The sequence below is a fragment of the Microcaecilia unicolor genome, chromosome 4 (genome assembly GCF_901765095.1).
Source record: "Microcaecilia unicolor chromosome 4, aMicUni1.1, whole genome shotgun sequence".
NCBI lineage: Eukaryota > Metazoa > Chordata > Amphibia > Gymnophiona > Siphonopidae > Microcaecilia > Microcaecilia unicolor.
In genome coordinates this window covers 128,621,675-128,693,763 of record NC_044034.1, presented here as the reverse complement: position 1 = coordinate 128,693,763, position 72,089 = coordinate 128,621,675, and positions in this window count along the sequence as shown.

Genomic DNA, 72,089 nt, shown 5'->3' with positions numbered 1-72,089 from the left:
AGGCTGGATTGGAGACAGGCGAGGCAGGCTGGACTGGAGACAGGCAAGGTAAAGCAGGGCAAAGCAAGGCAAGGCTAGAGCTTGGAGGCAAGGCAGGAGCTTGAAAGCATGTCTGGAGCTTGGAGAAAAGTCAAGGACTTGAGGGCAGGCAGGCAGGCTGGAAGTCAGGCAAGGCAAGACAAGCAAGTCTGGAGGCAAGGCTAGGCTCAAGACTGAGACCTATTGCAAAGGCAATGAAGGGAGGCAGGAACCTCCTTCAAATACTCCCTGGACCAGAAGTGGGGCATCCCTGGCAACCTGGAACTCCTGAACACTGCTCCTTTAAGAGCACGTCTTTGGTGTGCACCCGCACCCTAGGAAGCTGGCACCAGGTAGCGTTGCAAGGTCAATTGACCCCCACAGGATGCTGGAAGTGGCCACATCAACGTCCCGCTAGGACCAAGTGCCCACCATAGACCCTGAGATCACTGCAGGACCCAGCCCCTGGGAGCAGGGGTAATTCGAACCACCCGGCACGGCCCCGGTGGCCGTGAAACTCCATCAGTTCATTATCTGCCTGGTGGTGTTGGTGTTCACTAAATGCTCACAGCCTTGTCTTTTACTGCCTGCTTGCTGCTGCTGCTGCTGTTACTATGCCACGTTGAGTCACGTTGACAATCATGAAGTAACATCACATGCAGCCATATGCCATCCATATTCCAGTGGCTACATGTGATGTGATTTCCTGCTGGGGATGGAGGACATGGTCTTGGTAGAACGGTAGAGAGAATAGCACTGGAATAAGAGTGTCATGTCCTGTTAGCTAGGCTTGGCATGGAGGGCCTGGACGTATCTGCAGTAGCTCTGATCCAAACCATGATGGTCAGACCAACTGTCAGAATAACTGAGGATGGTTGGCTGTGGCTGCTACAGTGCTGTGTGATGTGCAACCAGTATCATCATACTGATTTATTCTGTTCTGGTTCTCTTGGGCTGCCCAAAGAGCCAACTGCTTTTTTGTGTTACCATACTGGCACTACCCCCCCAAAACTGTGCCACTCTATAAAGGTGCCTAGTTCCCTTGTGCAGAGATGACCCTGCTCCCAGACTTAGACCAGTATTGCGGATACAAGCTGCTGAAAAATGGGTATCTTCTGCTGAAAAGTGCTTGTGGTCATAATAAAGTTTGTTTAAGTTTAGGTTTATTATTTATATTCCTCCTTTACCCAAGGTGGAGTACAATACAACATATATGATCTTTAAAAGAATCATAAAAACAGTTTGCAAACTAACTATAAAAAAAGAAAGTAACTTTAAAAAACAGACTCCAAAGAAACAGTCCATTAGGGCTGATAACCCAAGATTAGATCCTATTCCAATAAAGTCCCATATGCCACTCTAAACAAATAACTTTTCAAGGCATTCTTAAAGGCAGAAGTGTCTTTCAACAGCCTCAAGGCTAATGGTAACTGATTCCACTCTCTTGGAGCAACAGTGGAAAAGGTACAGCCAATGATTTTTAAAAGCTGAAGGTTTTGTCATCTTTTCATCTTATGACACGTGGCAAAGGCCCAGCTTGTTTCAGCTAAGTAAATATGACATTGTAAATCACTCCCATAGACTGTAAAGGAAAAAGCAAGGGACCTTCCAGAGATATCATTGCTCTGAGTAGAGTAAATATATTCATGTTTTTAAGTTCAAAGTGGCAATGAAAAGAAACTTAAATGTATAGGTGAATACGTCCTTCTAGACATACCTCATGCACACCCGAATTTCATTTATTGATGCATGCCAAATATTTTTTGGGCTACCCTCCATATTTTCCAAGTACACCTTGTACAAGAATTGCTATTCATCAAAACTCAAATTTCCCTTAGACGTGGAACGGCATTTTAGAAAGGACATCCAACTCAGAATATGGATGTCAAAGTCAGAACGTCAGAAAAGGACGTCTATCTCACAAGTATTTTAGAACAGGATACAGCCTGATCTAAATACATGTGAGATATATGTCCATATGCTGGAAACATTCAGCATGAGCATCCATTTTACAAAATGAAAGGTGCAAATTATGAATAGGGGAAAACAATGGACATGGATGTCTGTATAGCAGCATATGAATGTCCACCTTATAAAATGGCCCCACAGATGTCCTTACAGAGCAGTTGGGTAGCCTAATGGTTACAGCAATGGGCTGAAAAGCAGGGGACGCAGGTTCAAATTCCACTTCAGTTGTTTGTGATTTTATTTTTAACTGTGAGCCCTCCAGGAATAGGAAAATACTTACTGTACCTGAATGTACACCAATAGCCTTCAGGTTTTCAGGTGTCTTATATATTCGGGTACAGTAGGTATTTTCTGTCCCTGGAGGGCTCACAATTTGGATTTGAACCTGGGTTTCTTGGTGCTCAGTCCATTGCAATAAACATTAGGCTACTCCTCAGATCTGAATGCTGCTCTGTTATGAATGTGCAAAATACCTGAAACTGTGGTAGAGCCTGATATCCCTTTCTGGTTTCACATTTATTGGGGGGTGGGAGGGAAACAGCAACCACTGGGAGATTAAGGAGGTGTCATATCTTAATCCCTCCAGTGGACAGCTGATGAATTAGAGCACCTTTCTGTAACCTGGATGTGACAAGTACCAGGTCTAAATAACGTCTATCTTTTTACACATGAATATTTCTTCCCTTTCTGTGCTTAGAGTTGATGCCTGCATTTTGGGTCCTCTCTAGTCCCACTCAAAAATGCCTAGACCACACCCCCTTGTCGTATGGACATATTGCAGTGTTAGATGCTCATATCCTCCCTTTTTAAAATTGGGATCTGGACATCCATGCAATATGGATGTCTAAATGCCAGTTTCCAGACATCCAAAACAAGAATAGAGCTTCTAAAATAATCACCTTAGCCTCTGGAACCCAAAACCAGAGGGTCTTTTTCCTTTAATCCGTAGACCAGTTGGTCCCAAACTGTCACAAAATCCACATTTAGGGTCGTGACAAGGCCAGGAAGAAAAATAAAATATCATCGGTCCACACCTCCCATAGATCCTATAGTGTATAGACATTTCATCAGGCAACACTTCAACAGTTCATCATCAACACCACGTCACTTCATCACCAAGCCAGTTCATCACATAACAATGTCTTTGTCCTTCAACTCCTCTACACAATGAATACTGGATCCACAGGTTATTACTGCTTTAAATGTTTTGATAATACATGTTACAGAACTAGATAATTGGACCAGAAAGCATGCATTTTAATTGAAGCCTATTTTAGGGCCCCCTTTACTAAGACATGCTAGCAGATTTAGTGCACGCTAAAAATTAGTATATGCTAAATGCTAAGACATCCATTATATTCCTATGGGCATCTTAGCATTTAGCGCACGCTAATGTTTAGCACGTGCTAAATCTGTTAGCACGCCTTAGTAAAAGGGGCTCTTATTGAAGTAAAAAATATGGTTTCTGCTCCCTTTAGGATACTTTCTTGACCTTAAGTATCGCTGACTGAAACCATGCTAAGATAAAACTTTCCTCCTCCCTCCCAGAGGCACCATTTGTCACCTATCACAAGCCTGCCTTTAAGTGACACGTGCTGTGATGCTATCAGGAAAAGGGAGCTTAGTAATAAACACAAGGAGACAGAACATTCCATGGCAACTCTAAATGCACTTCAAAAGAAAAAAAAATACATTTTTTCATGAATTAAAGATGGGGCGAAATCTGCCACAGTAAGAAGTAATTTCTAATATAGAACAGTTAGCATAATCGTGAATTTGACTACAGGGGCTTTAGTGTTATCACTTTATTTAGCATACAGTAATAGGCTGGTTCCTTATACACTATGTAGAGATACATTAATCAACCAACCAAAGAAAGCCCAGTGTATTAGTTAGCTGGATCCAAATGTAATGGTATATACAAGAGCCATTCAAAAATGCCTCTAATTTCCCATGGTAGATGTGTGCTAGTGAAAGGTGAAGGCAATGGGAGTTTATACTGTGTTGATATTCTCAATTATGATGTCTCAAGGAACTAAAAGAATCTGGCTTGTTCCTGAGTTGCTGCTATACAGTTTGGGCTGTTTAAAAAGAGGGCCAAGCAAATATTCTAACATTTCCTACAAGGAGCACACCTATTTTTATTAAAGCTATTTTATTAGCATATGTCTCTTTCTGACATTTGAAATAATAAGGATGTAAATGACTAAGATCACTGCACAGTAAAGAAATATAGAAAACTTGAGTTTGATAGAATTTTCCAACTAGGGGCAATACATTTAAATTCCCCCAGTAAACCCAGGGAACATTCAGGCATATTTCCTATTGATTCATGGAAATCCACTTTGAATCTATAGCCTGTAGGTCCCACAAATCAGGTGAATCTGCACAAACTGTGCCTAATTGAGGGATTTGTATTGAATCTCTTTTAAAAATTTACCAAACCAATTTTGTTGATCCAGATACAATTTTGGTGGGTTTGTCAACTAGTACATGAATTGATTTTTTTTTTGTTCTTTTTCTGCTTAGAAGTTTTCAACCCAGTCCTCGGGGCTTATCCAGCCAGTTGTGGTTTTCAGAATATCCCCATTAAATTCAATGGGGCTATCCTGAAAACCCTGACTGGATGGGTGTGCCCTGAGGATTGGGTTGAAAACCCTACATATTTCTACTCTGAAGATCTGTTAATTAAGCAATCATTTTGCTCACTTTCAAACTACTTCCATCTTTGCAACCAAGCAAGAACCCTTAGTTGATTCCCAACCCAGAGGCCTGAATTGTAGGTTGTGTAGAACTGGAGGGTAACTAGTTCTCACATAAGTTTGGTATATCTACCAAACTATATATTACTACCCCAATTGCAAAGGTTTAAAATATTAAACTCATTGCTGAATCTTGCCACTGAGAATATCTTCTAGAACTAAAACAGCAAGAAATATGTCTCTACATACTCAATTAGTGGAGGAAAAGACTTTAGAAACTCTGTATTCACTGTGTGGGATATAGTGAATAACCGACTGCCGCATATCTCATTACATAGCCATTTACTATGAGAGACTATGATACAGGCTCCTCATCAGTCAAAAAACCTCCATTATAATACAGTTTAATGATTCTTCCCTGTAGTATCTTATCTATTCTTTATATAGCCAAATCTGTAAAGGTTAGATTACACCTATCTGGGCTGTAGCATCATCAAAAGGGTGTGCTCGACAGTAAGCTTCTGTTTCCCGAATGCTTCGTTAGGAGCTATGCCCTTGATTGCTGAAAACGCCCTAGAACAGATATATATATATATATATATATATATATATATATATATATATATATATAAATGTTAACCTGTTTGTAAAAGAATATATCTTTAAGTACTTGTAAGAGAATATATCTTAAAGAGAGAATATATAAGTTGGAAGCAAACATATAGCATTCTTCCTAAATTTTAGCCTACCTCAATACGTCTGACTGGTTCTTTCAGCAAGACTGCTGGCAGTCAAAATGGCGCTCAGGTATTAAACAAATGCCAACCTGATCTGCCAATCGATGGAGACCTGGAAACTTAAAGGTACAGTGATGCTCCGGATTTCTAAAAGGGGCCGAAATTAAATTACAGGAACGCCTTTCATTCTATGCGGTTATTTAACCCCATAGGTATAAGGGTATTAAGCCTATAGATCCAGCGTTGTTCCCTCTGGATCAAGGCTCGGCCTTGATCACCTCCTCTGATAGATTTCTTTATTTGATCTATAAAAACAAATCTATATTCTGAAAATATATGAGATTTATCCAGACTATGGACCACCAGCAGGCTTCTCTCTTCTGATGGACTATGTTGAACTTATGATCTCTAAGTCTCGGTTTAAGTGCCCTAGTAGTCTTTCCTACATATAATTTAGTGCAGGGACATTGTAGTACATATACCACATTATTGCTGTTACAGTCCATAGTGTGCCTAAGATTATATGTTTTATGATCACCAGGATTGGTAAATACATTAGCCGTTATCATATTGGTGCAGTAAATACAATTGCCACATGCACTATGGCCCCTATTGGTAGTCAAACTCATATCATCAGCCCTAGGTTACATGTAATCCCTCAGAGTTTGCTCCCTAGTATATGTACTACAATATCCCTGCACTAAATTATATGTAGGAAATACTACTAGGGCGCTTAAACACAGACTTAGAGATCATAAGTTCAGCATAGTCCATCAGAAGAGAGAAGCCCCGCTTGTGGTCCATAGTCTGGATAAATCTCATACATTTTCAGAATATAGATTTGTTGTTACAGATCAAATAAAGAAATCTATCAGAGGAGGTGATCAAGGCCGAGCCTTGATCCAGAGGGAACAACGCTGGATCTATAGGCTACTACTACTACTTAACATTTCTAGAGTGCTACTAGGATTACGCAGCACTGTACAATTTAACAAAGAGTGACAGTCCCTGCTCAAAGAGCTTACAATCTAATAGACAAGTGAACGGTCGGTCCGATAGGGGCAGTCAAATTGGGGCAGTCTGGATTCACTGAACGGTAAGGGTTAGGTTCAGTTAAATAACCGCATAGAATGAAAGGCATTCCTGTAATTTCATTTTGGCCCCTTTTAAAAATCCAGATCATCACTGTCCCTTTAAGTTTCCAGGTCTCCATCGATTGGCAGATCAGGTTGGCATTTGTTTAAAACCCGAGTGCCATTTTGACTGTCAGCAGTCTGGCTGAAAGAACCAGTCAGACATATTGAGGTAGGCTAAAATTTAGGAAGAATGCTATATGTTTGCTTCCAACTTATATATTCTCTCTTTAAGATATATTCTCTTACAAGTACTTAAAGATATATTCTTTTACAAACAGGTTAACATTTATATATATATATATATATATATATATATATATATATATATATATATATATATATATATATATATCTGTTCTAGGACATTTTCAGCGATCAAGGGCATAGCTCCTGACGAAGCATTCGGGAAACAGAAGCTTACTGTCGAGCACACCCTTTTGATGATGCTACAACCCAGATAGGTGTAATCTAACCTTTACAGATTTAGCTATAGAGAGAATAGATAAGATGCTACATGGAAGAATCATTAAACTGTATTATAATGGAGGTTTTTTGACTGATAAGGAGCCTGTATTATAGTCTCTCATAGTAAATGGCTATGTAATGAGATACGTAGCAGTCGGTTATTCACTATATCCCAGACAGTGAATACAGAGTTTCTGAAGTCTTTTCCTCCACTAATTGAGTATGTAGAGAGAGATTTTTTGCTGTTAAAGGTATAAAATACAAATCTTCACATGCCACCAGCTTCTCCTTCACAGGCATACAACTTTGGAACTCACTACCCAAAGACCTGAAACTCACAGAAAATTACCTACATCTTTTCAAGAACTCTTTCCCCCCTGGATCTACCTAATCCCACACCACCATACATCACAAAAAGTTCAGAAATGGAAAACAATAATATTAACCTTTCTCACAATATGCTAATATATCAGCCTAAACGTTTATTGTACTTCTGTATTAAGTACTTGAATTCTACAAATCTAAATTTTGTAACCGCCTTTTTAGCAATATGTAAGCCACATTGAACCTGCCATATGGTGGGAAAATGTGGGATACAAATGCAATAAATAAATAAATATCAAGTCCTTTTCTTGCAAGGCTCCAAGGCCCTAGAACAGGGCTACTCAATTCCAGTCCTCAAGGTCCACAGGCAGGCCACATTTTTGGAATATCCACAATGAATATGCACAAGAGAGATTTGCATGCACTGCATCTTTGGTGCACAAATCTATTTCATGCTTATTCATTGTGGATATCCTAAAAACCTGGCCTGCCTTTGGACCTCAAGGACTGGAATTGAGTATCCCTTCCCTAGAATAAGAGTGAAGCAATTACCAGGATACCTCTTAATTTACTTCTATAGAAAGACATTGAGATTTTGAATGAACATATTTATTGCTCTTGATCCTGTGACATTACTATGTATTCATTTGTTGCATGCCAGAGAAGAGGTTCTGAGTTAAAAACAGGGATAAACAATAAGCTGCTAAGTTACCCAGTACCAGTAAGGTGACTTCTTGGCCAGTTCTGGCTTTGAAATTACATCCCAAAACTGTGTGGTAATTTAAGTCCCTACCCACTTGAAATAAGTGCTGCAAGACCCAAAATGCATCCAAACAGGTTTATTTGAAATCTAGGACTGGCCTAAAATATCCCTCATGGAACTGGGCAGCTTGGCAGTATTACACTGTAGAGGAGAAGCCTTGTAGATAAGATTACAAGACAGAGGAAGAAAGACATTTATGTGTCATTGAAGATAAAACACCCTGCCCTAGAATAATTAACATGTACTACCAGTTTAGCATTAACACAGTTAATGTGTGTTATTTTACCACCAGCCCCATTTTATGCTATAGGTAATGGCTACTTAATTCCAGTCCTCAAGATCCACAGGAAAGCCAGTTTATCAGGATATCCATAATGAATCTGCATGAAAGAGATTTGCAAACCAGGGAAGCACAGTGCATGCAAATCTTTTTCACGCATATTCATTGTGGATATCCTGAAAGCCAGGCCTGCTTGTGGACCTCAAAGACTGGAATTGAGTAGTTCTGCTACAGTTAATAACAACATGTGTTCATAGTGTTAATGCAATAGCACATAATATTAACTCTGTCTTTTAATTTACTATGTATTACGATATAGGTGAATGAATCAGAAGTCCACATATAGTTAGGTAAGCTCATCCAATCTGAAATTTCACTGCCTTCATAATATAGGATATCAAAGCCTTTAGAGTATAGCTGGTCAAATATTTGGTCCTGATCTGATGTAAAATATCTCTATTAATAATCAATGCATTTATATAACTACGTATGTCCCTAGCTTAACCAGGAAGGCAAGCAACAGTCAATTTTTGACGAGAATTATTTTATTTTCACCCTTGTCGCCCTATGCAATCAAAAAGAACAACACTGGCTTCTTTTAGTTGGTAATATCTAATGCAGGAAGACAGAAATAAGCAGGGTAGAAAGCACCTGTCAGCTCCGCTTTCTACTTTCCTTGATTAGCATGAAACATTAATGGAGCTTGCAGAAATTCTGCTTGGTGATGGTTTCTCCTTACAACCCTACATGTCTTTTCCTTTACAAAGCCATTAAAAAAAGAAGTAGTTAATGAAAAAAAGTGATTTGTTTTCTGTAAAACATGCAACACACTTTTCTTACCCAATGACAAACTATTTTAATATTGGGAGTCACCTGCTCTGACATATTTATAGTGTTTCCCATAAAATCCCCCCATTACATTTGCCCCTCTGCTTGTCTGATCTCTTTTAGCAAATGACATGCACAGAATGATACATCAGGCTTTCTAGTAAAGAAATGAGAATGAACATACTATAATGGGTTAACACATGTTTTAATAAATCTTTCATCACTGCACACTTCACGTTTCAGTAGGGAGAGCCAGGTCTGCGCCAGCAACCCTGAGCAATGCCTTGAGGTAAAACAAATCAGAAAGTAGTGAACTATTTTCACCTATTTATCATCTCACTACAAAAAAACCCAACAACAACAAAACAAACTACAGAATCATATACATATCTTTTTAAATAAGTAAGAAATTCCATGGAATCCAATGTTTGTTGTCTATTGTTTCTATATAGCTTCATCATATGCATGATTGTTCTGTTTGTTTCATTCTAATTCAATTTACCACATTTTTTTTCTAACTGCGCAATAATTGTTGTTTTCATAAATAACAAGTGAAAAAGATCTTGTTTAGTCTACATGGAAAGGATCAATACGTTATATATTAGAACTAATATATTCTGACATGCTCAGATGTACTATATACTGTGTACTGTGTACATTTGTCTATCTGGTGACTTGCCATTTAATTATAGGTTAATATGTGCTGTGTCTATAATATCTAGTAATTTACAAATGCCACCCAATATGTCATTGCAAATATGGCATAATGCTTTACATTTTCATTTTTTTCTGTTAGACACTTTCCCAAGAGGAGGGTATGTGAAGAAGCAAATTATCAGATACATAACTCTTACCTTTATAATACTGTAATATTTTATTTTACAACTAAAAAAAATATAGAAGTTGTCTTGCTGTACACCATCATGTAGATACATCCATCTGTGCATAAAGCACACTGTAAGGAAATATATCTGGCTGCTTATATGTAGAACACCTTAAAAAGCATTTTAACTAGAATTATGAAAAACTGCTCACTTTCCTATTAGACAGGCTATTGCTTTTCTGCAGAAGCAGGAATATGAAAAAATCATCATGTTCCCCAGAATGAGAGGGAAAAATAAAGGGACTGATAAGTACGTAAATCACATTTTATTTCTGAATCTTCTTGGCTTGATGATTTTATTTATTTATTGAGATTTATTAAGTGTCTTTATGTAGAGATTCACCCAAGGCCATATAAAACAGATATAGCTTGAGATAAGGTGAATTCTTTTTCATGTTCACATCGAAAATGTTCCTTGCTGAACAGAAGAATCTGGACGAATATTACAAAAGCATAGAAGTGTGCCCACTGAGCAAAACTTAGATTTTCTTTTTAAGTTTTCATAACTTCACTTTGTGCATGAAAGGATGCCATATTACGCTGCACTGTAGTTACTGATGCTTGAGTATGTTATTCATAGCAGTACTTTTTCTGCAAGGTGACTCTATTTGGCCTTTCCATTATCATTGGCACTGACAAGAGCGCTTTAACCCCTTACTTAACTAGAAGCTACTGCATGTCTGCTTAAAGTGTCTGCACTGTGTCGCCTGGCCTCTCCATGGCATAGTGCTATGGAGCACATTGATACAAATCTCACAAAGCAATCCTACAGCTTCCACCAGGTTTACAAGCCCTCAAAAATGTGAGCCTCAAACATTTAAAATATTTTATGCAAAGGAAGGAAATGGCTTATGGAGCTTGATGTGAGGCATATAAATACTCTGAAGGAGTTAAATGCTGAACAATACAGGCAGAACGCTCAATTCTAGAACTGTTAACCAAAGGCAATTGAATAGTAGGTATAAGACATGTTCACTAGCCATGGTGCATTTTCAAATAAAATGCTTTGCAGTCTGATAGCCTGTCAATCTTTAATAGAAAGTCATTAATTATTTGTGGCCAAGAGATTGAAGCAGCTAATAGCTCAAACATATCCTTCTCTTTTATTGCATCACTAGTTTGAAATGAATGTCTAGATTTTCTTAAATTAAGTTGAAAAAAACGTGAACACTGGCTTATAAAATGATCTCATAAATATAAAGGAAAAGCCATGATTTTATATTCAAACATCAATAAATTACCCCATAAATACTAGGTTTTTAGTCATCTTTGTAAAAGAAAATTATTTGAACTGGCAGTTGTGAAAAAGTTCAGGTGATGATAAATGCAAGCAACTTTGACATTTTCATGATAGACATCATTCTCTGATGACATGTATTACAGCTATATTTAAAAAGTCATAGTAATGGGACCTACTACATTCCTCGTAAAGCAAAATCTATTTTAATTAATCAGAAAATAAACCTTCTCTGACAGAAGCAAGCAGTGACAACAATTTGTAGGCAAACAGAACATTTCAGTCCCAAAAGTTCGCCTACATCATTAAAGAAGGTAGATTTTGGCAATCACATGCCATGAAAGCAGCCCCCTGACCCCAGCTCTCTCTCTGACAACAGACACTGGCACTCTCTGCACATCAGAAATGCGCCAGCAGAGACTATTCAGGAGGAAAATATGAAAACAAGTCACATTTGAGCAGACAACAAATACTGCAAAACCTTGACCCATTGCATGCAACAGTGAGCCATAAACCCAGCAGTCGACAACAGTGGAATAAATTGCAAGAAGAATTTTCTAACCTAGTGTCCTCTCTTAGCAGAATACTCTCTGCTCTACACACAGCTGATTTCTAAAACAAAAGCAGAGCTATACTCTCAGCTTAGCTAGCATCCTTAGAACGGCACAGAATAGATGACTCACTTACTGTAATGTCCCATGAAGCAAAGTTCCCATCTAGAAAGGCACTCTTTGCATAACTCCACTCCCTGAAAAAGGGTTACCCATTAAGAAGAAACATTATGCCAAACATTAGCAGGCAGCATACTCAAATATTACATTTTTCCATACATGATAAATCCTGGGGAGCCTGTTTTTCTTTTTAAACACCTTGCAGAGTGAAGCCTAGCACTGCATCTGCTTGCCAAAGCACAATCAATATGGAAGGAGCGGTATTTTATGATTGGAGAAGTTGTTCTGTTTTTGGTGGTGAAATTCATTATTTAGTATCTGAACCCTCAGCATTTCAGTATCATTTATTCATAAAGTCCCTTTTTGCCAGGAGGAAATGGATACAGCTGGAGAGAGAGAGAGAGAGGGAGACAGAGAGAGAGAGAGAGAAAGAGAGAGAGAGAGAGAGAGAGAGAGAGAGACAGGGAGAGAGGGAGAGAGAGTGAGACGGATTGATGATATTGATCAGGTACTATCTTGAAATAAAGGCTAGGTGCTCTATTTTAGTTGACAACTGTGACAGATAAAAAAAAATGTAAGAGTTAGGGAAGGCTAAGGCCTTGAACATCACACACTTTCCAAAGCATTTGAAGAAACCACCGTGACAAGCAGGTCTAAGGAAGCGGCAGCAAAGAAAAATGTATTCAGAAGAGTCATTAAAAAATGATGCTTTGTTTGCCTTCTGAATATGAGGTTTCTTGTTAGCTGTAGTACACTTTTCTACAGAGAAAATGAGATTTGTACTATTGCTTAACCATCACTCTGATCTTTCTTTAAAACTTTGCCAGCTGATTTTATTAATCTGTTCAAAGCCTGGCATTTTGTAGCCTAATCATAAAACTTATTTCAACAAATTGTAAAAACAAATATTATTATTGAATGCTGTGGCTTAAATAAAATGGACGCTGGCATCTAATATTTTTTTAATGCCTTTATCCCTTGGAGACTGTAGTAAATACATTGTCTTGTCAGGAGTTTCCCTTGGTTAAGGGGTTTCAGTATTCAGTACCTTATTGGCACACCTCCTCCCAGGGGTTATGGAATATTGCAGGAGGAGTGGACTGATTGAATGTTGAAATCATTCCCAAAGGAGATCTTTTGGCTTAACAATCAAAAAGCCAGTGGGCATTACTGTGCTGTAAATCAGTTTGCAGGTAAGTGTACTACACAATACTTTATAATCTTGACAGCAGCATTTGTTTGCAGAAGAAGATTCCTGGGAGATATCCAAGTTTAGGTTTGGGCTTTCTATGCAAGGAGATCCTGACTGAGTACATTTCCCAAGGGATCTTCAATACCTTAAGGAAAGGGGTTTGAGAATCGATAATTGCTATTAAGGAGAATATACTGATGTTTTCACATAATACATGGAACAGAAGAAACTGTGGAATAACCATTATACACAACCTGGAACCTGGAACTTCTGGGCTCCCCCAGGAATCCCATGCTGATGCACAGCTTAGTGTGGACACCTGCTCAGCATAGCCTGATGCAGGACAGGAACCCCAGGCTCAAGCAATCCACCAGCCTCAGCCTCCTAGAAGCAAGGATTACAGGCACACGCCACTGTGCCAAGCTGGGGGCCTATACACTACAATTCATGCTAAAAAAAAAAATTTTTGGAATGCAGATGAGTAAAAACTGAATAGGAATATTAAAATGCTATTTAACATTTCTAATGGTCATATAAAATTAGCCTGAATACTAAGTCAAAAATCACTGTATGCAAATGGGACTAGATTCAGTAAATCTCACTGACTGGTGCAGAATAAATTATCTGTTGAGTTGGATTCTATAAAGGGCGTCCACACTTTATAAAATAGTGCCAAAGCACCTAATCTGCTCCTACCTTAAGATGTCTGAAATGCCGGTGCCTAAATTAGGTGTCGATCGGGTATATTGTATAAGAATGCACATAATTCATAGGAAAGTCCCTGAAATTCCCCCTAAACACCCCTTCCCAACATATGCATCCTAGGATTTAGACATGGATCGTTATAGAATACAATCTGTGCATAAATCCCAATTTAAGCCAATTGCCAATAATTGGTTGTTAGCAGCTAATTATTGGTGCTGATTGGCTCATTAATCAAGTTGCATACAGAAATCGACAAAGCACTGATTTGCACGTGCAAGTTTAATCACCATATATATAATTTGGGGGATGATGCATATAATCACCCCCACCCCCTACCCCATGATAACCAGATTTCGATTCCTACCAAATCCTTATGTGTATCCAGGGTTTTTTTTGAGGGGGTACTTGGGGGTACTGAGTACTGGCACCTTTTCCATTGTCTGCTAAAATTGATGAAAGAGCTCAGTCTCTACACACAAATTCTGTCTTGTTATAGATTCTGTGACTTGTTGCAGGGGGCCTGACTATTGTAGGGTGGGTCCCTCAGTGATCACCCCGTTCTTGAAGGGTGGCCTGGCATTTGAGTACCGGCACCTTTTTCACTAGAAAAAAATGCACTGTGTGTATCCAAAAGAAGCTCATTTGTGTGAGTATACCAGAAATATTCCACTGAAAATCTGTACCAGTGTACAAAATCTGGCATCATGTAATCATGACTGAGAATGGACAAGCTGATGCCATTACTGCTCTTGACTTCTAACTTATTATTGTTCCTGATGCTGGTCTTATGGGATCAGTATTATAACTATTAGAGGAACTCCTTGCAGGTCACAATACCTGCACCAGAAAGTCATCTTTGTCCTGTCTAATATCATTCTGCCTCAGAGGAGCAAGACCCACATCTTATTGATAGATTCAATATGTACTGCTACAGTGAAAGTGAGCCCGACCTCTAGATTAGTACTTAATTTCTCATTAGGTGCACTCTATCCACTAATGAGTATCTTTTTTTTTCTTCTGTTTTGCAGAACAGCAATAACCACATCAACAGCCTGTAGTTGGTGTAAGAGTAGAAACTGTATTTCTTCAGCAGGTCAAATGCTCACAAGCTAAATGAAGCTATCCAGCTTATTTTCCATCTTAAGTAGAGGAGTGTGGTAGCCCTGCCAGCCCTCACCAATCCACACCCATCCTGTTAGAATATCAATGATATGCTTTGATGTCCCCATGCATACCTCCTACCCACCCCCATCCTCCCACCCTGTCAGACTGTCATAGTAATGCTTGAATGTTTTCACATATATACACTGTCAGCTAGCACATTTGCTTATTTCCGATCTGACGAAGAAGGGCAACCTTCGAAAGCTAATCAAGAAATGTATTAAGTTATGTCCAATAAAAAAGGTATCATCTTATTTTCTTTTCCATGTTTTATTTTGTTTGATTTCTATTGATACAGCTTATTTTCGAAAGAGAAAAACGCCTATAGTGCGACCTAAATCGGGAGATAGATGTTTGTCTCGCAAAGGCGCCCAAATCAGTATAATCGAAAGCCGATTTTGGGCGTTTCCAACTGCACTCCATCGCGGAAACGAATAAAGTTGACAGGGGCATGTCAGAGGCGTGGTGGAGGCAGAACTGGGGCGTGGTTATCAGCCGAGGAGAGATGGGCATCTTTAGCTGATAATCGAAAAAAAAAGGTGTTTTTACCGTGATTTTGGGTCACTTTTTTTTAACCCTTTTTTTTCACAAACAAGTCCAAAAAAGTGCTCCAACTGCCCAGATGACCACTGGAGGGAATCGGGGATGACCTCTCCGGACTCCCCCAGTGGTCACTAACCCCCTCCCACCAAAAAACCCCCACTTTAAAAACTTTTTTTCCAGCCTCTATGCCAGCCTCAAATGCCGTACCCACCTCCATGACAGCAGAATGTGTTCGATCCTGTCACAGCCTTTCCCTGGGTCAGATGTGGCTCTCGGGTGCAGTACAGGGTCACATCAGCATTGCATTGTGGTGGGTGTAGGGTATTGGGCTCCGTGATTTCATTAGCTTGTGTTACAGTCTCACGATGTTGGTAGTTGGTAGGCTATACTTCCATGGTGCTTTTCCCCCTGCTTACTGGGTCAGAGTGTGCCCTGTTGTGTTTCCTGTTGTAGTCCATGCGGTAGTGGCCACTACCTCATGGACTACCGGAAACAAAACAGGGCACACTCTGACCCAGTAAGCAGGGGGAAAACCACCATGGGAGTAGAGCCTACCAACTACCAACATCGTGAGCATTTGCCACAAGCTAGTGGAATCACGGAGCCCAATACCCTACACCCACCACAATGCATTGCTGATGTGACTCTGCAGTGCACATAACAGAAAAGGTGTCACACTCACCCGAGAGCCACATCAGAACCATGGAAAGGCTGTCACAGGATAGAACACATTCTGCTGTCATAGAGGTGGGTAAGGCATTTGAGGCTGGCATAGAGGCTGGAAAAAAAGTTTGTAAAGTGTTTTTTTTTTGTGGGAGGGGGTTAGTGACCACTGGGGGAGTCCGGGGAGGTCATCCCCAATTCCCTCCAGTGGTCATCTGGTCAGTTGGGGCACTTTTCTGGGACCTGTTCGTGAAAAAAAAGGGTCCAAAAAAAGTGACCCAAAATCGCAGTAAAAACGCCTTTTTTTTCCCGATTATCAGCTAAAGACGCCCATCTCTCCTTGGCCGATAACCACGCCCCAGTTCCGCCTTCACCACGCCTCCAACACGCCCCCATCAACTTTACCCGTTTCCACGACAGATTGCAGTTGGAAACGCCCAAAATCAGCTTTTGATTATACCGATTTGGGCGCCCACGGGAGAAAGACGCCCATCTCCCGATTTGGGTCGCAATATAGGCGTTTTTCTCCTTCGATTATAAGCTGGTAAGTATTCTGCACAAATTATGTTTATGATTCAAGTGGTTTATTTCTCCTCCCCCCTGCTTAGGGGGGCACCAGTGACAGGATATGAACCCTTGACCCCAGAAAGATAAGGCAAGCATTCCAACCACTCTTGAGGAGCAATCCCTCTGGCAAGTAAACTGTTCTGGGTCATAATTCCTAGTGCTGGGATTTGAACCAGCCAGCCTTGACTGATAATTCATGCGCTCTAACTGTTAGCCTACCTCATCCAGGGTATAAAGATGTCTCTTAGAATGGTGAGGTTTACCTCCCTGGGGAGAGGGAAGTGAAAAATGCAAACAAGTCAGGAAAAATAGCTAGCTCTGCATTATAGTGATTAGTGCTTGGCTTGGAACCAACCACCCCTGAATGATAAGCCATGTTTTTTAACCACTGCTCAGACCTTGAGTGGGAGAAGGAAGGAGTATGAGGAGGAGAAGGGGAAAGTGAAGAGGATACCTTTCTTGCCCCATTGGCCACAATTTTGGCTACCCCCACCTGCCCATTCTGGACCTCATCTCCCACCTCAGGAGCAGCTGGACTAGCCTCAGAAGGGGTTTGGAGGCCCTGCTGGAAAGGGAAATGGTCTATTGCATCTTCCTCCCTCCTCTCCAATACAGACAGCTGAGACTCTGGCACTTCCAGGGGCAGGAACAGCTGCACCTTGCCCTGCATCTGCTCCTGGAAGTCAGGTTGATGTTTTAAAGGGTAGAAACAATGCATGAGGCCACTGACAAGTGACTAGCTGCCCTGGAAGCCGGTCTGGCCAGGATGGAGCACACTCAAGGGTGCATCTTATTTGCCCTTGAGCATGCTGGCCTCCTGGGCTCCACATTCCTGTGGTCCACCAGCAGCGTCAACAAGTTGCTTCGGCTGGCCCCGGAAGCGTTTTCTCTGTTGTGGACATAAGAAGTTGTATTAGATGAGGTGGGACACAACAGAGGGAAAACTTCTGGAGCCGTCCGAAGCAACTTCCTTTCTTGTTGATGCTGCTGGTAGCGCACAGGGATGTTGGAGGATCACCGAGGGCTAGAAAGATAGAGGACCGCACAGGGCAGACAGGAGGAAGAGGGAGGAAGATGCAATAGACCATTTCCCTTTCCAGCAGGGCCTCCAAACCCCTTCTGAGGCTAGTCCAGCTGCTCCAGCAGCAATGGGACTCAGAAAGACACACAGTTGCAGCAGCATGAGCAGAACTATTTCCCTCTTTTCCTAAGAGATCCCACACCATCTTTGTCTACACCAACTCCACCAGGAGGCTATTCCACATGCCCACCACCCTTTCTGTGAAAAAGTATTTCATTAGATTACTACTGAGCCTATAACCTCTTAACTTCATCCTATGTCCTCTTATTCCAGAGGTTTCATTCATTTATGGAGTTTCAGTCCATAACAGCTTAGTTGTCACAACTCCAAAGGATTTTTGTTCCACAACTTTGGGCCCCTATAACTGAAGGCACCCTCATCTGTAGCTTTCAACTTAGTTCTCTGTGATACCTTCAGCAACTCCTGGATGCCAGAACATAAATTTCTATGTGGTAAATACATCTCCAAGTATTCACACAAATAGTTTGGACTTTCTAATAAAACCCAAGCATAAAACCTTGAGGTTAGTATGATGTTCAACAGAAATCTAATGCAGCTCCCTCAAAACAGGCATAATGTGATTTTGGGCCTTCTTATTCATAAGCAGCTGTGCTTAGGGCTAGATTTGCAAGTATGCATTATTGCTATCGGACACATATATTATTCTTAAATAGGCTTCATTAGCAAAAACAGGATCTGCATTAAATTGCAATAATACAGGTTAATGCACTAACAAGATAATAAAGGGATTATATTCAAAACAGAAAAAACATCAAAAAAGGCACAAAGCAGCAGATAAATGTTTCTCTTGCAAAAAAGTCCAAATTTCTATTTTCAAAACACATTTTAAAGACTTTTTCTATGCAGTGGCACAAGGAGGCGTGTTGGGGTGGGATTTGGGTGTTCCCACAACTTGGACATTTTTCTGCCATAATAGAACAAAACAAAAACATCCAGGGCTAAAAGTTGGACATTTTGGTCTGGACCTATTTCAGTAATGGCTCTCATAAAAAGATGCCCTAAATGACCACTGGAGGGAATAAGGCATGCCCCCCTTACTCCCCCAGTGGTCATTGACACCCCCCCCCCAAAGATATAAAGGAAACCATACCTACCAGCCTTTATGACAGCTTCAGATGTTATGGCCAGTTCTATTAGAGTGGCAAGCAAGTCCCTGGAGTAGCCTAGTGGTTGGTGCAGTGCACTGTAGAGAAGGAGACCCAGGCCCATAATCCACTCTAACTGTTACACTTGTGGTGGAAAGTGTGAGCCCTCCAAAACTCACCAAAAACCTACTGTACACGCACACACACACACACACACACACACAACATACAAAAGCATCACATATGAACTGAACTGGGAGGCTAAAAAAACAAAAAAACACCTGAGATCAACCTCAAAAGGGCCAACATAAAAACATGGATTCTCTATTACATAATGGCAATATGAATAACAGGGTTAAAGGCTACCATCCCTAATGAATGGAACAAAATCCCTGTACACATCTCAGCCAGATGGAGCTTCAATCACCAACTGAAATCACTTAACTACAATCACCAGAACAAACCAGAAACCAAAATGACAACCAACAACAAAAAGGCAAACATGACCACCAATAAAAATGACCACAGCTTCAAAAAAGATACACCAGGCAAATACAAAACATTAAATATATCAACACCAAACACGACACATACATTCCAATAATCATAGGAGATATAAATGTGAGATCGGTGGCAAACAAGATAGTGTATATGAATGGGTTGAAGCCCATTTATTCCAGTTTTTTTTCCAAGTGGGGCCATTATAATATTGAACAACGTAGATAATAATGGTAAGTCCTGTGGTACCCCACATTTTGAGGTCCAGGAGGCTGATAGCTGGTTATTCATTTTTACCATGTAGGATCTGGTTTTAGGTACCCATCGAACCATGTTGCCACTGTTCCGCTGATTCCTATATTGTGTGGTATACTAGGTCGACTGCACTTGACATATCGAACTGTAGTAGTAAGATTTTCTGTCCTTGGCATATTAGGCTTCTGAATTTTGTTATCAGGGTGGTTATGACTGTCTCTTTGCTTTGTTGCGGTCTGAAACCTGATTGAGACTTGTGAAGGATTGAAAATTGTGTCAATTAATCCATTATTTGCCGTGCTATCAGACCTTCCATCATTTTGGTCAGTAGTGGTATTGAGGCTACTGGTCTGTAGTTTGTGGTGTTTTTAGGGACTGGAGTAAGTATGGTCTTCCAATGTTTACCCTCCAAATTGGAAGATTTGAATAGAGTTTTTAGACACTGGATTTATTAATGCAGATCTGTTCCTCTAGGCGACACAGTGGATTCACATATAAGAAGATACGTTGTTTTGAACTACAATATTTGCAATACTTGCATCATTTTTGAATCTTGTTTTCTTCTTTAAAACTGTAGCCTTAAATGAACGAGAAAATGCAATGATAAGAAACGGTGACTATATTTGTGAATTTCACTTGATTCATATTGGGTTTTGAGCACATTCATTGCACAATCTTAATAGTATATATATATTTGGTTTCCAGGGATTTGAGTTACAAATATATAGAATCTAAGGATAAATATGCAGTTTACCTCATGGGAACTACTAGCACAAGAGCTGTGTTAAGGGCTTTGCAGCAATTTAGCAGTTACCACAAGGTAAACTGCATGTTAAATGATTTCATGTCGTGGATGTGGTATGGGCAGAGAGTTGGTGTGGAAGGCTTACTAAAACAGTGCACTACAGTGGGCTAACTGTCTAACAAGGAATTAACATGGGACCACTTATCACATTCTTATCACATTAAGCGGGAGCAGTTACCATGCATTAACATGAATGTTAACACTCAACCTAGAATAAAAATTGGTGCAAATATCACCAATAGGTGTAGCGTTAAATTTTCAGCTACTGCGTAATAAAATCCTCTTTTAAACCTCAGTAACTGCAAATTTTACTGTGGTTTAGTAAAGGGCCCCTTATTGATCCTTATTAGATCAGTTTCCTAGACAGGGAAATACCAGAAGCTCAGATTTTTAAAGGTGAAGAATCAAATCCAAATCCATCCTAAGTAGATTTGAAACAAAACTTTCCAAAATCACATCTGAAAGTATATTTTGCTACTCTTTTGGTACTTATTAATATATTTTTCTATTCAAGATAAGTCTTTTCATTTTCCAGTAGTTAGGAACATGGAATATACACTATATTCTCTATTTTATAATTTATGTTTCGGGAGTAGTTCTTGCAGAGCATTATTAAAAAGAAAAGTAGTACCAATTGTGTCCAGAATTTGAAGAATAAAAGTTTATGTGTTGTACTGCTCTAGAATATTACTGCAGAAGCCAGGTACACTCACAATAGTTGATATTCTTATGTCAAATTCCACCACAGTACAAAAAAAAGTTTAAAAGTGCACACAATCAGGCTTATTTTCGAAAGAGATGGACATTCTTCTCTCAGGGTCGCCCAAATCGGCATAATCTAAAGCCGAATTTTGGGCGTCCTCAACTGCTTTCCGTTGCGGGGACGACCAAAGTTCATGGGGGCGTGTCGGCACCGTAGCGAAGGCGGGACTGGGGCGTGATTAACAGATGGGCATCCTCGGCCGATAATGGAAAAAGAAGGGCGTCCCTGATGAGCACTTGGCCGACTTTACTTGGTCCATTTTTTCTTGTGACCAAGCTTCAAAAACGGTGCCTGAACTGAACTGACCAGATGACCACCGGAGGTAATCGGGGATGACCTCCCCTTACTCCCCCAGTGGTCACCAACCCCCTCCCACCCTAAAACAAAAACTTTAATTTTTTGTTTACCAGCCTCAAATGTCATACCCAGCTCCCTGAGTGTGAGTTTTTTTGTGTGTGTGTGTCTGTATGCTTCTATGTGTATGTGTATTTGAGTGTTTGTGTGTATATATACGTGTAAGTGTATATAGGTATTTGTTTTTGTTTCTTTGTATGTGTGTGTCTTTGAAGCTTTGTGTTTCTGTGTGTGAATGTGTTTTTATGCCTTTGTATCTTTTTGTGTGTGTGTGTATGTGTCTGAGGTGTATTTTCAAAGCACTTAGACTTACAAAGTTATGTGGAGGGGCATTTTTGATATGATGTCTAAGTCTGACATTGGATGTTTTGCATAAAACGCCCAAAATCTGAACAGGAAAGAAGGTTATTTTCGAAAAAGAAAAATGTCTATCTTTTTTTCAAAAATACTGTTTTGAACAAGGTTTTGTGCTTTGGACGTTTTGTTTTTTTGGCACATTAAAAAAAAAAAGAATAAGTGCAACACATAGACAATCAAGCCATTGGAGTGTAGGAGGAGCCAGAATTTTTAGCAGACTGGTCCCCTAGACATCCCAGAAGAGCAATGGGGAACCCTAGGGGGCACTTCTGTGTGCTTCATAAAAATGATCCTAGGTACACATCTCACCTTTGCTTCTGTATCTTGTCCCCTGAGCCTTCCAAAACTCACCTAAAACCTACTGTCCCCACTACAATAGCCCTTATGAGTGAAGGGGAACTATATGTGATTACAGTAGGGTTTTGGTGACTTTGGGAAGGGGTCACAGTTTCCACCACAAGTGTGACAGGTAAAGGGAGATAGGGACCCGAGTACCCCACTCCATAGTGCACCACACCGACCACTACTTTACACTAGGGACCTGCATGCTGCTCTAATAGACCTGGCTATAACATCTGAGGCTGGTAAATCATATTTTTATTCACATTTTGGGGTGGGAGGGGTCAGTGACTACTGGGGGACATCCCTGATTCCCTCCAGTGGTCATCTGGTCATTTAGGGAACCTTTCTGTGCCTTATTTGTTATAAAAATAGGTCTAGCTCAAAACGTATTAGTTTTAGTTTTGTTTTGTTCCATTGTGGCTGAAAAATGCCTGTCTTAGGAACGCTCAAATCCCATCCAACCTAATATTAATAAGTCAATCCCTGAATTCACTGGTGAAACACAAGGGGAAACAACAGGATGTTCACGGAGAACATTCTACAAAATGCCATTTACTTAGAATTTGATGTAGAGAGAACAGGAGGATTCAGTATAGGCTGCACCTGCAGCCGAGCTTAATTTCAGTGAGTCACACCGCTAAAACACGACTCAGCTGAACAGCTCTACACATCATAGCTTATTCTCCAAATGTTCACACTCTTTTTGTGATTTTTAATATTTTTACATAAGTGAATGCCTAAACTATATAATATTAAATCAGATTATAAGTTCTCCCTGAACATTCCGTGTCCTCTGAGTACACCTGGAGGAGAAGGAACTGAAAGCAAAAAATTGCTAAAGACACCATGAGCAAAGCTTTGACGATTAGCAAAACTCTTTTAACTCAAAAACAACAAACAACACTGGATATAAAGGACCCCACAGGAGCCGACTTGGGCTGAATGGTATTATTATGTTCACTGAGAGGTTCGTCCGCGTCCAACAGAAATTTCTGTTTCAAAACAAGCTCTTCCTCAGGGACGCCAGTGAACTTCTATGTTAATCCTCCATTTTGTATTTCCCAGTAAAGGGCAAAGGCACCCTTTAAAAAGAAGTTCAAATATGATCAAAAGAGGCATATTGGCCCGAACATAAATTCAGATGAATAAAATCATTTACACTATGGCCCCAAGGATAAGACAGATTATGTATACGGTGGTACTTTTTGGGCTCCTTCTTTGGAATGACGCCTAAAGGAAAAATCACTAAATTCTCAAATGGAGGACTACTAAAAGGCCCACAAGTTCTGCCTAATTCCAATTCTTTGCGCAACTTTTCTCTTACAATAGCCCTATGAGAATTCACCGACAAAGTATTAGTGCACTTATGATGTAAATGGGGACCCGAATATGGAATTGTAAAACCTAAAGAAAACCCATCCCATAAGAATTGAGCTAACTTAATGCCTGAATACACTTCCAACCATCTTCTTTAAGCTCTCAACTTAATGGGGGATGCGTGCCTTGCAAAAACATGCATCTCATAGCAGTTGGTCCCTGTTACCCACTTGGTAGCTGATTAACTGAAGGGCCCAATGAGATGCATTAATATGAGGGGTGGATGGGGTGAAATCCTGCACAAAGCGAACAGCGATGTTGAAAATGACAGGCCGGACACTCACAATGCCCGGCATTGAAGTGAAACAAATATTTGCATCAGTTCCGCTCCTTACATTGCCCCCCAAAGGAGCTTGAGGCACTCCAAAAAACTGACTAGGTAAAGCCACTGAGTCAATTGCTGAACCTGGAGTTCCACTTCCTATTGGCCATTGGCCTTCAAAACCCATTCCCCTCTCTAGCTAAGCACAACCTCGCTGGGGTCATTTCAGTAAGCCATATGTCTGACTTTTCCTAAATTGCTCATCATAGTTGAGCCATGCCCATCCTCCAAGTGTTTTTAAGATCACAAAATCAAGTCAGAATATTTTAAAAGCTCTTTTGCCTCTCCTAACACGCTCGCATAAATATGAAATGCTAAAATCCAATTAAAGATTGTCTTAGGAGCCTTACACTGTTCTCTTTTGCTTTCACCTTTGGACTCTTTCCCTTTTTTACATTCACCACCCTCTATGTCTCTTGCAAGCAAAGAGAATAAATCAATATATTTCCCTTGCAATATCTTATGCTTCATTTTCTGTGAAATTGTACTATCCAATGGTTCAATGATACTAAGAGTGTGACCCTGTCTTGAGGCTTGTGACACCAATGAGGAACCCGCCAATGAAATATCCCCTATCCTATTCCCTCCAGAGGAACCTTCTGCTCTCCTCTCCTCCTCTGAATCAGATGATGAAGTAGAATCAGAAGAATCCCAGGATGCTGTGCAGCACGAAAAAAAAAAAAAGACTCCTGACACCCAAAGCTTGAGTAAAATTAGCTGCCTGCCACAATGAAGAACTTACACTGCTACTTCAGCAGCTACTTAGCTGTGGAGGACACGGCTACCAAGCAAAATATTGGGAGCTCAGGCTGCCAAAACTGAAACAGAAAAAAAATCTCTCTTCTCAATCACAAATACTTGAGTCTTCAGCTTGAACATGACAAGGTAGCAAAAAAAAAAAAAAAAAAGAAGTCTGCTTAAGCCTGAAGTCCCACATAAAAGCCCTGAGCCTGTCAATTTTCATCCTCAACTTTCCTTTTCCTGATTGCAGCACCATACCACCTGCGTGCACCAATCAGCCCTTCCAATCACACTAACTCACTACACCCATTCTCCTAGCTTATCCTCCGTCCTTTCTCAGTAAACCTTGCTATTACTATCTAGCCAGTCTAAATTAACACTAAACAAATACTGTGCTATGGGTTTAGGCTGCAAAGCTATGTTATGATACCCTGGTTTAAATTCAGGGTGCCTACTTTATACTGGCAGATTGGCCAGCACAGATTGACTAAACCTATAGTGAGAAGATGTACTTTGTTAAGGGACATCAATGAGCAGGATTTTCCAGTATAGGGTTTATTGAAGATAATTGTCTCTTGGTTTTCCTATATAGGGAGAGCAGCTCTTCAAGTGAGAGGAAAATAAGGGGGGGGGGGGATTCTTCTTTTTTCTCCTGTGTAGAATGGATAGATGGAGGTAAAGTCAGCAGATTATCAAGGAAGATATTAAGAGAGAGGAATACACAAGTAAGAGAGCAGTTTAGAATCTATGAATCAATCCAAACTCAAACATTTGAAAACATATACATCCAGGAAAGCTTAGCTTTTAGTGCAGTGCTCCAAAACACAAGTTGTTCTTCTCAGGAATTCCCAACTCTCTAGGAAGCAGCCCCTCCTTTAAAGACATGCCCCCCAATATTCAGCGCTATTTAACCAGCCAGGAATGACTCCTGACTGATTAAATAGTGTTTAACCAGCTAACCACTAATATTCAGTGGGAAATAGCCGGTTATCTCCACTGAATATTTGTGGTTAGCGCATAGCGGATAACCAGCTATATTGCACGATATAGCTGGTTAGCGCCAATTTTCAGAATTGGGTTAAGTGGTTAAATTGGTCCACATAAATAGCAGTCCTATCTTAGACTGCTAGGAACTTAAGCAGTTAGCGTTGAATATCGGCTTAACTGGTTAAGTTCCTGCGGACAAAAATGAAACTGGATATTCAATGCTGGTCACTGGAAACGGCCTTGCATTGAATATCCAGGGTCAGTGCCATGGGACTTGTGCAGGCTGCCTCCTACCAGCTGAATATTGGACCCACAGACTCTACTAGGTACCAGATACAATGGGAGCCAAATTATTTAAATTAAACCTCAGTCAACTCTGCAGTAGGAGGAAGATTTAAAAAAAAAAAAAAAACAGATCTGGAAATAAAGCACCTTATTGAACAGTCAATTTCAGCATTAAAAAAACGCATTGAAGATTATACAAAATTAAGGACCGATAAGGAAGTTGAGCAGCTTGCTATACCAGTAGCATTCATAGAACTTGAATCTGGGAACAACTTCTGATGGTCTGCAAAAATAAACAATGAGTAATTTGAGTGACTGAGTGAATTTGAAATGGTTTTGGTTTGGGGTTTCTTTATGTTGTGATATCAACCTAAACATAGCATATAAAGCAAAGAAGTTGCAACATACCACAAAACAAATGCACACACTTCTTTTTATGATTATTTAGGATGAGGACAGGAAGACTGAAAAGAAATGCAGTAAAAATAATGACTAATGAATCAGTCACTATTAAGTTATGGAAAAATTATATTTTTTCCTTGCTGATGTATCCCATTAGCTGAGTTCACTTCAGTCCCACTCTTTATGTTGCCATCTCATCTGGAATAGTCTGGCCACCAGATTCCCATTAAATGCAGAATTATCTAATAACTCACATGATCTTTGAAGTCTTTAACGGTAAATCCCTTTCTCAGCTTTCAGATTTGCTCATTCTGTAATAATTTCAGTCTTTAAATTAAAAGTGTTCATTTAGATAAAGGTAACGTGAACTTGCTTTGAGCACTTATAAACAGAGCTCCCCATAAAACTGAAAACATTTCTATGTCCATGTGAAAAGAGATCAATTTTCATCTTGTTAGGCTTGGAAATGCATATGAAATTAACGCAGGTACAATTGTATGTCTAGCCAACTTGGAACATTTTAAACCAATATCACTTCATCCACGTGAAAGGATTACTTCATACTCATATAGCACAATATAACTGTTCAAAGACTTATGAGTTTATTTACTAAGACTCATTAGGGGATCCTTTTACTAAAGGATTGTGATTGTGTGAGCCGAATTGGTGCAGGAGGCCTTCAATAAATACAGTCAGAAAAGGAAGAAATTAACAAAAAACCCTTTATTAACCAAACACTAAATCCTGTTACCTCACAGGTACAGCAAAGTAAAGGATAAAGTCTCTTAGGTTCAGAGGCAAACTTCACACAGGCTTGTAGTGAACAGACTTAAGTCCACAGTACACACATACACAGCTACTTGCAGGGTTTCACAAGACAGGTCTGCTTCTAGCTAGACCTCAAGGACAGCATTCTTGTAAAACTCAACCAAAGCTTAGCCTACCTTAGCCAGGCTCTGGTAGTTTACACACATGCAGTGGAGACCTACACTCTAGGGAGACTTCTCTCCTCCCAATGCCTCTCTGTTCTGGTCTGCCCAAGGGCTTTTGCTTCCTGCTTACTGTTGAGCCTCGACCTCCTGACCAGCAGCCTGACATCACTGTGCTATATTGGCTTTGCAGTTCAGTCTCTGACACCCAGCAACTTTAGCGCCACCTGCTGTATGGTAGCTGAACTGTAACCTCAGTGAGGGAGTGTTTCTAGGGACGCCTGCCACTCCCTCACAAGGACATTAAGCCTTATAAACTTTTAGGACTAGATTCTGTAAATGGTGCTCAAATTTGGTTGCCGGAAAAAATAAGCATTAAGGGCTATTCTTTAAATGGCGTTCCAAGTTTGGTGCCAATTAAAGAATAGCGTGTACCAACTAAAACCTGGTGTAAATCCTGATGCATAAATTAGGTGTGGGTCCCCCAAATTCTATAATAATGCGGACTGTCCTTTTTCAGTTGCATGCTAAAAGGCATTTAAAGATAAGCCTGGGGAGGGCCTTTCGGGTGGTGAGAGGGCAGAATGGTGGGGATAGGGCAGAAGGGCAGGTGGCCGGATTGGTGGCATCTGCTCTCTCCAGGGAGGGGAGATTACAACCTACCCGGGAGGACTCAATCTGGCAAGGGTGGGGGCAGGCAGAGAATGGTTGCAGGAGTAGTTTTGGTTTCAGCCAAAAATGCACTTGCATTTTTGGCCAAAACCAAAGCATGACTGAACCCGGATTTCGGGCTGGTTTCAGTGCTGAAATTGAAATTCTTTCGGCCTCTGTCTTGGTGGTAGGTGAACATCTTGATGATATTCTCCTTATAGGATGGTTTTGATCAGGTTTTAGCCCTTAACTCCCTTTGTGTCCAGGTGACAGCCTTGGCTTTTAGAGCCCTCCCTGGAGCATCCATTCATGGTGGCCATGCTGGATGTAGTCTTGTTTTTGCGAGGACTTAAGGACCTTCGGCCTCTACTTCACCTAGTTCTCTCCCAGTGTTGAGAGCCTTGGCAGGGTCTCTCTTTGAGCTCCTGCGGCTGGTGTCATAAAAAGATCTCTCTTAAAACAGCCTTCCTAGTAGCTATTTGTTTGTCTCACAAGACTTCTGCGCTCCAGGTTCTATCTTGTCTGGATCTCTGTTTGTGATTCTTTGACAAAGTGGCTCCCTGCCTACAGTTCCCTCTTTCCTTCCAAAGGTGATTTCTTCCTTTGATGTGAACCAGGTAGTCTTGTTGCTCTCCTTTTTTTGGGTGAATACTGCAGGAGCAGACCATTCGCTCTGTAAACTGGATGCGTGTAGAGTATCTTAACTACCTGATAGTCACTAATGAATTCAGGAAATCGTACCAGTTTGTTCTTTTTTCATGGTCTGTGTAAGGGAGAGGTGACATTGAAAGTGCCTTGCTCATTGGATCAGGTAAGACAGTTTGGGTGTTCTTAGACAACATGATGGCAGTTGCTGTGTCAACAAACAGGGTAGTATCAGGAGTCAAGTGGTGGCACTGGGAGATTCAGTGGCTGTGCAGCTGGACAGATACCCATCTTGTCGAGCTCTCTATGATGCATATTGGAGGAATGGCCTAGTGGTTAGAGCACCGGTCTTGCAATCCAGAGGTGGCCAGTTCAAACCCACTGCTGCTCCTTGTGAACTTGGGCAAACCACTTAACCCTCCATTGCTTCAGGTACAGACTTAGATTGTGAGACCTCCTGGGACAGAGAAATACCCAGTGTACCTGAATGTAACTCACCTTGAGCTACTACTGAAAAAGGTGTGAGCAAAATCTAAATAAATAAAATAAAAGATTTACACACTTATCTTTATAGAATAGTGCTTAGCAAGATGCACATATAAATCCAAATTGTTGCCAATTGATGACAATCATTGGTTAGCCCACAATTATGCTAATTGGCTCCTTACTCAATTAAATTGTGCATACAAATTAGGCACACACAATTTTGAGCGCCATATATAGAAACTGTGGGTTAATGAATAAATGTGGTAATATGCTAGTTTTTGTGTTCTAAACACACAATTATGGGGAGGTATTGGGGGAATGGGTGTAGAAGCATTATCCAGCTAGTTTGTTCACATTAGTGTGCTACCTGTATAATGTGCTCCCACTTTAATTTGTTTGGAAATCCCACATGCTAATTGAAAAATTAGCACAGGACCTGTAAAAACAAATCCCTAAATACTGGTGTATTAAATCTGATCTTAGTATGCAGCAAACACCCATGTTAAAATGTATTAAGCCCAGATTAACACATTTTAATAAAAGAACCCCCAAAATTGGCATTAAAATGGGCTAACAAGTTGCTTTTAGGCATTAACAACGGGCTTGCCCCTGGATTCTATATAGCGCGCCTAGAGATCTGCGCCAAAATCTAGGCATATTCTATAACAATGCATGTAAATTAATTTGATAACAGCACTCAACACGCAAAATCTAGGTACCGCTTATAGAATACACTTAGTTGGCATTGTTTTCCGTGCAGATTTTTTAGGCACAATATTTAGAATCTCCCCCTTGATGCCTAACATACTAAAACCATCAATCTGGCTAAAACTACATATGCAATGGAACCCTATGCATACGTTTAGCTAGACTGAGCGAGCACAATTTTCAGAACCAATATACCTGGGCAAATTGCTATTTACGTAGGCAAATGGCTTTGAAAATTGTACTTATAAATGCTGATTAAGTTGCTTAGCATATATTAACAGGTCAATCAGCTCATATTTCAATTTTATTTGCACTAGACCATATTATCTCCATGTTCTCTAACCTGGACTAACACAGGTCAGTGTTAACAGATGCAAATGAAGGTGCATTCTAATGCATACATTTGACACAAATTAATGCTTGCATTGACACTAACATGCTTTAATTAATTTAATAGATCCTTAAGTTGCCAGCTATGTATATAAAATAGTTACATAGTTTATAGTTAGTCCACATAAGTAACTTCTTTGCAAGTAAGTGGATTTTCAGGCCTGATATTCCAACCTATTTTAAAGTAATATGCACAAACTTTACTGTATATAAAACTAAATGTGCTCTGGAGTGGATTAGAAGCATGTCGGTACTTTACATTTTCAAAAAGTACTTGTGTGGATTACATACCACTAAGAAAATTAGCTGTCTATTACTAAATAAGCACGCATACACATAAAAGAAAACCTATGCACTATTATCACATCTAAGGTCAGACTTGCGTGTGCAATTTTATGTGCGTTTGTAAGTAGCAATTGTAGCAAAAACACTACTGGGTTTTCTTGCAAATCTGTAGTATGGTAAAATAATGTGAAGCATATATATATATATATTTTTTTTTTTGAACCATCACAATTAACTTTCTTTTTGTCTAATAAAAATCCCCTGGATCCCTCCTTGAAAGAGGGTATTCAGGAGTATTCAGGCATCTACCCCTGGAGCTTCAGTGGAGATCTGACTTTAAAAATATAGGCTGGGTACAAGGCCTAGCAAAAGTTTTGTCTGCTTTAACCTAGATTTTCTCTTTACTCTCATTCAATCCTTCCCTTTCCCATGTTTGGACAATATAAAGAATATTTGTTTATTCTTAATGATGAAGATAATTAGATTGTAATTTTCTTTCTTAATTGTACTCTCTATTTCCTTACAAGATGCATGCTTGTGTGTAATATAGACATTCTATAAGTAAAAATTAGAAAAAGAAAAGGAATGCCTTACACATATCAAGGCACATTTTAGATAGTTCATTAAGGTGCAGGAATCTCTGTGGAACTGTCCATGTGAAGTCTGGTGGAACTATTCCAGAAGAACAGGGCTGCTGCTATAAGTGTAAAGTGAAATTGACATATCTCCACTCTCTGAACCACATGAATAAAAATCAAAAACAAAAAAAGCAGCAGAATATCCCTCTGAAAATACATGTGGAAATGGTCTAGAATAGGACCACTTCTACCAGTACAATACCTCTGCATCAAGACAAGGCAAATATATGCAGGCCGTGGCAAAAATGTAGATACATATGCATCTTGGGCTGGGTCGTTTCTTGAAAGTATAAAATCCTTAGTGCACTATGGATGTTTACAGATAGAAGTTCTGTTTTTTGGTACCTTGCTCTCTAGAGTGTGTCCAGTGGAACCTTATTGATGTGTTTCCGGTCCCACATATTTCAGTAACTACTAGTGGGAATTTGTTGGAGAGAACCAAAATGATAGCCAAGAGGTAGAGAAACTTTTTCCATGCCAAGAATAGCCTCCTAGTTCACTTGTGATCTCTAATGAGGGCATCCTCCTCTGCCTTGATGGTCAGCGCCTGGATCATGCGACAGCACAGAGAGTATGAAAGTGCATCTGGATGTCAAAGTAAGCTGAAACAATTTAACTATACACCTTTTCCAACATCTGTAAGGATGCCATCTAGCAGAGGGATTACACCTATGGAATTGTCAGCAAAGCATAAAGTAGAAATACCAGAATTTCTCTGCCATCCTGCAAGAGATCCTCTCATTCACACAAAATAGAGTGCCATGCTGTCTAGGGTCTTGTATACATTATGGCAGGCACACAGTACAGGTAAACCATATAGTCAGAGGCCAAGGTCTCCAAGGTGTTGCTCATAGGCACCCCATATAAGAGGTTTGGGGAGACTAAGCCTCCCCAGCCCCAACCACTACCTTCCCCTCCCTATGGCCGCTTGCTCTCCTGGAAAGGCAACAATAAATCACAACCTTTCCCTCTGTATGTTCCACCCGCTGCCTCACTTGCTCGCTCTGCCTGCCAGCTGCCGACTGTCTAACTTTGTAGCTGCAAACAATGTGAAACCGCAGGACCATAGCTCTCTAAGCGCCAGTCGCACCAGCTCTTGATTCCGCTATCCAAAATAGGAAGTTACATTATAGGGGGTGTGACCTGCAGAGCCGCTAGTGGTGCACAAAGAGCTATGGTCCCACGGTTTCTCATTGTTTGGAATTACAAAGTTTGAGAGTTGGCTGCCGACAGGCAGAGTGAGCAAGTGAGGGAATGGGTGGGATACATGGAGGGGAAGGTATTTCTTGTTGAGTAGTAGTATGGCAGAGGTGCGGGTGAAGGACTGAATTTTTTTTTTTTGGGGGGGGTAATGGTGCTGGTTGATATTGGGGCAGGGACACAGAAAGATGAGGTGATGCTGAATGGTAGGGTAAGGGGAATATTACTTGATAGAGGGTTGGAGGAAAGAGACTGGATGATGGTGGGAGGGGAAAGAGACAGGGGTAATGCTGGATTTTGAGGGGAGGAGAGAGATGAGGCAATATGTTTTTGGCAGATAATTCTCTTGAGTGTGTTTAGCTTGCATGTTACAATTATTAACAGAGATATTGGGGGGGGGGGGGGGACAAGGGCAGAGGGAGATAGTGAAGGGGTCCTTCCTTGCTATGTTCAGAAATGCTGACACGGGTGTTGCCACCCCAAGGATTGAAACTTGCCATGCCACATTCTATCCCATTCTCACCCTGCCCTAGCCCCTCCCAACTTTGCTCTAGGCCCCTCCACCCCACTCCACCCTAGCCTCCCCAAACATCAGAGTCACTGACCGCCTATGGTGCTGCTCATAAAGATACTGTGGTTCAAAGAAAAGCAATGAAAATGGTATGGGATTTGTGTTGCAAGACATCCAAGAAGAGACTTGATGATCTGAACATGTATACCCTGGAGGAAAGGAGAAACAGGGGTGATATGAAACAGACATTCAACTATTAGAGATGAAAAAAACTGTGCAGGAAACTGGAAAGAAAATGGTCCAAAAACAAATCAACAACACCCAAAGCTAAGACATTAACTTAATATATAAGCTTCCACCTTGGAACATAAATTAGATTAAAAATTCAATTGAATAATAGAGGAAAAAGACCTCAAAAGTCATGGCTTGGCAGCAAGTAAATCTCTTAGTGCTGGCACAATACAGACTCCAGTCTTATCATTGGTCAAAAAACCTCCAAAAGTTCCAATTCAATTGAATAAGTATAATCATTATTATCATTCTTTCTTAGATTTTCGAATGTTTAAATTCAACTTCTTCATGTAGAAACAAAAAGTATGTAAATGAAGTCACTTAGCTTATATTTTCCCAATGGGGCTCTCCATTTCACTCTATATAAAGCTTCATCAGGGGACTAAGTGCTTCTAGGACGGATCGCCTCCAATGTGCTGACCATGAAATTGGTTCTTTTTTTCCCTCCATTATTCAATTGAATTTATTATCTATGTTCCACAGTGGGAGCTTAAATATTAAGTTAATATCTCAGCTTTGGGTGTTATTGATACAAGGGATTTTGGCGGAGTCAGTGTCTTAGTGATTTTTTGACCAAAATAAATCAGACATGAACAAAACCACATGAAGGAAAAGCCTAAGGAAGTAGAAACACACCATAAAATGAGCCAAAGCGGAATACTATAGCACATATGTGTGCCCAGAAGAAAAAAAAAAAAAATATATATATATATATATATATATATATATATATATATATATATATATATATATATATATATAAATATACTATTGAAAAATGTACTGAGCACACAAGCTTTACTATATTTCGAAGAAAAAATAATTAAAAAGAAGATCAAACCTAGCTGCAAAAACAAAAACTCATAGATTTCCTACACGAATATGAAATCAACGAGGACAACATCAAGGCAGACAGAATCTGGTCCTCCTTTAAAATACCAACAACCAGCTCAGTTAAAGCACTATTGACAAAATACACATACGCCAATTGCCTACTAGACAGCTGCCCAAACTACATGATGGAAAACCTACCAGATTGGTTCATCAAACACTTAACTGAGTACACAGAATACATGTTCTTGAAAGGCCATTTCCCTTCTGACAAGGGCAATATCACGCTCACTCCAATCCTTAGGTGACTGGTTCAAATCCCATTGCTGCTCCATGTGATCTTGAGCAATTGTCTCAGGTATAAAATTAGATTGTGAGCCCTCCAGGGAATGAGAAATACCCAGTGCACTTGAACGTAACTCACCTTGGTTACTACTGAAAGGGGTTTGAGCAAATCCAAATAAATAAGTACTGTCTCTGCTCAGGCTCCTTCCCCAGACTCTTCCCCCCCCCCACCCCCCCAACATAACCAGTTAGGGAAAAGCTGGTTAGTGTAGATATTCAGTGGCAGCTCAACAGGTTTAACTGAGCAGGATCCTCTCCTGCCTGGTTAAATCCTTTTGAATTTGAATCCCAATATTATCTCACTGCACACTTTCCCATTCTCCTACACCAAACATTATCATAAAATGCTTCAAACAGCTAAGAATGCAGCTCAAGTTTAAGGTCTACTCTGTTAGTATCTCTCTCCCTCCTTTTAAAATCATAATCATGGTAGATAGATGCATTTGTAACATTATTAGAGCTGTGTATTTTCTTGCTGGACTATAATGTTAAACCGATCCATTATTTATTAATGGGGGATGGATTTTTCTTTTGATTAAATGTTGCTGTTCCTTTAACAAATAGTTACTGTATCCCCAAGCTCTCCCAATGTGCAGGCAACTTTATCCATTCATGCTGTCACCGCATTGTCATTAATGGAAAGTGATAGAGCTGAAAGAAATGCCTTGGCTGAAATATCACCATATTCAAGGTATTCCATCAGCAACTAATGTATATCTCGAAGGACTGCCCTTTAATATGATTGCTAGAATTTTATGTGAAACTATTAACTGGGGGTCCCTGTAACTGCTGAGAGTATTAAGCTTGATGTGTTTAATTTAGAGGGGAACCAACTTAAATTCAACATTTAAAGAAAAGGGAGAATTAATTTCTTTTCTAGGAATCTACTGTGATATTTGTACAAAAGCGATGTTTCATTTCTCCTTAAACATACGCATGATTAATACCCAGTTTTTAGTGGTTTTTAAATTAACATCAGTTTGGTAACCTCAAGGAGATGTATCATAGTAACAGGTGTCTGATTTTAAAAGCCAATCAGGGCAATATTCAAATGCTGTGCTCAGTAATTTTTTTAAACACCATCTGAGGTGTTTAAATCTTCTATATTTTATATTTTCAGTGCTGTTATGTGGATAGTAAGTGGTTCTAAATATATATGGACTGCAGTGACAGCTACCAGCTCTAGGGACAGCAGTGATATTCAGCCACTATCCATATCGCTCTGTGGCTTAAGCTAGAACAGCCTTTTTCCTGCCCTAAATTAATCTGCATAGTTATATAGATACCATCAGGTTCTATAAAGTCGCCCAAATTTGGCCATGGAGCCAAGATGCAGGTAGAAACTAGTTAGGTGCCAACAATCAATTATCGGAGTTAATTGGCGCTTAATTGGCATTAATTATGTACACATCTGCCTTACACCTTATTCTATAACATGGGAGCCTAAATTTCATAGCATGCAACTTAAAAGTGGGCATGGCCATAGAAGAGGCATGGGGGGGGGGGGGGGGGGGTCAGAGGCATCCTCAAAAATTAGGCACTATGTGATTACTTGGATTTCTGCCCCCAATTGCCATCAGTCGGATGCAAGGATTTACACCAGGTTTCAGCAGGTGTACGTCCTTGCGCCTAAAGTTAGGCATGGGAATCCACTCTAAGCGCTATTCTATAAAGGCTGCTTAGTGCTAAACAAATTGTATAAAATTGGTGGTTAGAGCGGATCTTAACAGCACCTAACTTTGGGTGTCATTTACTGAATCCAGGCCATAGTAATGGCTGAATTTTGCAGACTACCTACACAGTTAGGTGGAACACCCTGTTTTCTGCCTCGGTCTAACTTGGCACTATCTGGATAATGCTCACAGAGCACAAAGCATGCCTGGGATTAAGAGTCCTAACTCCATAGTGAAGCATGGTTACAGCAGTGTGAAGTGGATTCCCTAGGGAACAAAAGCCCTATAATTTTATAAGTTATTTACAACTAACACACTTTGCTAGTGCTCTTTTGCTGCAGGTCTCTTTTTATGCAGTGAGACCTAGGGTCCCTTTTACAAAAGTGTGGTAGTATTTTGTATTGAGGCACCAACCTGGACAGTAGCAAAGGGGGATCACTGCCACCCAAGACCCATTTCCTCACCAATGCTGATCCTTGAGTAAGTCCCAGTGTGGGGGGGGAGGGGGGAATGGATGGGACATGGCGAAGGGTTGCCTCTGGGAGAGTTATTGTATTATGGTCCGAGGTCGGAATTTTGTGAAGGAGTGGAGTTGGGTATATTTAGCCCCCTTTGAGAAAAGGGCTGTCTTTCAGGTGTCAGGATTATGATGAGGAGGTTGAGTTTGTGTCAGGGGATCAGGATTATACGTGTCAGGGAAATCAGGGAGTTGAATAGGGGTAGGTTTGTATTGAAAGGGTTGGGCTTCTGTCAGAGGATTGGGGTGTTATTCAGGGGGATTGGGTTATGTTAGGGGGGTGGGGGGGGGATTGGATGCTCTGCTGCACTACCACTGTCAGCACACTGCGCTACTGCACTTAGGGTCAGATGTACAAATGCAGCCATAAAATAGGTTGCATTGGTAAAATTTAGCGAGTCAAAAACAATGACTGATGTACAAAGGGGAATGCATGCAAATGAGCTACACAGATCCCTCTTTGTGCATCAGTCACTATTTGACTTTGAGCTGTCAAATGCATTTGACAGCTCCGATGCAGATCCAATATGACCCAGCAACCCCTGCTGACCCCTCCTGCACACGACCCACACCAAGCAAAAATGGCCCTGGTGATCTAGTGGCCCTCCCTGCACCCTCACAACCCCCCACACCAATTAACAATGGCAGGGCCCTAGTGACTCCTTCCTGACCCTCCCACCCTAATTAAGAATGGTCCTGGTGGCCTAGTGAGTCCCCCTGCACCCTCCTGACCCTCCCCTGCACCAACCAAGAATGGCCTTGGTGGTCTAGTGAACCCCTTCCCCCATTCCATCCTGTACCTTATTAAAAGGTTGGAGGCAGGAGCCCAGTGCATTCTGGAATGCTTTATTGGTGCGGGGAAGTGTGGTCAGGAGGGTGTGAGGAGGGTCATTAGGCCATCAGGGCCATTTTTGCTTGATGCACGATGGTTGGGAAGCATGGGGGTGTGGGGTCCACTGGGCCACCAGGGAATGTGTCGGGAGGAGGGGCACCAAGAGGGGAGAGGTAGGGAGCACAAGCAGGCAGCCATTGCAGCTGTCTGCTTGTGCTTTCCTCCTTTCCGACAGCTCCAGAGCTTGGATTTTACAGCTGATCTGGAGCTGTGCATCACCTGGAATGCTCATTAGAATACTAATGAGCTGATTGTGATACATTTGCATGTGTTTCTCGATGGCTGCTAATGGCACATGTTAGAGCCATGGAAAACCCTTTTGTGCATTACTGGCTAAATAACATTTGCTTTAGACTGGCTACAACCAGTCTAAAGCAAACATTGACAGCACGGTAAGCTTTGTGCATCAAGACCTTAGCGCCTTTTCTTGAGGTGGCATTAAGTTCAGCTGCACTATCGACAGTCATAACAGCTAGTGTGTGATACCGATCTCTATGCTAGCTGTCACAGCTGGCCACACCTCCATCTGCCCATATCATGCCCAGATCCAGCCTTTTTAGAGCAGGAGATAGTAGTGCAGTCCCACACTATAGTCTATCATGCCGATTAACCCTGTGCTAGCTGTTTAACTCATATTAGTAAAAGCCTCCCTTAGTTACTAATATGCATTAGCAGCATTAACATGTGCTTATACAATAGTACACATTAATAAATTTAGCTGTTAGTAACTTAGTTGCAGAAATTCACAGAAAGTGAATCAGGTCTCATTTTAAACTCATAACTGGGGCTTTTCAAAGGTGATCCTCCTAAGAGCATGGGGTTTTCCCTTTTAATAATCTTTGTCCAATTAGGAAAACTCCATCCTATCTTAAGAAGTTGTAGCATTTAATTTGTTGATGCTGTAAAACATATAACTTTCTGACATTTAATTTATTTTCTTTGCTCAACAGCAAGGCAGGGGCCTCAAGAGGCACTATATTGTCTGTGTTTGCAGAACCTCTACATCCTTCTAAGACAGGGTTGTCCAACCTCGGTCTGCGAGGGCCTCAATCCAGTTGGGTTTCCAGGATTTCCCCAATGAATATGCATGAGATCTACTTGCATGCACTGCCTCCATTGTATGCAAATAGATCTCATGTATATTCACTGGGGAAATCTTGAAAACCCGACCTAGTGAGGGCCGAGGTTGGACAACCTGTTCTAAGAGCAGATACCACACAATATAGCTGAGTGGTAGGCTTCTGCTACTTAGCTGCTAGAATGCATGTGCTAGAGTACACAGTGTTCATCATTCTCCATTTCCTTAAATCTAAAACCCAGTGCTGAGAGCCAAGAGGCAGAGAATTCTTTGGGATGCACAGATGCTGACTTATTCATCTTGCTGACTTCCAGAGCTGGTTTAAAAAAATGAAAGCTGCCAAGCTGCATGCAGCAAAGGTTGTTCTGGTGGTTTGCTTTTGAAAGAGAGGACACTGCCTGACCTCTCACTTTGCAAAGAGATTTCATTGGTAGGAGATGTTGAGTAAAGAGAAACATGGGATTTATGATCTACATACTGGATGGGAAGCACCAGAGTGGAATGCCAGGCAGAGAGGTAAGAAAAGAATAACATGAGAGTCATGGAGCAGAGAGAGAAAAGGGAGAAAAAGAGGGGGGGGGGGGACAGGAGAGAGGAAAAGGGGGAGGCAGAAACTGATGGGCAATGGGGCCAGGGTGGTGAGCAGGGCATGGGGAAGAGGAGGATGGAGAGAGAGAGAGAGTGAGTGAGAGTGTATGTGTATTAGGCAGACAAAATGAGAGGGACATATGGGGCAGAAAGGGAGTGGGGAAAGAAGCGAGAGAAAGAAAGAATGACTATGGTAAGACAGACAGAAAAGGAAAATCTGAGTTTAAAGAAAGGCACATAAAAGGCAGACAGGGAGTACGAGGGGGTGAGAATATATAAAGTGAGCTAAAAGAAAAGGGACACTGGGCAGGTGGTAGAAAGTGCAGAAATAATAGATGGAGAGAGAGAGAAGGAGCAACATGGGAGATGAGCAGGGTAAAGCACTGACAAATAGAAAGGGTCATGATTACATGTGGTAGAAAGAGGACATTGGGCACTGAGGGGAGGTAGAGAATGGGAGAAGTTAGTTGGTATCATTCTAACTTAATAAGTGATGGCAGATAAAGACCTGAATGGTCCATCTAGTCTGCTCAACAGTTACATTCATTTTCAGTTCAAGAAAGTACATCAACAATGAATGTGATATTACATATTGATCATGGTCTTTCTTTGTTGCTTCTGGGTCACAGACCATAGAAGTCCTCCTGGCTCTGTCCTTATGTTCCAACTACTGGAGTTGATGTCAATGTCCACTCTAACCTATCCAAATCTGTCTTGTCATTTGTGGGACACAGATCATAAAAGTCTGCCCAGCACCATCCTCACATTCCAAATTATTAGAGTTTTCATCGAAGCTCTCTACAGCCCATGCTAAACTGGATTGCTGTATGTGGGACTCAGACCATACAAGCCAGCCCAGCACTGGTCTTAGTTTATACAACCAGAGTTGCCATCTAAGCTCCACTTGACATACAAACACAAATGTAACCCTTTAATTTGCTTTTTTTATACCATTCATTTCCTAATTAGTGATCTTCTGTGTTCATCCCACGCCATTTTGAATTTCACCACAGTATTTTTTCCACCACCTCCCTAGGGAGGGCATTCCAGGCATCAACCACCCTCTCCGTGAAAAAGAATTTTCTGACATTGCTCCTAAGTCTACCACCCCATAACCTCAATTCATGTACCCTAGTTTCATCATTTCCCTTCTCTGGAACATAATTGTTCCTATATTAGTACCTTTCAAGTATTTAAACATCTGTATCATATCTCCCCTGTCCCTCCTCGCCTCTAGGGTATACATATTCAGGTCTTCCAATCTCTTCTTATATGTCATTTGGCCCAATCCCCATATTGTTTTAGTCACCTTCCTCTGGACCACTTACATCTTTTGCAAGATACGGCCTCCAAAACTGAACACAGTACTCCAGGTGAGACCTCACCAATGGCTTGTACACGGGCATCAACACCTTCTTTCTTTTGCTAGTTACACCTCTCTCTATACAGTCTAGCATTCTTCTAACTACAGCCACTGCCTTGTCACACTGTTTTGTCACCTTCAGATCCTCAGATACTATCACCCCAAGGTCTCTCTCCCTGTCTGTGCATATCAGACTATCACCGCTTAGCACATACCTCTCACTTGAATTTCTACTCCCTAAATGCATCACTCTGCACTTCTGTGTATTGAATTTTAATTGCCAAACATTAGACCATTCTAACTTTTGCAGATCCTTTTTCATGCTTTCCACTCTTCCGGGGTGTCCACTCTGTTACAAATCTTGGTAACCCTAGTAGCGCTCTAGAAATGTTAAGTAGTAGTAGTAGTAGTATCATCTGCAAAAAGACAAACCTTACCTTCTAACCCTTCGGCAATGTTGCTCACAAATATATTGAACAGAATCAGCCCCAGAATTGATCCTTGAGGCACTCCACTACTCACCTTTCTTTCTTCCTAGTAAATTCCATTAACCACCACCCTCTAGCGTTTGTCTGTCAACCAGTTCTTAATCCAGTTTTCCACTTTGGGTCCTAACTTCAGTTTGACTGCAGTGGAGGTATAAGGTATCATGGTCCTTCCTGTGTAATATTCTATTGACATTTAGAAGGGGTTAAAATAGGGATTATAAATTTTGGCTTCTGAGTCCCCGTCTTTATCTTTGTATACGTAGATGGTTATATTGGGGTTGTCAAGCACCTCCTTCCATTTGTTAGTTTTGTGTTGGGAAGAAATGCTCAAGATCCTGTGCATAGTTGTACATGAGATTTAAATCCTGCCCTCTAACATGGTGATTAATTAGAGAAGATTAGTGGCAATATTTATTTATTAAAATTATTTACTGCCTTTTTGAAGAAATTCACCCAAAGCTATATACAGCAAAAATAAGCTATATATATAGGCAATAGAAAATTATAGTAGAAAACATATTCAAATAACAATATATATTATTGTAAACCTGCTCCCTACTTAACAGTGTAGGCTGAGAAGTCCTACATTAAAAGCACCACATGCTGACCATACAAGCTGAATCCAGACCCCCAGAAGAGATTGAGCTCTAACTTTTCTAGGCCTTCTTGGCTTCTGAGTCCTCTTAGCAGGTCCCTTTCTGTCTCAGAATGAATTGGTTCTATTTCCGGGACACTCTTCCAGGCCACCCCAGATAAATCCAGATGGTTTCAGTTCTCCCTTCCAGGCCCTGAGCCACTGGGTCCAGTTTCCCTTCAAGTTCTATTGTAGCTTTGGGGAAAAAACTTTTTTGAGTCAAGGTAATTGTGCCATTTTTGTACAATTTGATTTTTCTTGTGCATTCAACTTGGTGGACCATGACATTTTGCTGTATATGTTGATTAGCACTGGAATTCATGGAGAAGTCATACAATGGTTGCAGGGTTTTCATACCAAATGGTCTATAGCGTTAAGGGTGGAGAAACAGTCTCTGAACCTTTGAGAGTACTCTGTGGTGTTCCACAAGGCTTCCCCTCTTTCACCAACTTTGTTTAATATTTTGGTGCAATCAGTGGGAGTAGCTTTAGAGCAAGCTAATTTACATTTTTTAAAAATATATACTAATGATATTTCAGTTCTTTGTCCTGTTTTTCATGATTGGTCTGTTTTACTTTAATTGAAAATTGGATAATGTCTCATAGATTTAAGTTAAATAATGAAAAAACTGTTTTTGTGGCTGGGTTCTATGGATCACCTTTAGACAGCAATGTTTTATTATTGGTGTGGACAACTTTGCTTTTGAGATTTCTTCACTATTATTAGGAGTTGAATTGGACAGTAGTCTTAGTATGAACCCTATATAAATATGGTTATCGAGAAATCTTTCTCTCTGCATAAAAAACTTCATTTAGTAAAGACATTTTCTACATTAGTGTTTCGTCCCTGATTCTGTTGAGACTCGACTACTACAATATAGTCTTTTCAGTTTGCTCTAAGGCCTTTGGGTAAGTGTAATCCTGTAACTCTATATGTTACAACTGCATTTGTTCTGCTTGAAGCATGGGTGAAATTTAAATTAGGGATTATGGTTTTTAAAATATTGTATGGTGACGCTCCACTTTATATGGTAGATGTGATTAACAAGCCATTAGATAATAAATCAGATTGGATTTGGGAATTACTTCTTATATGCTACCTTTCTGTATGGAAGGTAAAGTCTGCTGGAATGTTGTTATCTTCTATTTCATACAAGGCTGCTGTTTTCTGGAACTCAAACTTAGGGTGATTAGAAATTTTCTAACATTTAAGAAGACCCTTAAGACTTTCCTATTCTGGAGATATGCTACATCTGGTTCTTAGTCTGCTGTTTCTTTTATATATATATATATATATATATATATATATATATATATATATATATATATATATATATATATTTGTTGATTTGCTGTTAGAGTTATTTTGTATCATCTGATTGGTTCACTTCTTTTTTACTGTAACGCATATCAAACTATTTTTGGTATTTGCCGGCTATAAGTCCTGTGCAAAAGTAAAGTAAAGTTACAATGTCAACACAATACACATTAAAGCACCTTAATAGATAACATAGGGTGTAAGTAGAGGTGGAACATATAGACGATGAGATAGAGGAACAGAAGTTAGACAGAAATGAGGGTGACTAAGTTAAGGAAAAATTGCAAACGAAGCCAGAAAAGGTGTAGGAAAATGATTTCAGCTAGGGTAAGAGTGGATAAACAAGTCCTACTTACAGTATGTGCAGCTGGTGGTGTTTGGATTTTAGCCAAACCATGTGTTTGTACAGAGACAGGAGGTTTCTTACAGCAGATGTGGTAAAGCTTTGCTGACTGAATTTTTCAAGCAATGTTTTTCTAAATAGATACACTTATCATTGTTTCCTGCAAGCTGCACATGTACACAGCCAATTCAGTTTCGACCTCCTACTGCACACAACATCTTTCTCTGAGGCTTACTTCAACACCAATGTGCTGTAGCAAAGGCACGGATGTGCAGTGACAGCAGCTGCACTAGAGGAATGTTCAGCTGTTCTTATCTGGCAGAATCTTCCACCCAATTTCTCCCTTCACTCCTTTGGAAGTAAAAAGCTGACTTGAGGTAGCAGGCAGACCCAAGTCCACCTGCCAGCACAGTAAAGTGAAGGACACCACCATTTCCGCAAATTATTTTAGATCAAATGGACCAGCATGGAAGTGGAGGAGTAACGTAACAATTAGAGCACTGGGCTAGACATTCATGGGTGGCCACTTCAAATCCCACTGCTGCTCCTTGTGATCTTGGGCAAGTCACTTATCCCTCCATTGCTTTAGGTACAAATTTAGATTCCAAGTTTATTAAGTGCTCGCTGTCCTGCACATCAAATAGGTTATCTGAGCAGCTTACAAAGTGAAGGGAAAGCAGATAGGGAGGGGAAAGGAAAGAGAATTACAATCTGGGGAGGGACAGAGGGGAAGGAAGAAGATAGAAGAGGTTAAGCAGAATGTCTGGCATGCCCTGCAGGCCATTACTGGAAAGAGGACAGGGAAATACTTAGAATTCCTTTTACAAAGCCACCCTAGTGATTCTGGCATGGCAAATGTGACGAAGCCCATAGGAATTGAATGGATTTTGTCACATTTGCAGTGCTGGAATCACTAGTATGGCCTTGTAAAAGGAGCCCTTAGTGTACCTCACTTTGAGCCACTACTGAAAAAGGTGTGAACAAAATCCAAATAAGTAATAAATAAAAGGATCCACAGGTGACCAAAAACACTACAGACTAATAAGCTTCTTCAGTTTTGGTGCATGCCAGATGATAGAAGCTATTTTGAAAATATAGACAAGGCTCTAGCAAAAGACAGCTCTGCCTTACCAATCTGTTAGCTTTTTTGAAGGTCTTAATAAATACGTGGATAACAGTGAGGCGCTTGATTTTAAGTCCTATTTTATATAGAATATAACGATTGGAATTGAAATTTTCAGATCTGAATGTGATCAACTTTGGAAGCATTTTAGAAAAGTATCGGCCATTATAAAACCTATTCTAAAACACATGATGGAGTGCACATTTATTTACTAACATGTATAGTAAGAGCAGCCATCTCACAAATTTCAAGTTTCTGTATTACTTGATATACCGCCCATCAAAACTATCTGAACAATTTACACATAAAGGACTAGATTTATATATCATGCCTATAAAATCAGCACCAAAACAAAATACGCCTAGGTGTATTCTATAAAGTACGCCCAAATTTTTGGTGTACTTTATCGTGTTTCCCCAGGGCACCTAAATGAAGGTGCCTGGTTTTACAACTGTCCCTAATGTGAATATGGATTATCGGAATGTATTTGACAAAGTCCATCATGAGAAACTCTTGAAGAAATTATAAAGACATGTGATAGGAGGCAGTGCCTTATTGTGGACGGGTCATTTTTTTAAATGGGAAAAAGCAGTGAGTGGAATGCCCTAGAGCTCTGTGCTCGGAGCAGACCAGCCAATATTCAGCCCATGGCAGTCAGTGTGCACAATTAGTCTTGGATATTCTGTGCCAGGGCCATATCTGGGCACTGACACTGAATATCCTGGGCTAATTCTAATTGCAGTTGCCACCAGAGCTTCTATGGATCCTGGGAGATAGTTAGCCAGGACCTGCATAAGTACAAAATTATTCACTTCCTCTTCCCCCACCCCACCCCTCGAATCCCAACCTGGATCTCCATCCCCCTCCTGTAGGCCTTTCTCTTTTAATCATTGGTGGTGTGGTAGTCATAGCAACCATTTTATGCACGGAGCCACATTGGTCAGGAATGGAGTGGGACCCCGCTACATTACCAATGATTTAAAATGTAGGTCTGGAGGGGCCTACAAGGGTGTGAAGGAGGAAGGAGGGGGGCTTGATGTGCTTCAGGGGCAGGAGAGGCTTGAATTGTTTTGGGAAAGGGAGGTAGGATCAAAAGGGGGATTGACAACTTAGGCTTGGACCCAGCAGTTATGTGGGTGCCAAGCTGAAATTCAGTGTCATCATCTGCATAACTAAGTGGGCAAATTTAGTACTGAATATTGTCGACCTCCCTGACTCCAGTCCTGTAGCACCCCTATGTGAACTGGTTCAAAATGGCCATTTTGTGCCAATATTCAGCTGCACTGGTCAGTTAAATGCCACTGAATATCGGTGATTGGGCCACAGAGTGCGATTTAAGCAGGTAGAAACTTTTCCTATTTGCTTAAATCGCTTTGAATATTGGGCGACGAGATTTTTAACATATTTATAAAATGATATGGAAAAGAAAGTGATAGGTAAATAAGGAATAGTTGTTTACCATCTCAATAGAGGTGAAACAAAGGATGTTCCATGAAACTAATAGGTAGGACATTTAAAACAAATTGGAGAATGTATTTCTTCACCCAACATAGAATTTGTTGCTGGTCAAGGAAGTTGGATTAGCTGAGTTTAAAAATGGGTTTAGATAAGTTCCAGGAGAGAAAGTCATTGTTTGGCTATTGATGTATTACTACTCTAAAAATCTCAATAAATATACAGGTAAAAAAAACCCAAAACATGAGTAACATAGAGGGGCATAATTGAATGAAAACGCCTATCTCCTTGGGCGTTTATCTCTGAGAACGGGTCCGTGAAGGGGTGGACCGAACCGTATTTTGGGAAAAAATAGACGCCCATGTTTTATTCAACAATGTGTGAGCTGGGCGTTTTTGTTTTTCAGCGATAATGGAAAATGAAAGCGCCCAGCTTAAAAACGAATAATTCCAAGACATTTATTCGTGGGAGGGGCCAGGATTCGTAGTGCACTGGTCCCCCTCACATGCCAGGACATCAACCGGGCACCCTAGGGGGCACTTTTACAAAACCAAAAAAACAGGTAAAAGAGCTCCCAGGTGCATAGCACCCTTCCCTTGTGTGTTGAGCCCCCCCAAATCCCCCTCAAAACCCACTGCCCACAAGTCTACACCATTACTATAGCCCTAAGTACATAAGTACATAAGTACATACAGTAAGTAGTGCCATACTGGGAAAGACCAAAGGTCCATCTAGCCCAGCATCCTGTCACCGACAGTGGCCAATCCAGGTCAAGGGCACCTGGCACGCTCCCCAAACGTAAAAACATTCCAGACAAGTTATACCTAAAAATGCAGAATTTTTCCAAGTCCATTTAATAGCGGTCTATGGACTTGTCCTTTAGGAATCTATCTAACCCCTTTTTAAACTCCGTCAAGCTAACCGCCCGTACCACGTTCTCCGGCAACGAATTCCAGAGTCTAATTACACGTTGGGTGAAGAAAAATTTTCTCCGATTCGTTTTAAATTTACCACACTGTAGCTTCAACTCATGCCCTCTAGTCCTATTATTTTTGGATAGCGTGAACAGTCGCTTCACATCCACCCGATCCATTCCACTCATTATTTTATACACTTCTATCATATCTCCCCTCAGCCGTCTCTTCTCCAAGCTGAAAAGCCCTAGCCTTCTCAGCCTCTCTTCATAGGAAAGTCGTCCCATCCCCACTATCATTTTCGTCGCCCTTCGCTGTACCTTTTCCAATTCTACTATATCTTTTTTGAGATACGGAGACCAGTACTGAACACAATACTCCAGGTGCGGTCGCACCATGGAGCGATACAACGGCATTATAACATCCGCACACCTGGACTCCATACCCTTCCTAATAACACCCAACATTCTATTTGCTTTCCTAGCCACAGCAGCACACTGAGCAGAAGGTTTCAGCGTATCATCGACGACGACACCCAGATCCCTTTCTTGATCCGTAACTCCTAACGCGGAACCTTGCAAGACGTAGCTATAATTCGGGTTCCTCTTACCCACATGCATCACTTTGCACTTGTCAACATTGAACTTCATCTGCCACTTGCACGCCCATTCTCCCAGTCTCGCAAGGTCCTCCTGTAATCGTTCACATTCCTCCTGCGACTTGACGACCCTGAATAATTTTGTGTCATCGGCGAATTTAATTACCTCACTAGTTATTCCCATCTCTAGGTCATTTATAAATACATTAAAAAGCAACGGACCCAGCACAGACCCCTGCGGGACCCCACTAACTACCCTCCTCCACTGAGAATACTGGCCATGCAATCCTACTCTCTGCTTCCTATCTTTCAACCAGTTCTTAATCCATAATAATACCCTACCTCCGATTCCATGACTCTGCAATTTCTTCAGGAGTCTTTCGTGCGGCACTTTGTCAAACGCCTTCTGAAAATCCAGATATACAATATCAACCGGGTGAAGGGGGGCACCTACAAGTGGGTACAGTGGGTTTGGGGGGGGGGGGGGTTGGACGACTAATAAGCATTAAGCAGCACAATTGTAACAGGTAGGGGGGATGGGCCTGGGTCCACCTGCCTGAAGTCCACTGCACCCCCTAACAACTCCTCCAGTGAGCTGCATACTGCTGCCAGGGAGCTGGGTATGACATTTGAGGGTGAAAATAAAAAGTTGTGAAACATCATTTTTTTGTGGTGGGAGGGGGTTAGTGACCACTGGGGGAGTCAGGGGAGGTCATCCCCGATTCCCTCCAGTGGTCATCTGGTCATTTAGGGCACTTTTTGGGGCCTTATTCGTGAAAAAAACAGGGTCCAGGAAAAGTGTCCTAAATTCTAGCTAAAAACGCATACTTTTTTCCCATTATCGGTGAAATGCGCCCATCTTTGTTCGGCAGATAACCACGCCCCAGTTCCGCCTTCGCCACACCTCTGACACGCCCCCATCAACTTTGTCTGCATCCGCGACGGAGTGCAGTTGAAAACGTCCAAAAATCGGCTTTCGATTATACCGCTTTATTCGTTTTTGTGAGATAAACGTCCATCTCCCGATTTAGGTCTGAACTTGGGCGTTTTTCTCGTTCGATTATAAGCAGGATAGTAACATAGTAGATGACGGCAGAAAAAGACCTGCATGGTCCATCCAGTCTGCCCAAGACAAACTCATACGTATGTGTATACCTTACCTTGAATTTGTACCTGTCCTTTTCAGTATCCATCAATAATCTTCAAGAGCTGCAAATAAGTTAGATTTTTCAAAATATGCATAATGAATGTGACTGAGCTAGATTTATATGCATATTATATCCACAGTGGGAAAGTATAGATCAGACATGTTCATTAGGGATATCCTAAAAACATAACCTGTTTGTGGCCCTTAGGAACTGGTGGTATAGTGGAGTCCCACTACATTGAACTGGACAGATTCAGCTTCAGAAGCTAGAGAATAAGGCCAATGCTTGGCAGACTTCTTCAGTCTGTGCCCTAATCATGGTTGGACAGATTTGGATGGGCTGGAGTGGGGCTTCAATGACAACTTCAGAAATTGGAGACCAAGGCAAATGCTGGGCAGACTTCTATGGGCTGTGCCCTGAAAACGGCAAGGACTAATCAAGATCAAATATACATATATAGTATCACATCATACCTTATGCTATGAGCTTATCTTGTTGGGCAGACTGGATGGAACGAGTGAAGCCGACAGGCGCGCGTCACCCCCCAGAAGGTAAAAATGCACCCGGGGGGGGGGCGTCCTTTCGCCGGGGGAGGTGTCCTTTCACTGGTGGGGTGCTGCACCTGGGGGGGGGGGGTGCATCGGCGATCCGCCCTGGGTGTCAGCCACCCTAGGAACGCCACTGGCCAGAATCTCAGCCCAGCTGAAAGGAAAAGCTGTAACACTCAAGGAAAATAAGGGGAAGAACATAGAGAAAAAAAAAGGAGGAATAACTTGGGATAAGGTGAAAAATCTTGATGGCATTACAGTAGATTAAGGAGGGATTAGCCCCTAGAACAGCTGCTGATCGCAAAGGTGTGCTAAGAAGCCTGGGCTGTCTCACACAGCCCGCAGGGGTAGAGAGGGAGGTCTAGTCCTAGCTCAGAGCTAACAGCCAATAGGGAAAGCTCATGAGGAGTCCATCACAGGATACTGCAAACTATAGGAAAAGCAGTTCTAATACACAGTGCTTTCTATTACATGAACAATGCAATTGAATACAGATCATACTCATATTAAATATATACAACAATACACCCTGCCTCCATGAATGTGGGATAGAAAAAAGATGTGAGTCGCCAATGGCAATATTTTTCTCAACATTACCATTGGTGATTCGAATCTTTTTTTCTATTCCGTGCTGGATCTTGAGAATTTCCTGCCTATTGTTATTCTGATCGTGAGTCCTTGTGCCTAGGCCGCAGTCTAGGAAGGGCCTTGGCCAAGGCTTAGAGTAGACCAAACAGGCGCTATGCAGTAACATAGGCCACGAAGCCACGCACACTCAAGGAAATCAGCAATCACCACCAGAAAGGGGAAATAGATCATGCATGAGGGCCACAAGGCTGATCGGGAACCCACTTGCACAGAGTCCAAGTATACGGGCCGCAAGGCCAAACTGGAACCGAATCATATACTAGGGAAGGGAAAAGAACAACGAGAGGTTCCAGAAGGGACTGGGGCTCAGGCAGCGCACACAGCGCCAGGCAGAGACACAAAGGGAAGGACGTTAGACCAAATTGGCAGATACAGACAACAACCAGAGGGAGAAAATGCAAACAAAGGCTACACAGTAACCCAGGTAGCGGAAGGCAGTGCCCACAGGTGAAAAGGGAAAGGCATGGTCAGAGCAGGACACTATAGACTCGCGGAACCTAAAGGAGTGAAGCTCCACAGAAATTGCCGAACAGGAGAATACAGACTGAAGAAAAGGGGCTGCTAGAATCCACCAAGCAGAGGAGGGCTAGGACCCACCAGAGCCAAAACAAACACAGCAGGCCAATGGCAAAAGCAGACATATAGCAAAGGCAGTTTCTAACTAACTAAACCAGGGAAGGGGAACAGAGCTCCCCAAAGCTAAATAACACAGAGCACCAAGACTAAAAGCAGAACACAGGGAAGGACTGCCTTCAAATACACAAACAAGAAAAGGGCCAAAGCCCACAGGAACCAAATAACAAATGAGCAAAAGCAGACCACAGAGAAAGGCTGCTTTCAAACATAAGGACAGGAAAGAAGCAGGGCTCACAAGAGTACAGAAAGGATTAAAGCAGACACCAGAGAAAGGCTTCCTAAAAGAGGCAGGGCTCACAAAAGACAAATATCAAGCAGCACATAAAGGGTTAAAGGAGGCAGGAAACTAAACAAACAAAGCAGGAATGAGCTTATCACAGACAAGTCAACACCACAGCTAGGCAGGGAGAGGCGAGGCAGTGGAGAGACAACAGACCAAGCCACATTGCAGTGAAGCAATCAAGGAAACGCTGGTTACAACCAGCACACACAGAGACCACAAACAAAGAGAAGAGCAAGCAAACTACAAAGAGTACACCCTGTGCCATGAGCACAGACTAAGCAAGAGAACCAGAGCTCAGCAGAAAGGAATAACGCTAGAGCGTCTGCTGTAGGGAGAGGTAAGTTTAAATAAGGTCTGATGTCTAACGTCTGCTGCCTCAGATGTCAGCTCAATCCCTGACAGACCTATCAGAAGCGAGTCCCAGTCATTCTCCTGCCTGTCTCAGTAGAATCATAACACATTTGTTTTCTCGGTTCATGAATATGGGGGCAGAACAACATTCCATATATTGCTCGTAAACTAATTGTTTAACTAGCCAATCAGCACTGCTAATTGGAGGTTAACAAGCAATTAGCAGTATTAATTGGAACTAATTGAAATTTATGCACAGTACCTGCCAAGCATATTCTATAATGTAGTCCACAAAAGTCTGACCATGAACGTCTGAAAAAGGGGTATGCCAAACAATTTGACATGGGTGTTTCTAAATTCTATGCACGTGGTTATATAATTTGTTGCGCCACACGTAAATTTGGATGCAGGCATTTACACCACATTCTCCTTACTGTAATTGGCAGTATTTTCCGGAATGGTGCACATCCAGGCTTTAAGCCTATTCTACTCATGGCACCTTGGACAGACAATTTTCTTTTGACTACCTCTCCTATGGACTAATCTGTTTCTGTAGCTTGAGCTTATGCCTTATTAACCTTTTGGCCAAAAATGCTTTGTACCATCTCAGAACTATTCCACATACACATTTGTCTCAGTTGATGGGAAGAGCGGGGTGTTGCACTGAATTGGGGGGGGGGGGGAGGGCAGGTCACAGCTGGCCAGATAATCCCTACTGTAATAAGAGCTGTTTTCTCACTAACATGCCTAAAACCTGCCTCTGCAGTGTGGTCTAATGGTTAGTGTGTGTGTGTGTATCCTTGTGTTTGTGGTTGCAGCACACAATGATGGCACAGGAGTTCTTGGGGTGGTCGATGGTACAGGAGGGACAGGCCCAAAAGTGGAGGGGAAAAGCAGGAGGGGAGGGTAAGTGCAAGGGCAGGCATAGCGGGTATACAGGCCCAGGACTAGGTTTCTGGACTTGACAGATGAACAGTGCGTGGCTCGGTTCAGATTTAATAGGGAAATTATAGCACACATGTGTGAGGAGCTGCAGAAGGACACGGAGCCTTTTTTCTGGAAGGAGTATGCCCTGCTGGTGCATGTGCAAGTCACTAAAGCTTTGGCCTTATATCAACACTTGGGTATGTGATAATATTTTGCTGCTAAAAATTGCCAACAGTTTTGCCATACTAATATATTTATATCTATATATATCTATATATCTATATATATATATATAGTTGTAATTACCAATAAATTGTAATATCTATATTTCCAGTACTTGACCACCCAAGGGCAAAGTCATAGTCTCTAGAATAACTATTAGCTAATTACCCAAATTGTTCTACAAGTATTCACAAAAACCTTGTGGTCATAGCACCATATCTACACAGACTGGGGACTGCATGTGTTTCCCTTTTTGGGCAATGGGCTGGTAAACAGCACATCTCAAGAAGAAGTAGAAGGCTTGGTGTGATCCATCTGGGTGATGGAGTTTCTAGGGTTCAGTATAATCTACCCCAAGTCCCAACTAAGCCCAGCACTACAAACAGAATTCATTGGAGCTCTGCTAGACACCACATAAGTCTTTCTATCACAGCAGAAAATCATCAATCCAATGTCCATGATAGAAATCCAAAATAGTCAGCAGACTTCAGTGAGAAACATGTTGAGAATGTTGGCCATGACAGAACATATGCCCTTAATTGAATAATCTTGTGCAAAATTGAGCACACAATTTATAGAACTTTGCCAGTTATATATAGTTATTAAATTAGGTGCTTTTTTATGTTCATCAATAATTAGTATTCTTTGAGCTAATTTGTGCTAATTAACACTAATTTGCAGTTAAGCACTAATCAAAAATATATTGTTAGTCCAATAAAAAAGATATCATCCTATTTTCTCTTCTATGTTTTGATTTATTTCTATTTATTGCACTTATGCACATAAATGCTCTTAATCAGTATTCTATAACCATGGAGGGGCATTTTTTATATGACATCTAAATCCGAATTGAGACTTTTGCCGAAAATGTCTCAAAAATTGTCTAGCTCACAGCCATAATTGAGCCATAAAAACGTCTACATTTTTGTCTTGATTATGGCTGTGAGCTAGATGTTTTCATGCTCAACACGTCCCTCTGTAAGTAGCATTTTCGAAAACATAAAAAAAAAGAAGCCCCAGAGAAAAACAAGCCATAGGGACATATGTCTGGCAGCATTACTATTAAACTGGCCACACAGACCAGAGGCATAGCTACGTGGGGCCACGGGGGCATGGGCTCCCACAGATTAAGCCCTGGCCCCCTCTACAATTGACCGCCCCGCCGCCGCCACCGACCCCTGCCCCATTGCCGCTTCAGGTACCTTGTTTGCTGGCGGGGGTCAACAACCCCGCCAGCCGAAGAGTCTTCTTCAGCACCGGTTGACTCTGGCGCCTTCGTTGTGTGATAATCTGTTTCTGACGCCTTACGTCCTGCAGGGGGCTACATACAGGACGTGCATGGTGCAGGACATCAGGAGTTTGAAATAGATCATCACACAGCGAAGGCGCCAGAGTCGACCGGCGATGAAGAAGACTCTGGCTGGCGGGGGTTGGGAACCCCCGCCAGCAAACAAGGTACCTTGTGGCGATGGGGGAGGGTTTTTGCGGTGGTGGTGGTGGTGGCAGCGGCGAGGGGGGTTGCGGTTGCGGCTGCAGAGGGGGGAGTCGGTGGCTAAACAGTGCCCCCCACCTCGAGCTCTGGCCCCCCCTTCCGCTGAGGTCTGGCTATGCCCCTGACACTGACATCCCAGCAGCACAGAGGGGCAGCCTAATAGTCAATGTAGTGGACTTCTCATAAAGGGACCCAGGTGTAAATCCCATCTAAACCCCTTCATAATGTATGCTGAGCCCTCCAGGATCAGAGAAAACCTACTGTACTTAAAGGTCCATCACTAAAATAGCCCTTAGTATTGCAGTTCACTTATATATTTAGGTACAGGAGGTATTTCTACATTCCTGGAGGGCTTTCATATTTGAGCTGAAATAGGATTTGTTTCTGAGTCCCGTTATTCACTGTCCACTGTACTGACCATTAGCTTACTCCATCCACTTGCTTGCTGCTTTCTTAGGAATGGCCATAATAGCTGGAGCTGTGAGGTGGGAGAAGGTCAGAGACCACTTGGGGAATTATGAGGGGGTCATATCTTAATCCTCCAGTGGTCAACTGGTCAGTTAGGACACCTTTTTCTGAGTCAATCATGACTGATATAGGTCTAGATAAAAAATGCACTTCTTTTTTATGCCATGGACCTTTTTTTCTATTCCAATATCACTGAAAAATGTCCAGATGTTAAGCCTACTTGTCCCACCCAAAACACACCTCCATTACTCCCCTTTATGAGTTAGGTGAATTGAGAAGTTAAATGTCCCAATTCTGATTTTCAAAAATCACAACTTAGATGCTTTTGCAAGAAAAATGTCCACCTGCTGCTTTGAAAATGAGATAGGTGGGGGGGGGGGGGGGGGGAGCAGGTTTAAGACTGTGTGTGGAGGGGGAGAAGGAGGATGATGATATGTGAGTAGGGGCAGAGGAAATGGATGGGAAGAAAAAGGGAAAGAGGGGGCAAGTGAAGGGAAAGGTTAAAAACAAACTGTATATATGTAAGGAGGTAGGATAGAGTGGGAAGGGCCCACCCAGCCTAACTCAGGGCCCACCCAAAATGACAGGTCTGGCTACGCTCCTGCTGGGCTGAGGAGTACATTTAGGTGGGTTCCACACTCAGGATTCATGGTCCCAGCAGGAGAAACTTCATCAGATAAATTTCCTGGAATTGAGAACAGTATGGGACTCTCTAAAGGCTTTCGAAGATTGGTTAGCCAACAGTATTATATTGATACAAGCATATAATCAAGTAGTGATGAATTACATCAACAAGCAGGAAGAAACAGGGTCATATCTCCAATGTTGAAAAATTGTCAGGTTGTGGAACTGGTTAGATCCACTTACCTGGCAGGGAAGGACAGCTCCCTGGTGGACAAGCTGAGTCATGCCCTACACCTGCACAAGTGGTCCTTGGATAAAGATGTGGCTCAAATGAAGCTGAAGCTGTCATAGAGACTGATATGTATGTTTCTTTCACATCTTTGAGGGGTGGGAGGGGTGCTTAAAATGAATATATTATATGAAAAAATTCAGTGATTGAAAAACGTATCTACCCTCTAAGGGAGTTTTTCTACTTTTTGTGGGAAACCCTGCTTGGGTGAGTTAATAATGGATTATTTTACCTAAAGGGTCTTGAAATTTTCAGTACATTTCCTCCTTATATATTCTTGAGTTAAGAATCTAGGTTTATTATAGTAGTTAGGCTTGATTGAAACAGGTCTAGACCAAAATGTCTAACGTTTAGCCCAGGACATTTTTGCTTTATTCCATTATGGCAGAAAAACATCCAAGTTTTGGGAACGCCAACATACTTCCTTGCGATTTGAATGCACTGCGGACAAAAATGCCCAAATGCTATGGCATTAGCAGTTAGAGCTGATATTCAGTGGCACTAATTGGTTAAGTGAAACTGAATATCAACAGATATCTATACACATGCAATTTAACCAGAAAGGAGCCTCTCCTGCCCAGTCAGGTTGCTTTGAATATTAACCCCTATGTTAATAAGACAGAGTTTATTTCCAGGTAGGTAAGAGCTCTCAAACTCATGCCTTGCTCTATTTATTGTAGAGACTACACACAGGATTAGATTATATGTAAAACATACAGAGCAGCGGATGGCAAAGATTATTTTCTCTACTTGATGCAATACTGCTGATTCTACATAATCTCCAACACTGGCTTTATTTTCCTATCTATAAATATCTTCCACACATGTTTCATACTTTTTAAAAAAATTTCAGCCCCATTATTGTCTCATCACCTCAACTGGAAGGCTGTGAAGAAATAGTTCTTTATGTTCAATCTGCCTCATTAGAGCCCTATCATAACCATCAGTGTTCAAGAACTTAGGGGCCCTTTTACTAAGCCACATAAGGCTCTATGTGCGCCCAATGTACGCCAAAATGGAGTTACCACATGGCTACTGTGCGGCTCTTGCGGTAATTTCATTTTTAGCGCACGCCCGATATGCGCGGCTGAAAAATAATTTTCATTTTCATCCACGCGTAACGGATGCACACCAAGTGGCATTTGACATGTGTAGGTCATTACCGTCCAGTTACTACGTGAGACTTTACCACTAGGTCAATGGCTGGTGGTAAGCTCGCAGGCCCAAAATGGACGCGTGGCAATTTTGATTTTGCCGCACATGCATTTTCAGCAAAAATTGAAAAAAGGCATTTTTTACAGATGCACTGAAAAATGATTCTGCGTGCGCCCAAAACCCACGCCTACACTACCGCAAGCCATTTTTCAGTGCGCCTTAGTAAAAGGACCCCTTACTATCTACCTGCAGTACTTACCACTTGCTTATTATTTAGATCTTTGAAATATCTGATCATTACTACTCCATACCCTTCTTTCAAACAGCCCATTTACCTGGGTAAATGATTTATAAAAATTGTCTCACTATTTTTATATGTATGATACATACATACACACACTACAAAGTTTAATATTTAAGGAGAGGGATGGTAGGGCTGAAGGTTCATCTAGGGCAGTGTTTCCCAAGTTGGTCCTGGTGTACCTCCTTGCCAGTCAGGTTTGCAGGATATCTACAATGAATATGCATGAGATTGATTTGCAGTAGGAAAATATACCAAAGAAAAAGGATATTTAAGATACAAAAATGTATAATAATAATAATAGAGTGTGCCTCCATTTATGTAAATCTCTTTCATGCATATATATTGCAGATATCCTAAAAATCTGACTGGTAAGGAGATACTCCAGGACTGACTTAGGAAACACTAACCTAAGGTTTCCAGTACTCTTACACCAGTTCTGGTAAAGACACTAGAAGAAGGGAGGAGGGAACAGAAAGAAACAGACGGTAAGAAAGGCTAGTTACTGATCTACTGCACAAGAACTGCAGAAAAAATGAAAAGGCAGCACCAAGCAGCAGTGGTGCAGAGCCAAATATAAGCTTGTAGACATTCATTTATAGCCAAAAAAAGAATAATAATATCCTGAAATGAGTTCTAGTGAATTACAGCATCCTGTTTGACAAATATTCAGCACGGAAAGCTTTGGCTCTAAAACAGCACGTCAGGAAATCTCTGGCTACACAACTCAGCAGCCTATGAATGTTGCCTAGGATTTGTAAGCAAATTTCACATTTACACCAGGACTGTAGAATCCCCATTTGAGAAAAAGCAGCCAGAACATGACAGGAGGAATCAATGTTTGTCTTTATCAGCTTAGCAGACTGAAAGAAAGGCCCTGTGCCAACATGAATCAGAAGCCATCTTCAGGATCATCCAGGACTTATATACCCCAGAAGAATGGCACGATAAGACAGAAACACACAAATGAACAAGAAGAAATAAACTAGAAACAGGGGTGAGAAACAAACATGAAGGGATGAAAAACAGGCTATTCAAGGTTTGTGTATGCATACTGTTTCTATAGATATTTATTTATCTTTTTAAGTTGACATATTTATGCTTGATATTTTGAATGTTCCTTGCATTCTGTCATCATATTATGCTCTTAATTGAAAAAATATGATTTTCATTTATTTATTTATTGTTATATATGAATATGACAGTTATTTTGTATTTTAGATTATTTTGAGTTCATTATTATGTTTTTTTAGGACCCCTGACGGAGGCGCTAGCCAAAACACATCCATGCTGGATCAACCCGGAATAAAAGTTTTTATTAATATTATACAGTTACTATGGTTATTTTATCACTCCTTGGCTATCTTCATTCATTTTTGATCCTCATGAAAAGACAGAAACTATTAGCTTAGAATCATTAAGAAAGGTTCAGTGTAGGTTGGCAGCACCCATCTCTACTTAGGCTGTTAGGATTGGATGGTCAATGAATCTGTTGGAAGATATAGGTGGAGCCTTTCCACAGGAGGAAACAACACTGAAAGGCTATGTGTGTGGCAAATGTCAGCAAAGCAAGTGAGATGCATGTGCTTCAACATCTTTAACATTTGTTTGCTATTTTCCCATACTCAGCATGCCAGACCCAGAGAGCCAAGACAGACTGTCAGCAACATAAAATATTCTATTATGTGCCTGAAGACTGCTTCCAAGTATGCAGTGCCTGGTTCCAACACAATGCATAATTAAGTTCTTGCTGGAGGATGTGTCACAGCAACTAATATAGTGGGATTCAAAAGAGGTTTGAGCATGTTTCTGGAGGAAATTATTATAAAATATTAGCCAGGTAGACTTTGGAGAACCATTGCACCTCCTTGGAAATGATCTATGAAAGCAAACCTATGTTTTGGGATCTTCTGGGTCTTTGTGACCTGGACTGGACACTGCCAGAGACATGAAGCAGGGCTTGATGGATTTTGATATAGCATAACCTTTGTATGTTCTTATGCCTTAAAAGGAACTGTGTCAAAATAAATTTAAAAAAATGTAATCTTTGATGCTAAGTGCTGGTGGGCACTCAGCTCTACCAACCTCAGTGTTCAGATGAGGCAAGTCTGTGTCCTTTTCCTGCCTCAAGGCGTTTGGGAAAGGGGGCAGAGTTGGCATCAGAGATATATTGAAGGAAATAAGAACCATTTGTAGGGAATAAACTGAAACAAGATCATGGGGTGGAGGTTTGGGGTTCGCTCTGGGTCACTAATTCAGGAAGTGGTACATCTTTTGGGTTGGGAGGGCCTAACTAACCAAACCCAACACTTGCCACCAATGCTCTCTAGTTGATGACACTTTCCCTCGGATTCCATATAGCATACCTAGAGATCTGCGCTGAAATCAGCGTGAATTCTATGACAATGCGCATAACAAGCTTAACAAGCTAATGAGCACTGATAACAGCACTTCATAAGCAATAATGAGCACTAATTGGCACTGATTAGAATTTTGGCTCTATGATCTATCCTTGCAACTTTATTTTGCTTTTCTATACCTAAATCAGAGGACAAAATGAATTCCAGGCTGTTTTCAATCTCACAAAAGGAGAAGGAATAATGTTTTGCAGTTTGGCAAGCTCTAAAAGTTCAGTTGTCAGAAGTCTTGCTTAACAGTTCCATTTAATGTTTTGTTTTTCACATTTTGCTATTGATAGGGGCATTCCTGTATTAATATAAGATGAGGTGTTTAGAATTTATACAGCTTCGTAGATGTTTATTCAAGATTACATCAGCCTTCAGAGTATAGTCCCTGAGACTAAGAAGAGGTCCCACATCACCCCCTAGTGATCAAAGTTTGGTGACCTCTAAATAAAAGAAAACACAATAAGTGGACTTGAGATCAAAAGGATAAAACAGATGGCCAGAAGCTATGTAAGCCACTGCTGGTGTTCTTTACTTAATATCCTTTCACTGGAAAAGAATAGAATTCTGGTCACTGGAAGACAGCAGTTCACAATTCCTTGGTCTGAGCCCTCAGTCTTCATAACCAAATAATTATTACAATGTGTGCACTCCAGAGTGGGAAAATGGAAAACACCAGAAGAAAAAAATCAAGACTGGTAATCAGGAATAAATAATAGTAAAAATGAAAGTACATAGAATCTGAGCAGAAGAGACATTATGATCTTTGCACTGTTATTCAGGAACTAGATTTCAGCTAAAAAGGTTTGGTAGAAAAACCATTGTTTTGATTGTATTTACCACATAAAAGCAAAGATGATATAAGCAGTAATGAATGAGTAATCCTGTAGAATGATTTCTGAACTAGCATTTTGAGACAGACTTGCCAACTTACCCAATTCCCATCAGGCCATTTCAGGCCAGTCCTGGTTTTGAACTTACATCTCAAAGCAGTATGGTGTTTGAAGTCCCTGACTCGACCTATAGAACTCAGTACAGTATGTCCCACAATGCATCAGGATAGGATTGTCAAGACTGGTCTAAAATGTTCCAACTGGAAATGGATAGGACCACAGATTTGTTTCAAGAACATATATGAATCCCATAAAATTTGGTTATGTGGCTTAACATTGCTTTAAACAAAGTGACAGAAGAAATAAGTGATGCTCTAGAAGACCTATTTTCTATAATTCATTTTAGGTGTTGCAGTGGCAGGAAGTAAGCCTTGCTCTTATTTTTGGACCCTGTCGCCTATACCTAACCCAGATCAGTATATAGGTTACAGGGATGTGCACATGCAAAATGTTTAGATTTTGCTTTTGGTTCATTTGGGCTTTTCCCAATTTTTAGGCTTTTTTTCCCCAGTTCGTTTCACATATACCTTTAAAATAAAATCTTGTTTATACTTAATAGAACTTTTTATGGATGCTAATCAACTTACCGAACATTAATTTGAAACAACATATGTTAAATCAATTTGACACACTTTGGGGCACAGTTATTAATGCGGGCTACTGTTAGGATGTGTTATTTGACCACTAACTCCTGTTATTTTAGTGCAGGTCCCATTTTATACAGTGATACCTTGAGGGGCATAATCGAATGGGGGCACCCATCTCTAATGACGGCCCCGTAAAGTGGCGTACCCAACCGTATTATCAAAACAAGATGGGCGGCCATCTTTCTTTTTGATAATACGGTCGGGGACGGCCAAATCTCAACATTTGGGCTGCCCTTAGAGATCGCCACCCTTAGAGATGGCCGATAATGGAAACTAATGGCGGCCATCTCAAAGCCAGCCAAATCCAAGCCATTTGGTCATGAGAGGAACCAGCATTTGTAGTACACTAGTCCCCCTCACATGCCAGGACATCAACTGGGCACCCCAGGTGCATAGCTCCCTTACCTTGTGTGCTGAGCCCCCCAAACCTACTCCCCACAACTGTACACCACTACCATAGCCCTTAAAGGGTAACAGGGTGCACCTAGATGTGGGTACAGTGGGTTTCGGGTGGGTTTTGGAGGGCTCCCATTTACCACCACAAGTGTAACAGGTAGGGGGGGATGGGCCTGGGTCCGCCTGCCTGAAGTGCACTGCAGTACCACTAAAAACTGCTCCAGGGACCTGCATTTTGCTGTGATGGAGCTGAGTATGACATTTGAGGCTGGCATAGAGGCTGGCAAAAAATGTTTTTTTTGGGGGGGGGGGTGGGAAGGGGTTGCTGATCACTGGGGGAGTAAGGGGAGGTGATCCCCGATTCTCTCCAGTGGTCATCTGGTCAGTTCGGGCACCTTTTCAAGGCTTGGTCGTGAACAAAAAGGGACCAAGTAAAGTCGGTCAAATGCTCGTCAGGGCCGCCCTTCTTTTTTTCCATTATCGGCCGAGGACGGCCTTCACTTAACCACGCTCACGTCCCACCTTCGGTACACTGCCGACACGCCCCCTTGAACCTTGGCCATCCCTGCGACGGAAAGCAGTTGAAGCCGGCCAAAATCGACTTTCGATTATACCGATTTGGCTGGCCTTAGGAGAAGGCCGGCCATCTCCCGATTTGTGTCAGAAGATGGCCGCCCTTCTCCTTCGAAAATAAGCTGGCTTGTTACTACTAACTTCCCCCTAAATTTTTAGTCACCCTAATGAACCAAAATGTGCCTTGATTCATTTATCTCTCCCATAGGTTGCTGTTGTTTGGTGTGCATTCAAGGACTGCAACAAAACACCTGCTGTTGATTGCAAATGACTAACACTGATAGAAATGACAATTTTAAGGGAATTTCACAAATCTAATTGTGATTTGCCCTTTCACTATACTAAAATTTCAACTACAAGAACACTATGCTCAGTTCAACCCAGTGTGTGTTTTCTAGCAAAAAAGGTGCCGGTACTCAAATGCCAGGCTAATCTTCAGGGGGTGGGGTGATCACTGAGGGACTCACCCCACAATAGCCAGGCCCCCTGCAATCTATGACAAGGCAGAATTGGTGTGTAGAGCCTGAGCTCTTTCATTAAAACTTGGAATCCATGGGTCAATTTTTGCACACAATGGAAAAGGTGCCTGTACTCAGTACCCCCCAAGTACCCCCTCAAAAAAAGCCTTGGTTCAACCAAATACATTTTAGCTTCTGGAAGGATAATATTAAAGAAATCCTGAATGGTAGGGAATCAATTCTCAAACTAGCTTCCCGAGCTAACCAGCCAGATGGTACATGGGCTTTGTGCGCTTCTGATTTGGCACCGGCATTTCAGTGCTGGTGTCAGAGTGCAGAACTTTTGGCCACAATAATTTTGGGGGCTGAAATTTTGGATGCGCCATTGGTGGCATCCAAAATCCCCTCCCCTTCCAATGCATTGACCTCTGGTGCTTGCTGCTGCAGCCAGGGGTCCTTGAGCAGAAGGGAAAGGCCAGCGCTGCCCCAGGTAGTGCCTGTGAGAAAGAACAGAATAGGTTTCTTGAAAAACCATCCTTCCTCACAGGCACCAATTGGGACAGTTCTGACATTTCCCTTCTCCTCACGGACCCTGAGCTGTAGCATTGAGCAGACACGGACCCTAAACCCGAATACTGGAAGTCAGTGCTTTTTTTTTGGGGGGGGGGGGTGGAATTTTGGATGCCACTTAAAATTATTGTGGCCAAAAGTTCTGTGCACTACAGTGGCATTGAAACAGTGCCAAAATGGCAATGGCCAAAAGTCCTGCTTTGTAAGCTAGCTATGACCATCTAAAATGTGTCCTTAGCAACATTAATGCTAACTTCCTTTCTTTGTTATGTGGGCACATTTAAGGGCTCTTATTACTAAGCTGGGCTAGAAATTGGACAGCACTATCTCCAGCGTGGGTCTTTCCTGCTTGCTGAGGCCACTTTGTGGCAGTTTAATGGCCGATTTTCCATTATTCTCATTAATGGCAATGAACTAATTTTCAAAGTAGCATGTGGCCATTAGGGCATGATCACTTACCGACACCTGTTTTCTAGGCAGTAAGGGCTCACATGCTAAGTAGTTAGTGCATGGAGATGTAGCTGTGCTATCTGATTAGTGCAGTACATGCCTACTCTCCACCCCCAGACACACCCCCAATGCAAAAAAAAAAAAAAATCTATTTTTATGGACAAATAACAGGCATTATATTAGCTGGCTTTACTTTAGGCATCTATCTTTAGTGGGAGTTTTCAACTGCAACCTAACCTGCTAGATTGCAGCTGAATATGATCTAGTTTGCTCTAGTATAGCTGGTTATTTCATTATTAAGCAGCTGGTTGAAAATTTGCCCTAACGGAAAGGTACATATTCTTGAGCTACATGTACCAAAGTGCACTAACCCTGTTAACATGCATTATTAGTAAATAGGTTACATTGAATAAAATAGAACCTGTGGTAAATAATGCACACTGATGCATGTTAGAACTCTTCAGCACATCTAAGTGAAATGCATTTGACTGCATAAATTTATGTGCAATTTGCATGGGGAGATACTACTGTATATCCTTCATCAAACATCTTTAGCCCAACCCAGGCATGCCCACAAATGAACCTTCACACAACACATTTGTACTTCTCAGTCACCTCATGCAGCCCTCAATTTTTATTTCATATATCTTTTTGCCTGCTGGAAATATGAATAACTTTGGGTCAAGTACTATTATATTCAAACAGCTCCCATTAATTTCTATGAGAGCTATTTTGACATATTTAAGACCTTTTTGCCAGCAAAAGAGAGGACAGATAGCTGGAACAAACATTCTCCTTTAAACTCCTTCAAGCGAACTCACAACAAATGGAACAGTATTTATACTATGTTTAAAAGAGTATTTTAAGCTTTCAAGGTGAGCTACATGGAAAGGACCAGAACCACTTTTTAAACACTTGAATTAGCCAACACAACATTTACATCACCTCTATTTTCTTTTCAAACACACCATTACAATCTTCATATTGCATTCATTCGGTCATACCTCACATCTTCAGAGGTGTGCTCTACTCATTCTATTCATGTTTGCAAATGTACTTCAACCTGTCTTCTTAACTAGTGCAGGGAGGTAAAACGACATAGGCATCATTGTTATACAACAATGCTATATTATTAAGCGTGCTTCGTTCATACCACCTACAGCAGCACATTGCAGTACTACACACAATCAATTTGTTCTTACTGAGTCCCCTTAATGTGAACATATATCATCTGTTCTCCGCCTTCACATCAAACATAACATACCTTTTCTTCCATACACATCACTTCAGAACAAAAGCATATCTTAAGTAATGACATGCAATAAATATACTAAACTTAAATGGCTCATTAAAAAAAAATTAAAAGCTTGTGATCACTTGGCAATGAGCCTTAATTCAGGTCTTAATTATTGTAGGCGGAGGGTGACTCTTGATTGAGGCAAATAAATGTCCCTTTCCCTATGTTCTTCTCCTTATGATAAGTTGTTCTGTAAAGTGCAATTCTGTGCTTTTAGAATATCCTATCCAGTGGGGGGGGGGGGGGGGGGGTTGTAGAAAAAAAAGGTACTGGTGCTCATTATGGGCAGCCTTAGGGGCAGGGTCACTATTTATGGCACTGTTCCTATGGTAGCCACACCTAACTAGCCATACCAGTAGCCATAAAGCACATAAAAAGGCACCATTGAAGAAAAATAACTTGTGATTTTTTTTTAATTATAAATAATTTCTGTAAACTGTTTCAGCTCCAGTGTACCCAAAATGACACAAACCAAATTACCACACAGACCAGGAATTAGGAGAACAGTCTTGCGAAATCTCAAATACAATATGTTATCAAAATCTTAGACCCTAACAAACAGATCCCTATTCAGATACTTGGTATTGCAGTCACACATGTAGAACAAAGATAGCTCCTCTTCTATAGGCACAAATTAACCTAAAATCCCAAGAAACCAGACTCTGTATGCAGCACAATACCAGGAAAACAGAAAGAAACACATTTCCTGCTGTTCAGTGCAAAATAAGAGAGCAGATGTAAGTTCTCAAATTGGACATATTCCAAACACTAAAATGAAAATAAAATTATTTTTTTCTACCTTTGTTGTCTGGTGACTTTGTTTTTCTGATCATGTTGGTCCCAGACTCTGATTCTGCTGCTCTCTCTCTCTCTCTCTCTCTCTCTCTCTGTGTTCTCTTTACTTTGTTAAGAGGGCCTCCTGTCCATTTATTTGTTTACTCTCCTCCTTTCTTCTTCACTTCTTGCCCTACATCCATAAGTAAAAGTTGGGTCCTCCGCGGACTTGACTGGAAGAGGTGTAGAGTGGATCGAGCTTTTGCCTATTTTCTCCATCCATGTGCAGTTTTTCTCCTCTCTTCCCTTGCCCTCCTCTCCATCCATGTCCAGCATTTCTCTTCTCCCCCTCCCCTCCATCCATGTGCATCTTCTTCCTCTCTCTCCCCTTACCTCCATCAATGTCCAGCATTTCTCCTCTCTCCCCTCCCTTTCATCCATGTCCAGCATTTCTCCTCTTCCCCTCCCCTCTATCCATATAAAGCATTTCTCCTCTCTCCCATTTCCCTCCTCTCCATACATTTACATCTCCATTTTCTCTTCCCACCCCATCATCCATCCATGTCCAGCATTTCTCCTCTCTCCCTTCCCCTCCATATCCATCATTTCTCCTCTCTTCTCTCCCCTCCATCCATGTCCAGCATTTCTCTTCTCTCCATTCCCCTCCTCTCCATCCAAGTGCATCTCCTTCCTCCCCTCCTGTCTCCCCTTCCCTCCATCAATGTCCAACATTTCTCCTCTCTCCCCTCTCCTCCATCCATGTCCAGCATTTCTCCTCTCTCTCATGCCGTCCATCCATATCTAGCATTTCTCCTCTCTCCCCTCCCATCCATCAATGTGCATCTTCTTCCTCTCTCTTTCCTCCCCTCCATCCAGGTCCAGCATTTCTCCTCTCTCACCCTGCCTTCCATCCATGTCCACCATTTCTCCTCTTTCCCTTCCTCACCATCCATGTCCAGTATTTCTCTTCTTTCTCTTCCCCTCCATCCATGTGCAACATTTTTCTTCTTTCCCATCCCCTCTATCCATGTCCAGCATGTTTCCTCTCTCCCCTCCATGTCCAGCATTTTTCCTCTCTATCCTCCCCTTCATCCATATCTAGCATTTCTCCTCTCTCCCCTCCCCTCTATGTCCAGCATTTCTCCTCTATCCCCTCCCCTCCTCTCCCATTCCTTCTATATCCTGCATTTCTCCTCTCTCCTCTCTCCCCTCCCCTCCCCTCTATATTCTGCATTTCTCCTCTCTCCTCTCCTCCATTAATATTCAGCATTTCTCCTCTATTCCCTCCCATCCATTGATGTCTAGCATTCCTCCTCTCTCCCCTCCCCATCCATGTCCGACACGTCTCTCCTCTCCCCTCTATCCATGTGCATCTCTTTCCTCTATCTTCCAGCATTTCTCCTCCCTCCACTCCACCTCCTCTCCATGTATGTCCATCTCCCCGGATTCTATATAGTGCACCTAGAGATCTGCACCAAAATCGGCATGGATTCTTTAACAACGCACTTAATTGGCTTAACAAGTTAATCAGAGTTGATAAAAGCTCTTAACAAGCAATAATGAGCATTAATTGGCACTGATTAGAATTTACGCACACAACTCACTAAGCATATTCTGTAGCAAAGCGCACCAAACTGCTAATGTATGTAGGCAAAAAGGGCGTGGTTATAGGCAGGGAAATGGGTATTTCATAGGTGTTCCAAAATGTATGCTGTAATTATAGAATATGGCCCAGTGTGCGTAAATCTGCATGCATAAATCTAGGCACTGATTATAGAATATGCTTAGTCGGCATTGATTTCAGCGCCTATTTATTAGGTGCCATATATAGTATCTACTTTATAAACCCATATTCAATAAATGGTGCTTAAAGTTAGGTGCTATTAAAATCCACACTAAGCATCAATTCTGTAAAGATGGCTTAGCACTAACCAACCTTTATAGAATAGCATTTAGTATGGATTACCACACATAACTTTCGGTATGAGGACTAATGCCTGCCAAAAACTGGTATAAATCTTGGCACCCAACTGATGTCAGTTGTAAGCAGAAATCTGATATCACACTTAATTTCTGGAAATGCCCCTGACCTACCCATGCCCATCCCATGGCCATGCCTCCTTTTGAGTTGTGCGCTATGGAATTTAGGTGCCCAGTGTTATAAAATAGCACATAGGCAGATCCTCACATAAATCTTAATTTGTGTCAATTAAATGCCAATTAATTAACCCTTTAGTGTCCAATGTTCCCATAATAAGCCATATGGGAACAGATTGATGGGAACATTGGACACTAAAGGGTTATCCAATAATTGTTAACACCTAATTGACTAATTAGTTTCCTTGCACATCTGGGATCCATGTCCAAACTTGGGTGCCCAAATTTTAGCAATCTATATAGAATCTGGGAGATAACTTAGAACATACTAAAAGTTGTATATGTACTTACACCATGTCTATGGATGACATAATACAATACAATATGAATGCTTACTTTCTGTTACTTAACATTACTGAGTATCAAGAAAGCCATTACAATATTTATCAGGAAATACAAACAGGAAAAGATAAATCATCTGCTAGATAACCAAAAGGTTTCTTAAAAAGGAAACACTCCAACTTTTTCCTAAATCAAAGAAAATACATTTCAGATATAATATTGTTAGGTAATAAATTCCAGCATATAGCAGCCTGATTTGGAAACGTTGCATGTCGAAATCTCTTATATTTAACTTTATTGGAAGAAGGAAAATGAAACTGCAGTTGATTCTTTTTCCAGATACATATGTCTAAAGAAGCTAACATTAAAAAACGGGCTCATTTTCAAATTAGAAAAATGTCTCAAAAACACTTTAGAGTGGCATTTGGACATTTGTTTCTGAAAAACATCCAAATCACAATTTTCAAAATTCAGATTTGAGATATTTTTCTCTGCAGTGCGTGCAAATCACAAGGAGGCATGTTGAGGGCAGGATTTGGCCATTCCCAAAACATGGACCGTTTTCTGCCATAATGGAACACAGTAAAATGTCCAGGGCTAAAAGTTAATTTTGGTCTATACCTGTTTCAGTCATGGCAAACATACAAATTCAGTAGTCCTCTTCTCAACTTATCGGTTTATAACAGTTGACTTCTGATCATAGCTTTCACATCTAGCAATTCATCAGAAGGAAAGAGGAGGAACATTGGAGGAAAATACCTCAAAAGAGCACCCTCTTGTTGTGGCACAGCCTACTTTATCCGGGAGCATTCGCTTTCATCATCGGTTCAAATCCTCCACTTCCTTATGATTTTTCTATATTTTCAATAATACAAGTTTTCTCTTTTTTACTTATTATAACCTGAACTTATCTGTGCATGCTGCCCAGTGTTATCCAAGTGCCACGGCCAACTATGGCCAGAGTTTCGATCCTTCTTCAGGGTCAGTGGCGGGTCTCACTACAAAATACAAAACAGCGCTTCAGTATTCTAGCACCATTCAAACGACAAAAACAGAGCAACTATATCATAAATCTCATTTTCTCACATCACTGTTCTGGCATCCTGAGCACCTTTCCACAATGAACATGCTTGAGATCTATTTGCATATAATGGAGGAAGCACATACAAACAGATCTCATACATATTTATTGGGGGAATCCTGTAAACCAAACTGTATTGTGGCCCTCGAGCACTGAGATGGACATCCCTGCTCTAAACCATCTCCCTAGACTAGAAGAGTGGCAGCAGTATATGCGAATGTCTCTCATGAATTTATCTCGCATGCGTGGGCATCCTCTTTGGCATCTTCACGAGCAACTGGTTTGTCGAGTGCTCAACAACCTTTGGTAGCCGAATATATGACCCCTGAAGATGCTCTACGGAGCGAAACACGTGCATGTAGGGTCTCGGTGTAGATATGGGTAAATCATTACAAGAAGAAGAAACCAGTATGAAGTCAGTCACCATTAGTTGAAGTGGTGAGAATAGTCATGTGATCCTCGGGTCATTTATGGATTATGAAGACTTGTTAAAGTTCTTGAATACTGAAGACAATTAGATGGAAAGGAGTGGTTTTATTTCTCTGGGTTAGGAGAGCATTAAACAACAGAGTAATACAGATTCCAAGTTGAAGTGAACTATTTCCTGGGAAACAGAGGAGAAATTACTGAACTTTATTCTTTGGAAATGACTTTTGAGGAACATGAGAGTGATAATTGTAAATGGTGAGAACAGCCATGTGATCCTTGGGTCATTTGTGGATTATGCAGAGTTGTTAAAGTCTTTGAATATTGAAGACAAGTAGATGGCAAGGAGTGGTTTCATTACTCCGAGTTATGAGAGCATTAAACAACAGAGTAATGTGGATTACAAGTTAAAGTGAACTATTTCCTGGGAAACAAACTATTCCTTTAAGAGGAGAAATGACTGAACTTTATTACCTTTTGGAAATGACTTCTGAGGAACATGAAAGTGACATTTGTATTAGAAATTCTAGTATTTGTATTAGTATAATAAGTGAGTCTGTTAGTAGATGTGAGTGAAAGTAAGAGTGAGTTGTGACTGCTGGCTTGTATGAAAAGTGTTAAAATATGCAAACGACAATGATATCAATTAATGAGTTAAGCATCTAATAAAGATTGATAATTAATAGACAACGGTTGTTGGAGAAATTGTATGAATATTCATTGTGGATATCCTAAAACCTGACTGGCTGGGGTGCCTCCACGACCAAGTTTGGAAACCACTGGTTTAGAATCTCCTCATGGAGACAATGACCAATCCCTGGGCTCTACCATAAGTACATAAGTATTGCCATACTGGGAAAGACCAAAGGTTCATCAAGCCCAGCATCATGTTTCCAACAGTGGCCAATCCAGGTCACAAATACCTGGCAAGATCCCAAAAAAGTACAAAACATTCTGTACTGCTTATCCCAGAAATAGTGGATTTTCCCCAAGTCCATTTAATAACAGTCTATGGACTTTTCCTTTAGGAAGCCGTCCAAACCTTTTTAAAACTCCACGAAGCTAACCGCCTTTACCACATTCTCTGGCAATGAATTCCAGAGTTTAATTACACGTTGAGTGAAGAAAGATTTTCTCCGATTTGTTTTAAATTTACTACATTGTGACCAGTCCTGGAGGAGAGCACCATAGCAAAAAGGTTTAGTTCATTATGAACTTACCATTCTTCACATGCTCTCCACCGGGAAAAACAGAGAACTTAGTAGTGCATCCAAAGGCCCCTTCACATTTAGAATGTATTTTTATATGTTTTTTAATCAGCAAAAAATGTATAATTACTGTTCCCCTAAAGTCCATAAGTGTCACGCCCCTCACCTTGCCGGTAATGGCACTCCCTCCGTCAGTGTAGGGCCGAGGTTCCCTTCACAGCATCTCTGCCCTGCCTCCTTGCTCTATAGAAGTTGGATCCCTGTGACTGGTGTTCTGGTTGTCCATCTCTCAGACCTTAACCTATGGGCTCTCTGCCCCGCCTCCTTGCTCCATGGGGATTAGATCCCTGTGACTGGTGTCCTGGTTGTCCATCTCTCAGCCCTTAACCTATGGGCTATCCCTTGCCTCCTTTGCTCTTTCCCTATTGGATGTCTGGCTGCTTTCCTTACTCTCCTTCTCAGCTATTTCCAGTGAATGCCTGATGCCAGCACTATTTCTGTGGAACCCTTCCCTGCCTCAGTGCTTCAGCTTCTACTTTGGTAGGTGTTACTTGCTCTGTAGTTTACTTCGTCTCTACTTTGTCCCTTGTTGCTGACTTTGCCTGTACCTGGATTACTCTCTTCCCTGCTGCCTGCCTATTGACTTTACCCATGCCTGGATTACTCTCTTGCCTGTTGTCTGCCTATTGACTTTGCCTGTACCTGGATTACTCTCTTGCCTGCTGCCTGCCTGGCCGATACGTTCACCACCCCGCTTCCAGCTCCGTCTCGTAAGTCCTGCAGGCCGCCCACACCTAGGGGCTCAACCACTGGGGAACAGCGGTCAGTGCAGGTGAAACCCGGGGTTGTCCAGCCACCAAGCAGAACCTGGTCCGAGTACTGGGCTCAGCAGCGTTGTACTTGGCACAAGAACTCACAAGTCTGACAACAAGACACTCATTCTTAAATCTCCTCAATGATCTTATTCGGTAACCTGTATGTATCTTTTTCTCCCAATTTCTTAAGTCAAAATTATGAATTTGAGAAACAGGATTACTCTATGGCTATGCTTAAATAAAGCATCTTTGTATGGAGGTCTAATACAATTTAGTCATGAAAAAGGAAATTAGTTTTTTAATGTAAAATGAATCTGACAGCGCTTTTCTATTACCGGGGTCTTAATAGGGAAAAATTCTCTGACATCTGTTTATCCCCTGCAGCCAGCCTTGTATTCAGAATACAGTAATTGATTCTCAGCATCCACTGGGGACCTAACTGACTCACTTTTCCATACAACACTATACAGGTATCTGTGCAGCTAATTCTGAATGTACTGTACAGCTACATCGTTATCTCCTGGTGAACTATGACCCTAAACACTTTGGAGGCCCAGATGAAAGCAATTCCTCAACCCTCCAGTGCTAAGGTTATAGGGGATTCAGCAGCGTGGCAATACACATAGGACATCCAATCAGAAGCCTCCCCTTTGAAGCCCTGCTCAGCTGGGAGACTATGAATGATTCATAGATTCTCTGCACAAACTAGAGGGGAAGAGCAAAGCTGGTGTGTATTATTCAGCACTACATCCATAAGAAGCATCCATGTTCAGCAAATTGCTACAGTAGTTTTCTGCTTAGTTTTTGCTTGTTTACAATTTTTTGTTCACAGCTGTAAAGTTTTAACAGAGCGATCATGCTTTGGAGATTGAAGTGCTAATTGGCATTTAAAGCAAATTGGTAATAATAGTACTGCAATGTAATTACTTTAAATTTTATATGTGGACCTTTCCTCCTGCTCCTCAGGTCTTCCAGCTTAATTAGAACATGCCCCTACTGGGGATATGGTACCATGTACTGTCATTTGCTATTACGTAGGAGGGGGGGGGGGGGGGATCACATTTTTATTCCTTTTCCTACATTCTGTTGTATCCTAGTAAGTTCAACTACATTTTTCACAATGGGGCGACAAACTGTGGCCCTTTTAAAATTTA